The sequence below is a fragment of the Eutrigla gurnardus genome, assembly GCF_963514095.1.
Source record: "Eutrigla gurnardus genome assembly, chromosome: 3".
In the NCBI taxonomy this organism is placed as follows: domain Eukaryota; kingdom Metazoa; phylum Chordata; class Actinopteri; order Perciformes; family Triglidae; genus Eutrigla; species Eutrigla gurnardus.
Genome location: NC_139917.1, coordinates 6,717,352 through 6,785,350, shown reverse-complemented (window position 1 = coordinate 6,785,350; position 67,999 = coordinate 6,717,352). Strand labels below are relative to the sequence as shown.

At 42.2% G+C, this 67,999-nt stretch overlaps 2 protein-coding genes across 3 annotated transcripts; one reads left to right on the top strand and one right to left on the bottom strand.

Annotated features, from left to right (window-relative positions):
* Positions 1-11,248: 11,248 nt before the first annotated feature.
* LOC311011292 (uncharacterized protein) lies at positions 11,249-44,878 on the bottom strand. Of its 2 annotated transcripts, none has more exons than XM_084006151.1 (8): positions 44,395-44,878; positions 23,860-23,963; positions 23,531-23,630; positions 21,580-21,716; positions 18,591-18,687; positions 17,985-18,100; positions 13,489-13,882; positions 11,249-12,548 (listed from the first exon to the last, which is right to left on the bottom strand). In XM_084006151.1, the coding sequence occupies exons 1-8, from the start codon at positions 44,687-44,689 to the stop codon at positions 11,872-11,874; spliced, it is 1,920 nt and encodes a 639-aa protein (XP_083862277.1). In that variant the 5' UTR covers positions 44,690-44,878; the 3' UTR covers positions 11,249-11,871. The 2 variants fall into 2 exon arrangements, with proteins under 2 accessions (XP_083862277.1, XP_083862278.1); XM_084006152.1 differs by having other exon boundaries at positions 11,250-12,545.
* An 8,079-nt stretch (positions 44,879-52,957) lies between these two features.
* Positions 52,958-61,383, top strand: dctd (dCMP deaminase). The gene is made up of 6 exons (XM_084005688.1): positions 52,958-53,236; positions 54,802-54,901; positions 55,670-55,805; positions 56,372-56,488; positions 57,955-58,051; positions 59,884-61,383. The coding sequence occupies exons 1-6, from the start codon at positions 53,205-53,207 to the stop codon at positions 59,966-59,968; spliced, it is 567 nt and encodes a 188-aa protein (XP_083861814.1). The 5' UTR covers positions 52,958-53,204; the 3' UTR covers positions 59,969-61,383.
* The last annotated feature ends 6,616 nt before the right edge of the window (positions 61,384-67,999 follow it).

The following is a 67,999-nucleotide window of genomic DNA, read 5'->3' as shown; positions in this document are numbered from 1 at the left end:
TACCCCTTCTGCTCTTCTTCCTTTCCCTGTCATCTTCCTCCTTTTGCTTGAGGTTCATTTTTAGAATTTCCAATTGTCTGAGACTTAAACTGCCTGTATCGGGAAAACCGCACTCAGTGACCCAAAATTTGAATTGATCGACGCAAGATTCACCGTAGTTTGTGATCATATACTGGAGGTTCGGGCTAAGAGCCTCGCCATTATCACATTAGCTTTGTGCTGACCCCATCTCTCGTTTAATTTAGGCTTTCGTTAAGGTTGAACCAGTATGTCAATTGTTTGATTGATTTCTGTTTTTGTTTTTGAAAACAGTCCGTAGGCTGGGTTAAAAAACAAACAGCAACAACAAAAACTTTTGAGGAAAGGGTTTTTCCCTTTCTATTCTCTCTCTCCCTCTCCCCTGCAGCTGAGGAAGGGAGGGTAGAGGGGGAGCGCTGTTGATGAGACCTTGGGATACCACAAGGTCCCTATTCACAGTTTATATTACATATAATATATTTCTCCAATCTCCACTACACACACAGACATACAGGCAAAAGATAATTAGAGGGGAAAACACAAATTATAACAGCAAGCAAAAACCATAAAGTCCTTGTCGTCGCAAGGCACCTACTTCTACAATATTGGTCACCTAATGTAACCCTTCTAAGGAAAAAAGCGCTTATAACCCATTTACTGAACGGACTTAACCCGTCTGGGTGAACAAAACTGGCAGTGGCCAAATCTGCCAACTAACTCAGCTGTCCTACAGACTCGAAGATAGGGATGTGCGATTTTCCCTATTTTCCCTTTCGATCCAATACCAGGTGATACCAAGGCTGGTATCCCGATACTGATACCGATACTTTTAGATGTCCTACATGTGTATATGAAAATGATGAAAAATGAAAACTTGTGAATGTGATTATGAGAAATGTATTTTATACCTCTGTATAACAATTAAACAAGCTGCCAAATATCAGACTTTGTTTTCTCTTTAATCAGAGCAATTAAAGACAATCTGTGCAAATCAACAAGTCAACTGAAAATATGTGCAAATCACATTTAAAAAAGATCTCTTAAAAAAGAAAATAAGAACAGCTGCTCTGACTTCAATATAATTCACTTTTTACTTCTATAAAATTGATTTGAGAGTCTGTGTCATAAAAGTATTAATATTTCTTGTAAAAGTGGATATCGATATTCCCGGATCTATACGCACATCCCTACTCGAAGACAACCAAAGAAAACGTTGCTGTAAATCCCTCAAAACAGAACTAGTCCGCGAGACAACGTTTTTACCAACCCTTACTACTTAACAGACTCGAACTGAAAAGAGCAGTTGATCAAGCTGCTGGCCGACCCTTGCACAGACTCACACTGTACATCAATAACAAGTGGACTCGAACCACTTGCAGAGGAGGGATTTCACAGACTCGAACTGTACCTCAACCCTCGTCTTTTGGTACCACAACTTGAAAAAACTCACCGGAGAATATTGAAGAGATCCCTCCACCAGGTTCGCGGGCACCAACAGTGAGAGGGCACGCCGGATTGTTGGACGTTAGGCCCCCCACGTCCCAGCTGGATTTTATGCCGAGGTTGGAGTAGGAGCGTCGCTCCACTGTGCACAGATTTCACCGTCAGTCCTGTCCGCACGCGCCTCTCCTAGCCCAGGGACGCCAATTGTTGTGGAAAAATGAATCTGCCCAATAAAGATCAACAACCAGGATCAGTTTTTTCTCCGAGGTTTATTCGACAAAGTATTTTCGTCTGCAGAGGAAAATAATGTTCACCCCTGCCTTCTGATGCAAAGGTTCAGAGTCAGCAGGAACGACCCTGAGTCTAGCAGGAATCTCCCTTTTAAGGAGGAGGAATCATACCGTAGACAAAAGACGGTTCATGTCCTATCTTACAAAGACAAGATGTACAGACAAAGACAAGATGTACACAGGCATTCATTTTAGTCATAGCATAACAGTTCTAAAGAGGAGATGCGGATCGTCTGACCTGACAAAGATTCTGATTATAAATTACAAACATCCAAAATTCCCATAACAAAAGCATGAGCAGCACATTTGCTGGGACTTGTCATTTAAAAAAATTTATTTTTAGATCCCACCCAGTTGAAGTATCTCCTCATATCCAAAGACATCATGTCCAGCCTTCTGTGAGAGACTTTGATTATAGTTCAGAATTAGCCATTTAATGCTGGCAGCAATCCATCATTTCAGGGGAGTGTGTCGATGCTCAAGTAAACACCCTCTTAGCCCCTGGGAATGATTACAGACGCCTTTTCTTTTTATCCTGAAACCCCTATCCCTGCCCTTCAAGGTGCACCAGATAAAGAAATAGTAAGCAGTCCTATTAAATCATGGTGATGGAATAAAGATGGTCTGAAGCTGGTAGTTAATGAAAATAAACATCCCTCAGAGATACATACATGTTGTACCTTCCAACCCAGTAAATAAGTTATTACATGATGTACAACAGTATTCATCCTTGTGGAACATTCCGGCCATCTTGTTCTTTGTTTAGTCACTCTCATCCACGTACTGATTTAATTTGCCCAAAAGAGGTCGCTGTTCTCCCTTTGAATATCTCGTCATGGTATTGAGGAGATTTGTTGTTGAGTTTCAGCGGGAAAGGTGTCGGGAAATGAATGGTGATAGTCATCAACTACTTTCAAGAATGTCAGACATCTTGAATCACAACCAGCCACTAACTGTGAGCTGCTCCCGCCTCGTTTGCATACAAGGATTCACACCGGTGAAAAACCTTTTAGTTGTGCTTACTGTGACAGAACATTCAAGAAAAGTCAAATTGTCTTGCTGACATGAGGGGGCATACGGGAGAGAAACCATAGTTTTGTACTAAACGTGGAAAGGTTTTGCCACAAGCGATCATTTCAAGTGTTGCAAAATGCAGAATGAGTGCAAAATGGCAACAGAATTAGAGAACATAGATGAGGTTCACAAAAATGAGAAGGCTTTTAAATGTTTTGAATGCCTCAAGGTGTTTAGACTTATGAACCTTCTCGTTCTACACACGAGAGTTCACACTCTCCCTCAGTTCTGATTTCTGTGGCAAAAAATTCACTCAGAACCCCACATGTATAGGTATCACATGAGGCTGCATGCTGGAGAGAAACCACGTTTGTAAGAATTGTGGCCAGGGGCGTACCAGTGGAGGGATGTGCTACAGGCATGCAAAATACTGCTTGCAAATGTGAGGAATTTACAGGCATGCAAAATACTGCTTGCAAATGTGAGGAATTGCCATTTTTCCTCATCATCAATCATGTTGAGTTTTAACTTTGTTGCAGCTAAACGGCTGCATATTTCTCATATATTGACTGTAAATCCAGAGGAACAGGAATGCATTTTGATTTTTAACAAAAAATGCCTTAATTTTGCTACTATGAATTGTTTTCCAAATGGTTGAAATATGATCTTATTCAGCACTGTGCAGCACGCCTGCACTGACGGATCTTACTGGGTGTGTTTATGGTGCATTGTAAGATGATGCTCCTGTAATACAGCAACATTGGTTCAGGAGTGGTTCAGGAAACATCTTGAAAGTAGTTGATGACTATCACCATTCATTTCCCGACACCTTTCCCGCTGAAGTGGACGCACTCATACATAAACACCTCTTTGACCGTCTCCCTCGCCAGCAGCCTACATATTGAAACAGCGCCACCAGCCCTTTGACTCTCTGCTGTGGCTGACAATGGTATTGCAGCTAACTTCCTTCGGCCCCTTCGCTGTTTTGATGAGGATTCGATTCCATGAGGGACATTTAACTAATAACAAAACGACCAAACTATGTGATTGCTCTTGTTTCCAGCAGAGAATACTACTAAACGATGGTACAAAGCTGATGTGGCTCTCATAAATGTGACAAAGCTTTGACAAATGTGTGATCCCTCATAGTGAGCAAAGAGACAAACTGTTATTCAATATCAAACTTTGGAGACTTTTGTACTGTAATGTAAAATCTCATGCTCAAATTAAGATTATTATTTGATTTGGTTGTGTAATTTATATACTTACAGTATGACAAAATGTACAGTCTTCAATATTATGCTATGTTTGTTATGGTTTAAGACATCAAAAGCTGCTTTCACCATGTTTAACTCACATTCAAGGACGTATTGCCTCTGTAACTACAACTGTGCTACATTTTAATGTTTTCGTGAGGCTAAATTTATCAGTAGCATTTAGTCACATGTAAGTCTTTGGTAAATGGTAAAAAACACAATTGAATTGCCCTCCTGTGATGTTTACAAGTAGGCTGTTAGGACATGCAGTACCAAAACCGGCCACAAAACCCCACCAATATCAGGATTTTAAAAAATCACTGCGACAAATTGAGGCAAAACACCCTCACGATTTTTTAATATGATTTTTAACAAGAATATGATCTTTCAAAAAAAGTAAGTTTGGACCTGATACTTGTTTCTCAGTTTTTTGGAATATGACTCTGAAGTTGGGCAAAGATGTGTTGACTTCCATTTTTGAGCCTTAATATCTGTGAAACTAATAATCTGAGAGAAACCATATTTTGTAGAATGTTTAAGCCAACACCAGAGATAGAGGCAGAAGTGATATAAGTCTTTTATCTGCAAAAATGGGAGCTCAGCCACTCTTCAAATGTACTACTTTATTTCAACAAGCCTCATTTTAAGTACCTACCATACTAGGTTATCATTGAGCTACACCCCTGATATTTCATGTCTGGAGGCTATTAGTAACAGATATACACTGTAGAAATTTTGAGATAGTTTTCCAGATATTGCTGTTTAAAAATGGCTTTTCAGAGCATGATGCCAAAAACCGTCTAAACTACCCTTCATTCAATGATGTTTCATGAGAAAACTGTTGACAGTAGAGACCTAATATTTTGGATTTGTCTTATTAACAAGTGTGTCTTTGTACTTGAATTTTTTCAGGACATTCTGAGATGGTCAGGTGGGAGGCATTTGATGAAATGACACAGAATGACCCCACAGTGAGCAACTAGGTGTCTCCTCAGCACACAATTAGACTGATATTGGGGCAGGCTACTGTGAAAAAGCACACAATTGTATTATTATCCATCTTGAAAGACTCATCACACACAAACCATCAGGCCGGAGATACAGATCCATAAAAACCAGGACAAACAGACTAAAAAACTGTTTCTACCCAACAGCCATTATCTTACTGAACAGCGCTACCAAAGCATTGCTTTTATGTTTTATATCATCATATTATGAATGTGGATGTGTATGGGTGGGATATGTGTGGGGTGTGAGTTTTTTTATGCACTTTTTTATGTCCATAGTGACTTTAATTATTTATTGCTACTTTTGCACTGGACTCCGACTCCGAACCTATGAACTTTTTTTCACAGGCAACTGTGACGTATCAGGTGCATGGTTTTCAGCGAATCAACGATCAGAGAAAACGGGTGCATGGTTTTCAGCGAATCAACGATCAGAGAAATCGGGTGCATGGTTTTCAGCGAATCAACGATCAGAGAATACTGCCGCGATGACGTTGTAGGCAGACGTTACAGCTGCTAGACATCAACAGAAAATGAACGGGAGAATTGTATTTATGCGTGACATTTCGTTCGTGTGCGTGACATCGTGAGATTGATGGTGAAAGCGTGAGTGTCACGCCAGGAGCGTGAGAGTTGGCAACCCTGCACATGTAGGACAACTCAATGCTGCGGGATTGCAGACACGGGCCAATCTGATTCAAAGCCATTTTTCATAAACCATTTGAGAGGTGTGCATTTGTTTTATTTTTCACACAATTAAACAAGGAGAAAAACACATTCCTCAAACACAACAGAATATATTGTGGCCCACAGGCAGTATAGCCTAACCATCTCTAACCAAACAAAACAAAAAATAACAGCCACCAAAAAACGAAAACCCAGCCTACATTTAAACAAAATGCATGTTGAAGTTGCCATTATCTATTTTCTTTCCGTTTTCGCAGGTTGTGCTGGTGTCCACTAGTGCGTAACGCGCGTCCATCTCCTCCTGCGATCTCCCCCTCCCTCTCCCGGCGGCTCAGATGAAACACCACTGGTGTTTAATGACCGCCCGACTCTCTGTAGGCCATCCTCGATCCCTTTCGCCAGGGCATTGATGGCCATCGTCAGCCCAGATACAGCACTGACCAACTGCCTGGTGTGCGTAACGACCGCCCGAGTGTCCCGCCTGAGCGCGCGCGTAAAAATAAATCAATTAAATGTATCCAATAAAAGAAATGCGTGTTATTATGGGCATACCTTCCTCTACAGTTTCTGGCCCAAGGGTGTCAAATCCTTGAATTCTTACAATCTGTTCATCGGAGAAAGTCAGCAGCACCCTTCGCTCTTCTTCTTACATCTTGCCATCTCCTCTTAGTTTCATCGGCCGTTCTTCTTGTTTTGCTGACAGCATTGACTTTGTCACAGATATCCTCCCATATCGCGTTTCTCCTGGATATATTAATGTTTCTTTGTTGTAACTCGTGAATGTGTTTGTTTGCCTCCTCCACTAACACCTCCAATTCAATGGCTTCAAATTTCATCTTTCGTTTGCGCCCACTCACTCCCACGTTCTCCATGGTGAAAACTAGTAACACACGCAAAAACCTCATTTAAATAAAGCGGTTTCCAACACGTTTGCGCCTGTTATTCATTGCGCGAGCAATCTTCGTGGATAACCCACAACACGCAAACCAACAGCGCAATCTATTAGCGCGCGCAAGCAATTTAGCGCCCCTTATCTGAGATCTGAGTAAATCAGGCCCTGAGTCTCTTATGAGGTTTTGATGGGGGAGAAAATTAACTCGTAGGTCACTGCAAGAAATTGATCAAGTAAAAGTATATTTGACAATAACGCCACTGTCTGAATTATTATTCTGGTGTAGAGTTATAGCGCGTACATGCCTTTAAATATTCCCGTATTTTCAAGATGCCTTCTTTCATTTTTAGATCTATGTGCCACCCCAAAATGACCTCTGGTCTCACCCTGGCCACCCCACTGATAGCTCTGCCTATCCCAGCTGACATTGGGCAAAGGCGGGGTACACCCTGGACAGGTCACCAGTCCATCACAGGGCCGACATGTAGAGACAGACAACCATTCACGCTCAGGTTCACACCTACGGACATTTGAGTCACCAATGAACCTATCCAAGTAACGAGTACTTTTCAGCCTTTCTAGAAATTAACTCGAGTAAAAGTAAAAGTATTTGTCTTGGAAATGTATTCAAGTAAGAGTAATAAGTACCAAAGAAATCTAATACTCAAGTAAAGTACAAATCCTCTGGATATGTACTTAAGTACAGTACTTAAGTAAATTTACTCTGTTACTGTCCACCACTGCTCCTCATCCACGCTCCAACAGCCTGCTCGCTCCAGGGTCCCTCACTGGGTCTGCCAGTCCGCTCTTGGGTATAGTTGTTCAGGTTTTACAAAAACAGTTGTGGTATGTGGGGAAACAAAAATGGTCCAGTCTTCTGTCCTTTTTTCCTCCATGCTTCCCCCCCCCGGCCTTTTTTCCTCCATGCTTCCCCCCCCGGCCTTTTTTCCTCCATGCTTCTCCCCCCACAGTTGGTTGCTGCAGGATGCTGCCTTGATTGTTTGCCACCTGCAGCCTGTTGGGCTTGATTGAGTCCAACACTACACCCCCTCATGTGTGCACGTCAGTCTCACCCTGTCAATCAAACTAAAACCACACCTACTCCCTAGCAGACAGTGGGATCATTTGGGATAATCCCCACAGATTTCTCCAAATACTCATATACACAACTCTCTTACATCCATATCTACACACCCACATCATTTTTGTTGCATACATGTACTCCACTAGCCTGCTATGATCTGTAATACAACAGACAGTTTGGAAAAGGGAGGACTTTTCTCTGTGTTCCCAAAATAGGAAAATTACTCTATCTGGTGGAAAATAGTAAAAACTACAAGTCTACAGCACAAAGGCCAGAATAATAAATTCATGACTGTATGCTGCAATGGCCCTGGGGTCAAAAATGCCAGATATATTGGGTTTCAATGAGGACATTTTTTCCTTTAAGGGTCAAAGTGTAACATCAGCATGTACACAGTGTATTATAGACATAGTAGGTTGATAAAAAAAAAAAAAAAAAATACACCCTTTGCCATATGCATTAACACAGCCAAAATGACCATACAAAAATGAAAAGGATAAAAAAAAAGTCCCCAAGGTTCCATAAGGGTTAAACATGAGAGGTAAACCAGAAGCTAATAATGGAGGGCTCACACTAAACACACAACCACATGAAGGCCGACTCAGTCTGGACATCATGATGGTCTTGTTTTGTTCCTCACAACTGAACCGTTTTGAATATTAAAAAAACATCAATATCTTCATTCTACACAATTCTAGAAAACTGAATACAATTATTTCCAATTGTTTATTATTAATTGTTTATATTTGTGAGTGTTGCACAAACCATAAACCATAATACATTATTGAAAAATGTCCCTCCTCGGCTGGAACAAGGTCCACCTCCCAGCTCCTCTCAAGGTCACTAATCCACATATTAGACCTTAAGTAATCATGTTACCTGACCTCACACCTTTACCTGCATTGTATCCCTTAAGGTATCCTCTTTGATTTACGAAGTGTTTTTTAATTCCAAGGGAAATCCTGAAACCCAGGAAATTCAAAACCCTGTCCACCCCCTCTAGTGACAATAATTATTACATCAGTAGATCGGCACTTCTGCCAAACTAGTCATTCAGATCTGCAGTGTGAGAATCTGACTCTGTAAAGCAGATTTTCCATTTTGAGGTCCTTTTCATGAACATCTAGTTTTCATCACCGTAACAGTCTAAGCTCACATTTCTTCCTGGAAAGATTCACAACACTATAAATGACATCATACGATGAAAAGATCAGATTCTCATTCTGAGTTGCTCTTGGTATAAAACTGCAGCATAAATGCAGAAACACATTTCTATTTAGTTTGCGTTTTAATTATTTCATGCATTTCTACTTAATATGAAAGACAGCATTGTCATATTTAATACCCATTAAAGAAATGGCTCTAAAAGCAGATTTTCTCCGGGGTTAGAAAGAAGAAAAGTTCTAGTCTTCATCAGTTTAAGCTGTCATCCCTGACCGAATGCTGACAGGAATACGTTTCTGCACAAGAAATAATAAAAAAAAAAGATAAATGTGTGTCGCCAAGTGTCACACTTTTTGGGATTAAAGGAGTCATCACCAGGAAATCGCAATTTCTCTTGTTAAAACATGCATATCTGTGTTTGACCTCAGTTGAAACTTGCCTGAAAGGCTGGAGTTTGAAAGTGGCGCCGTTTTTTCGCTTCTGCTCTTTTTCCGAACAGGAATAGCACACAAGGGTGTGCATTCCTAAAGCACGAGATTTTGATTCTGCGCCTACGGTGACGTCACCGTGGAGGCTACTTGCATAAGCCCACCCCTCTTTCACCACCCAACCCCGCCCCGTCCGCTACCTGAAATCGCCGAAGCGCCGCCATTAGAGAACAGCAAGATGTCAAAACGTCGTTCACATGTAAAGTGTAAATTATCATTGAGGTGCTTGTATCTAACTACAGGCAAGGTGAGCAGACACTCGAAATGAAAAAGTAAGACAGAAAAAAAAATTACCATTCAGAGACGTCCTGCTGTAAACGTGTCTCTTCAACCGTCTCTGGCTCTTCACTCTCCGGTTCGGGTTCCGACTCTGGTTCGTACATAAATGCCTGAATTCCGTAAGGTTCGTCATTTAGTGTGTGCGCCATGACAGGGGGCTGTTTATGTTTTGGAGTCTGCATGCAGGCAAGCCCCCCCGGCTCTGTCCTTCCTGCGGCGAATCAACGCACGCCTCATTACATATTATACAATGCACATCCGGACCAGTCAAAACCTCGCGCGTAATCTCGCGTGATAAAATCGCGGTACGAAAAAGGGTCAGAACAAGCTCAATGTTTGATTAAAATTTTTTTTTTTTTTTCTAATAAGTTTTACGAATTGATCCAAAGCGATCCAAGGGGGGCTGGATACGTATAAAACCAGGTTATGACTCCTTTATTAAGCAAGGGTGTCAAAATGTGTTGGAAGACTAAAAGTGATTTGGGGGCGCTAGAGAGCCAATGTGTCACGCTTGAGCCCAACCACAAAAAAATGAAATTAAATACTACGACTTACTATTTTGGACATTGGTGCAAAGTTTCATGAGATTTCTCTATTAGTCCCCCAAAATTGGTTTGTAAAATAAAAATGAACGCACAAAATCCAACATGTTATGGCGTTCCCGTTGGACACATTTTTTTAAAAGTTCATAATAAATGCCACAAAATTGGATGAAGGTCACAGGAACTTTATTCCAAACCTGGCGTGCACTTGGGACGCCCAATCACAGAACAACTTGCAACTCTCGCCCCTGCTGAAGTGTGCTGGCTTTTCAAGCCCCTCAAATATGCCTTCCTCACTTTCCAGAGAGTACTGCCGTTCTCTGCTTGGCCCAACGAGGACAAGTGATCATCTTGAAGAAGCACCTTGAAAGCATCACGAGGGAATCTTCTTGATTCCCTCAGTGTGAGATTAATACATGTAATTTTATTAATAGGCTGACATTCAATCTGAGTTATTAAGTGTCTGCTTCTCCAGGCGAGGCAAGGTCACAAACAACTAGTGTGTCTCTCAGGGCTGAACACAAAATGTTTACCTTTGACCTTGACATAATACAGACGCTGTGGCTGCTTCCTCAAGAGAACTGAGGCTTTTATGCTTCCCCAGGATCGGGGTCGGCACTGTTGAGTTCGTAGATGATCATCATGAGAAACCTTGATTGTCATGATGATCATCAAGTATCAATAAATATTTCTGCATAAGAAATCTACTATCTCATCTATGCAACAGCCTACATGCAGAAGAATAGTATTTAGTTAAACTAATTCCTCCAACACAAGGTATTTTTGAGAACCAGTTAAAGGAGGAGCAGACAATATTTAAGCCAAGTAAAGTGACATCTTTACACTCATTATTTATCTATTTTTAATTCTGAATTAATTTATAATTTTATTTACATTTTGAATACTAAAATATTTCAATATGTTTATATATGTTTTTGTCAAATTAAATGAATATGCAAGAAACTATAATACATATCTGATAGGAATACATGAAAAAAGTATTCTAAGATATTAGTATTAAGTATGACAATCTGATGATAAAGAATTCACTAAAACCCTAAAATAAAATATACTTATGACAGGAAATGAATTGTGGAGAAGGGGTGGGATTAAATAAGTTTATACTTCTTCCCACTACTTTTTGGTAAAAATAAAAATGATATTGATATATCTCTATGCTTTCTTGTTGCGTAATATTTTGTTTTCTGTATGACACTTTCTGTATTCATTTTGACATGTGAAATAAAAAAAAGAACAAAGAACTACCAACCATTTCTCAAAGCACATCATAGTCTGATGGATGTTTTTAATGTTGGCTAAAACCCAGGCAGCCTTTAGTGTCCCTTTATTTAGTAAATCATTAAAAACCTTGCACATCCAGACACTTGCGAACAAAAGAATCACAGTGAACATGATGTGTTGTATAAGTCAGCTCAATGTGGTGTGGTATTACAGTACCGAACTCAATCTGCACTACATGAAATAAAGCATTGCTCGTCTGGAACAACATATTCAAAACGTTATATAATAATATAACAAGATAAACTACACACCTTTAGAGAAAAACACTAGTTTGGTCTTTAAACTGAGCGCTAATAGTCGCACAGCGTTTCATCATATATCAAAGACATAAACATCTGGAAAGTATCAAAAAGACAGCATAAGAAGAATATGGTATCGGTTTCACACTGTGTGTGTGTGTGTGGATCAGCTCAGTCCCAGCCCCCCGCTGGCCGGCGCACCACAGCCCGTGGCAGATTGCTGGTGCGTCCGCAGGTTGCAGATCCAGGCGAACCTCTTCCCACACTGGTCGCAGCTGAAGGGCTTCTCCCCGGTGTGAACCCGCTGGTGCTTCTTCAGGTTCCCGGCCTCTGAGAAGCGTTTGCCACAGTTGTCACAGCGGAAAGGTTTCTCCCCCGTGTGGACTCTTTCATGGGCCTCCAGATTGGACAGGCCAGAGAACGCCTTGCCACAGACCCGGCATACGTAGCTCTTCTTGCGGCGCTCGCTGTGCAGAGTGCTGGCAGCCTGGCTTTTATTGTGGCGAGCCAGAAGGCCAGCTTGATGCTGTGCAGCGATAGCTGCCTCGATGCAGGCCAGCGTCGCTGCGGATCTCCTATCAGGCGGAGCCGCTGTGGAGCTCATCGTCCTGGATCCGGAGAGACCCGTTTTATCACCCTTGTGAGTGTTGCTCACAGCTGCTGTGGTGGAGGACAGCGTGCCGTGTGCAGAGGCAACGCTGCGATGTTGCTGAGAGAGCCTGTTGCTGTCACGACGCTGCTGCAGAAGCTGAGCCTGTGCACTCAGGATAACAGACTTTTTGCTCCATAGAGGCTGGGAGGATGGAGCCTGCATCCTCACGGGGGTGGACACGGAAGTCTCTGCTGACAGAAAAGAAACACATTCAATGACTGAAAAATGGCTATAAGTCAGTTAATACAACAGTTAGTTCCAACCAAGGAGTTTAAATGGTCAAATGGTGTCCTCATAAGTGTGTTATAGGATGTCTATCTTACAATCGCTAATTACCATAATGTTGTCACTCTTCTTAAAGCTAACAAAGTCATGCTAGTGTTTATAAGATATTATTCCATTACAAAAACATTATGTGTATCAATTCCATGGCTGCATCTGAAATCACTCACTACATAGTATATAGTGAGTTGACCATGTTGTAGTTCTGTCTAAATGTAAAGTGAGAATTCTAAGACTCTAAAGTGGAGAAGTGATGTGCGACTAACCGAGCCTGATATACCGTCATGTATTGTGCTGAAGAGAACAGAGAGCAGTGTCACATAAGGACCTATTCCAATGTGATATAAAACGATACATATTCACAATACACCTGGAAAATAATCTAACGACATGCCCCATCTTCTGCAGATATGTCAAACCTTCGGGTTTGCATTTGATCTTTATCTGTAGGTCAGCTGGCTAAATCTACACAGTCAAACACACAATGTCAGTGACATCATCTACTAGTTTGTCTGTTGTCTGCCCACTGCAGAAGACCCCAGTAATCTTTGCTCTAAACCTGTTAGAAAAGCTCTGCCTTATGCTCTGCAGGTCATCGTTTTTGGGTGTAAATAAATTCAGAATTAGTCCAATCAGAAGTAAAAACATTACAAGTCTGCAGTTTCTTTCAAGTGTGTAGACGTGCTACTGGGAAGCCTTCTTCCAATCAAACGTATATTGGAAATGTTTCCAATTGTAGTTTAATTTATGCTTTTGTTGTTCTTGGAATGGTTATCATGATCATTTGTGCACAACAGACAAAGAGAAGCACAAACAGCTCCACATGAAGGAAAGGAGACGGTCTCTTACCTTGTGACACTGATGGCTGGATCTGAACAGAGGAGAAGCTCCGCCCTTGACTTATCCTCCCTGCTGAGGAAGCTGAGCCCTGTGATGGCTGAAGCACAGGTTGAGGTTGCGGTTGAGTCTCTAAAACAATAGCACCATCCTGGTCACAGTCTGCCGAGTCATCAGTGGTGAAAGGACATGAAGGGCCACTGTGGGCGGACACAGAGTTGTTATCAGGGGCCCAGCGGGTGAAGAACGTCTCCAGTTCAAACAGAGAGTATTCAGAGTTCAGGGGGCTGGTGTTACTGGATGTTTTGGGGATGGCTGGTGTGTTGGTGTCTGGTACCCTCAGCTGGACCGCCACTACACTGCTGGGGTCTTGGGATATAGCTGGCATCGACTGAGGTACTGCAGACTGCAGAGGGGGAGGGGCAGGGAGCGTGAGCAGAAGAGAAGTGCATTCAGACAGTATTGACTTACATTTCATCAGGGCACAGGAATTGTTGGACATTTTGAGAAAAAGGCTTATTCACTTTTAGATTTCAAAGAAAAAATGTTCTTATATCAGCATGTCTACATGTATGGAAAATATTAAATTCCAGTGTCTGTTGAATTCCAACACAGGCACACCTCATTCTAGTTAATCAGGGACTGATTAGGTGATCACCCGAACCAGATCGTATTTAACAAGGAAAACTATAAAAACATCAAGGACATCATGTGACCTACAAAAAGATTCGAAAACAGCAGCTGGGTTGAAGTACACAAGGAGGGCGGTTGGAAACAGGCTCCTAGAGGCTAGACTGAAGTCCTGCAAAGCCAGAAACAAGCCTTTCAGAAATGAGAAGCAAAGACGAGCCAGACTGAGGTTTGAAAAAGACCATAAGGACTGGACCGTAGAGGACTGAACAGAGGACTGGACTGTTGATGACTGGAGTAAGGTCATCTTCTCTGATGAGTCCACATTTCAGCTTTGTCCAACACCTGGTGGTCTAATGGTTAGATGGAGACCTGGAGAGGCCTACAAGCCACAGTGTCTCACACCGACTGTGTTATTTGGTGGAGGATCATGATGATCTGGGGTCCTCAGGAAGACTGGAATCAGGCAGGTTGGTGTTTGTGAAGGAGGCTTGAGTCAAGATCCGTACAAGGTCCTCCTGGAATGAAAGCTGCTTCACTGCTCTGAAAATGTTCCCCAACACTCAGGGTTGGTTCTTCCAGCAGGACAATGCTCCATGCCAGACTGCCAGGTCCATCAAGGTGTGGATGGAGGACCACCAGAAGACCCTGTCATGGCCAGCCCAATCTCCAGACCTGAACCCCTGAAAACAGATCAAGGCAACACGGAGAGAAGATAGAGCTACAGAAAGGTGCTAGAAAAGAACTACATAGGAAGAACACCAACATCTCCATAACAGGCAATCGAGACAAAGAAAGAAAGACTAGGCGCCGTGGCTGCCCACCATGAAACTTAACACTACTGGGAAGAACATATAGGAGAATGAGACAACACATAATACCACAGAGACCTCCCAGAACAAGAACCAGTAACCATCACGATGGCAGACATCCAAGAAAGAGTGTCATGTATGAAGAGCTGGACAGCTCTCTGAGATTGGACATTAAGCAGAAGGAGGGAGGAGGAGTGAGTGCCAGAGCCACTATCCAGGATGGAACTACCAAGATCCAGGAGAACATCAGGAAGATGGCTTCAAGTGATGACTTGCTACGTGAATATCTCAGACAGAAGAAACCCGATTATGGGGAGGAAAAAGAAGAGATGAACCATCATGGACAAGCCTGTCTACCACACCAGACAGGATCCCAGGTGCAGGCCGGGGTCTACCACACCAGACAGGATCCCAGGTGCAGGTCGGGGTCTACCACACCAGACAGGACCCCAGGTGCAGGTCGGGGTCTACCACACCAGACAGGACCCCAGGTGCAGGTCGGGGTCTACCACACAAGACAGGACCCCAGGTGCAGACCAGGACCTGGGTCTACCACACAAGACAGGACCCCAGGTGCAGGCTGTGCAAAGATCCCTTTGACAGTTCAGCACATACAGCAGGGTATAAGATGCAGGCAGGTGACCATGGAGCGCCATGACCAAGTGGCTGCATAGTGTTCAGGAACATCTGCGCTGAGTATTATGGGCTGGAAGCCCTGAGGTCAAAATGGACGACACCTCCAAAGGGGGCTGAGAAGGACCAAGCTAAGATCCTGTGGGACTTTCAGATCCAGACTGATAATCTGGTGATGGCTAACCAACCAGACATGATGGTGGTGGAACAGAAGAAAGCAGTAGTGATAGATGTAGATATCCTAAGAGAGCAAAGAAGGAAGAAGGAACACGAGGAGCTCCAAAAATACCGAGGACTGAAAGAGGAGCTAGAATCGATGGAGAGGAGAGGGATCGCTGGTACCAGTGTAGCGATGCACTCGGCTGTAACCCCCAAACAGGGACAGTGGTCCTAGCAGATTCCACATTCGATCTCTGTAGAACCCTCAGGAGACAACACAAGACCGCCCAAGGGGCAAGTGGGGACATTTTTTTTTAATATTGTGTCACAATTTTGCAATGTATAATTTATAAGAAAAACACAAATTCACATGTTGAGTTTTATACATTTTTAATGATTTACATTGCAAACTGTGGACAGCAGGATTTTTACAAAATTGTGACACAATACAAAAAGCTACTTTTACATTAACAGTTTTTGTTACAATGACTTGTATTTTACATAAATGTCACATTTTAAATGACAAATGAAGATGACAAGTCTTATGAAGATGATTCTTGTAGATAAAAGAAACAAATATGTCCTGTATTATCAAGATAAATGATAATTTAATGATAAAGAAAACACACAATATTAGACTACTGACTAAACATTTCAACAGTTATTAAACTCACCACTCTGTCCTGCACGGTGTACACAACGCCTGACTATCTCAGTGACAATGAGCTGTTGTTTGGCTGGTTTTGTAGATTTGCATCCATCACAAACATCAAATATGGTCTCGGCTCTGTAACCCTTGAAGTACTGGACATTCTCAACTAATGGACCACACCATTTATTAACTTTCACATCAGAGATCCAGCTCATAGTAGCGAAAGGCCTTTATTTTGGATTTCCCATGTATATTATCATAAACCTCCCACAGTCCAGAGACATGCAGGATGGGGATATGTTCATGTCTAGGTCTGTTTCTATGTGACAGCACTGTGATAGTCTAGCGAGGTGAACCCTGCCATGACAGCTGGGATCCTGAACACAGTAACGGGTGGATGACATACAACCCGGTCACGTCACACCCACCACCATGCTGCTCTGGAGTTTCTCTTTGTCAGAACAAATCCTCTTTTATTCACCATTTCCAATCACTCTTAAGATACTCTCCTGTTCAGATGTTTCACATCAAAAGCCTCCCAGCAGCTCAGCTTAGCCCCTCCAGAGACGGTAGGCTCTAATATAAGGTCGTCCAGGAAGTAGTTTAACAACAGCTGGAATCACATTCTGTATAAAAATAGTTTTCTGTAAAGAAAGAAAGGGTTCTCAACAGAGTGGTGAGGATAAGATAAAGTCGTGCTACAATTATGGCTGTGGAATTAAATACAGGGTGGATTCACCATGTAAGCTATTAAAGCCTAACTTGTTCTCATTGGCTATTATTTGACCATTTACAGTTATTTGGAGAACTATAGAGATAGTTATGTTGTTTGTTACTGCAGTGTAAAAAGATGCCTGTAGAAGAGAAATTCCCTGTAGCATACTTTGGCTCCAGGGCAGTGGATTAGATGTTGCTAAGTTAAATGTCTGCGAAATTCAAAAGTGATTATATACGTTTTTTAAAATTTAATATTTATGTCCCTGACTGCATGCCTATGTTTGTGGGTGGTGTCTCTTCTGGTGTTTTTTCAGGTTGCTGGGGTCAGAGAACCTCTCGGGGCAGAGCGAGCACTGGTACGGTCTCTCCCCCGTGTGGATGTTTCTGTGGATCTTCAGGTTCCAGAACTGGGAGAACTTTTTGCCACAGATGCTGCAGCCGTACGGCTTCTCTCCCGTGTGAGTCCTGAGGTGGGATTCTAAATTTGCTGGAGAGCTGAACCCTTTACCGCAGAACCTACAGATGCAAGCCCTCTTCCTGGGGATTTTCTGCTGCAAACGGACATTGCCCTGACCCCGACTTTGACCTGGGTCCAGGAACTGTGGAGGACCATGCTCCTGAGCTAAAACCTGAGCGGGGCTGGACTCCTCTGACAGATCGATAACAGGAGTCTGCTGCTGAAAGGACTCTGAGGTGTGGAAGCCTCGAGAGCTTTCAACAGTCAATCCCCTTCCTGCTGAATTCTCAACAGCCAATCCTCTGCCAGAGCTGCCCGGCTCTGCTCCAATGAGAATAGTGGGCAGGTACGGAAGGGTGGTACAGTGGGAGGATGGCCCGGGGAGGCTGTGCTCATCGCAATAACTACCCCCCCCATCAATCCACAGCGAAGAATGCCCATAGCTGACCTCTGAGAAGCCCGGCCCACACTCCTGCAGGTTAGACAGATGATTGGTGGAAGTTTGTTTGATTTCATTAAATGGCAGAACTGCTTTGTCGTCGTCTGTGCTCGACTCCACCAACCCTGCATACAGAGAGAGAGATAATAATAGATTTTATTTTTATAGCAAGAACTCAAAGGTGCTTTACAAAGGGAGAAATACAGAGATATGGAGTTTTCTCTGTCAGCTTGTTTCTACTGGACATGATTAAATGTAGCATCTCTGGCATGTCAAAGCACTGCCTCCCCCTCCAGTAGAAACAGCATGTTTAAGTTTCAATCATCTGCCAGGAAATGAAAAAGAAGCAGTTGGCAAATGTCCATCCTTGTTTTCGTTTTGTTGTATTTTTGCTAACATTTGATTTCTCTGAGAAATACATGAACAAACGCGCTAAACTGGTATCTTAATGATATTGTGCATCTGTTGCAGAATCATTCATTTGCTTAGTCACTGTACAAGATGCCGGCATTTTATTTTGAAATCGATAAACTCCAGTGCCATTCTGGGTCTCTATACCAGCAGATGACCTTGGTATTGTACGGAGGTCACAGAAGTGTGTATGCGTCCACTCACCCTCTTGTATGCTGAGGCTTGACTGGCTCCGAGTCTCCATCACCAGCTCCTCCTCCTCCAGCTTCACCAGCACCTCCGCTGGCTCCTCCTCCTCCTTCTGCACACATGATAAAGTGAGGATATGCCTGATGTTACTGAACCCCAATGCAACTGCACATTATCAATTATACACTATTCACTGCCACTCACAGGGTGGGTATTTATCCAGTATTTAACCAGTGAGAGTGTAAAACTGGCGTCCTGTCCAGGGTGAACCCTGCCTTCGCCCAATGTCAGCTGGAATCGGGTCAAGCCCCCCGCGACCCTGAATACAGGATAAGCAGTAGACAATGGATGGATGGACGGACCAGTGAGAGTGTGTATGGGACACCAAACAGGTGAACGTCTGTGATATATTTCTACTCTTAGAATCCAATTGAATTAGTCCTCTTTATTTTATTTTTCATTTCGTCTGTTAATTATCTTATCCAGAGGTGGAAAGTAAAAAAGTACAAATACTTTGCTATTGTTATATTATTTCAAAACAGGCTTGAAACTTTAGTTTTAAATCATTTGAGGGGAATTCATTGAGAGATTAGAGTGAGATTCAGTTAACGTAAAAAAAATAAATAAAAAAAACAGCCAGTAGAAATATCCTTCATAGGGATACTTTTTACTTTGAGTACATTCAGAGCCTGGACTTTTTCACTTTTACTTGAGTAAAGAAGTAGAGATCAGTACTTTTATCAGTCTTTTTGAAGTACTTCTACTCTTTTTGAACACAAGTATCTGTACTTCTACTTAGGTAAAGAGTGTCTGTACTTTTAAAACCTGTGATTTTCTCTCCGTCAAGCTTATTTAATTTGATTATCCATTTCCCTTTTTAGGATCTTTCCTTTCCGTTTCTGTTTACTTATCTTTGATATTGTTCTCAAATTGCAATCCTGTATGTTTTATATTATCCGTTTAACTTTTATGAATGAAAACGAATGATTCTGTGGTTCTTGTGTATAACTGGAAATGACCATTGAAGCAACACTGTGCTGCATCCTTGGCTAGATAGAACATGATTGAACAGAGTACAGTAACTTTCAGCCCTGGCTATTAAAACACAGGGGCCTCTGCTGTATTGCCTCTTTAGAGAAGTCTACTTTTCAGATCGTCACAGAGTAACCTTTGTTCATTCACATTACACACAAACATTTGTCAGTAAAGGAGTGTTCAGAGACCAATCATTATATTACATTTACAGCACTGAATGTTAAAGGTGCTAAAATCTAAATTCAGAGCACATCCCGTGTCTCCGCGCTGCTCTCAACATGGCGACAGCTGAGCCAGCGGCTTGTAGCCAACGGTGCTAACAGCACGCACAGTGCAAACAACGGCAACATGCTGACAGAGCAAACAGCGTACCTGGACGGTGGGCACTATGTTTCAGGGAGGACGCCGTCGTTAGGGACGCCCTTAGTGACGGCCTGAGTAACGGACGCGCTCACATGCTCAACAGCACACAGTGGGCCCAACTACCCAAACACAGCACAGAGAAGCTCTGATAACACATATGGAGGGGGAGAGAGTGAGAGAGAGCGAGAGAGAGAGAGAGAGAACCTTGTACCTTGTGTTGCTGGTGATTGCTGAGTTTTAAATACACACACACCTATATTTCCCCCTACAGTACTTGTGTATAATATGTATTTACAACCATATTGTTGGGCTTGTTTTTTGCAGTGCTTTTATTTCATCCTTATTTCTATCTCTGTGGTATTTCAAACCTTCTTTTCTTATAGTAGCAACGGAAATCTCATTGCATTCATCAGAGATTCAAAGTAATGACAACTGAACTCTTTAAAAAGAGGTTCAACAACACTGTGGTTTGAGAAGCCGTTTCAATTACTGAAATGTTGCATGCAAAATGTGAAACACACGACGTGTTACAGTCAGAATCACAAACTCAACCATTTAAGGGGAGTACAGGGATATCAAGTTCAGACGTAGCAAGTCAATACTGGCCAAGATTGAAGTCCAACACAAGTCATTATTTATTTCAACTATATAACCAAAGAACACAACAATGTGCAACACAGATCACTGGGCAAAACACATTTTAAAACCTCACGAAATATGAATACTGGATCCATAAAATGGAACTGGATCCAGTTGTTCCACCATGTTCCATCAGTGCATCTTTAGGTTTGTAAAATCAAAAGGATCTCTCTGAAAACAAAGTCACGTTTGAAACATTTTCCTGGTATCTTTTGAGTGAAACATTTACAAATCCATTTAAAAACGTAAGAGTCTTTCCTGACTGCCATCAGTCTTTGCTGAAGTATTACATCCTACAGCGGACGTCCAGTGAGAAGACAGTTCAGGTCTATTCCAAGGTCTCCTCTATAGAAGAAATGTCAGGGTGGCTCTTTTGTTGATGTGTTTTCAGGTTTCTTATCCAGGCGAATCCCTTGCCACATAGATGACAGCTGTATGGTTTCTCTCCAGTGTGAACTCTCTGGTGTTTCCTCAGGTTCCCGGCCTCGGAGAAAGTCTTCCCACATGTGGAGCAGGCGAATGGCTTCTCCCCCGTGTGGACGCGTTGGTGGATCTCCACCTTCTTGGGACGGTTAAAAGCCTTTCCACAGTAATTGCACACAAAGAGTCTTTCCTTGGTGCCGGCTCGATGGTGCACTTTGCTGCCTTCACTGAAGGGCTGGGACGGGGGCAGACCGGGGCCATAACAAATCCAGCCGTTAGCGCTAGAAGAGGTCGATGGGAAATCAGCCACCGCCATCGAGTATGAACTGGAGGGCCTCCTCCCTTCCACTTCAACCACCGAGTGCTCATCAAAAAACTCCTCAACCAACATGTTAGAGCTTTTATTGTCACACAACACGTCACACTGTGCACCATTGCTGCCGTCATCGACATACTGATGTGGGTTTATTGTTTGCTGCAGTGCGTCTCTGTCCTCAACAGAGGCCCTGAGTTCACATTTAAGGAGAGGAGAGGAGCCACTGACCTCCACTCCTCTGCTGCTGCTGGTTTGCCTTGTCCTGCTGACCTGGGTCTGGGACTGACTGGAAGTGGACTGGATTTCCTGTAGTTCAAGGCCAGGTCGCTGTCCTGCAGGAGCACGAGGGATACATTCCACCACTCCTATAGAGAGACGATGTGGGCAAAGAAAGAATGCAATCCTTAATACATACAATATTGTTATACACAAAATATTCATATCTCATATGGTACAAAATCTGCAACTAACAAGAATTTTTGTCATTGAAGAATCTGTCAATTTTTGTCATTGATTGATGTCATTGATCGATGAATCATTAAAAGCTCACTTTTTTTTTCTTAAAAAATATTCGTATTTCTCTGAAGTTTAAAGGTTTATTTTTACCAAGTTAAATGTGATGATATAACAAGGTTAGTTTTGGTTTAAATATGATTTATTTTCTCTCTGAAGTTGAATGGATGGATGGATGGATGGAATTTTAAAGACATAAAATGGCTATAGATAGTAATTAACTTATATGTAAAGTCCTGCATTGTGGTGCTCTAGAGGACGCCGCGGCTTCAGATGGGAAACCGATAGATCACCTGACTTTGTGGGAACCTGCGTTCCACAGTCTGCAGTGCTCCTACTCTGCTTCTTGTCGGACTTTAAATATCCTAAATATCTCCACACTAGTGAAATTACCTGTATTAAACCAACACATTTTAAAACCTCACAATATATGGATAAACATCCATAAAATTGAAGTGGATCCAGTTGTTCCACCATGTTCCATCAGTGCATCTTTAGGTTTGTAAAATCAAAAGGATCTCTCTGAAAACAAATTCACGTTTGAAACATTTTCCTGGTATCTTTTGAGTGAAACATTTACAAATCCATTTAAAAACATAAGAGTCTTTCCTGACTGCCATCAGTCTTTGCTGAAGTATTACATCCTACAGCACACAGCGCAAACATTTAAAAAAATGTGGATAATCCAAACTTCTCAAACCACTGTGTAATACATAACATTAGTTCTCCAAGGTGAAAGAGTCCCTCTGTTTAACATCTGTAGTCCTCTAGCCAAAACAACCGTCTCTGTTGTTAAATCTCTCCGTGGAGAGTAGACATCTTAGTTACAACCGGTTGAGCAAAGCAGTTTAGTGTCCAGTTCAGCACCGCAGACAGCGCCAAGGAGCACAGACTTGCCATCATACCTGACAAAGTTCAGTCAAGATTGTACGTTTTATAGCAACCTTCTGCCAGGAGGGCCTATTTCTTTGTAAGAACAATGCTTTATGGATGATTTTTGTTAGTATAAACAGTTTGAATTGGAATCTGTCCATCTGTGGCATACTTAAGGTCCACTTTGCATCGGGCCAAACAACTCCCCTCAGCCTGTCATGAGTTATTGCCTAAATATCCAAACACATCTGTAAAAAAACAAAGAAGGGGCTCACACATCTATTGTAATAAAATGAGGCCAAATATAAATCTGAACTTTGGACAGTGGCGCCTCACGTCTGATGAAGAGAAAAAGTGGACCGAATGAATAACTTCAAACCTCGCCTAGAAAACAGTCTTCAAAGTGCTAAACGTTCTGCATGAAAACGAACATAGCTAACATTTAACGAAATAACTTAAAACTTAGTGCCCAAATGCGTGACCTTTATAGAATAAGTTATGATACTTTTATTATTGTTTTATAAATCATATTCACTAATATTGACGAGTACTGTGCAATCACAGTGGATCAAACCATTGTGAGTGAAAAAGTGGGGGTGTCCAAATCATTTGAAACTTGAAAACGCGATATTAAGTGTCTGAAAGCAATTATTTTCATTGCGTATGATTACTACGGTTGAAATTACATAGTTATGTCTACAGTGATATTGTCAGTACCGTGGTCAGTACTGGAAAACATTTTATTATTAGTCAGCCTTACACACTGGATAATCTCATGTGCACATGCACTCACCATCATCCCCTATGAGTGACACAGCCTCCTCTTCAACTCTGGACAACTTCTCCTCCTTCACCAGATCTGCGTCCAGCTCCACCAGCTCCACGTCAGGAGACTGCACGACAAAGGAGCAGACACCAGTTTCATGCAATTCTATTACATGTGTTTATGCATGCAGCAGCAGTAGAGGTGTTCACCAGTACCAACACAACCCTCTGATGTTAGCCGACAACTTTCAGGTTAGCACTTGGTGTAGCATAGCTCAGCAGCCAACCTGTCCCATCACTGTGTGTTACCAGAGCTCCAGACATATCAGTCACTCAACTCCCTCGTGGGGTGCTCACCTTCATCTGGATGCTGTCAGGATGGATCAGCCGGTTGCTCGCATCCCCTGCTGCAGCTCTACCGGACCACAGGGACACATCCATCCGCCGCTCAAAATCACCACCTACAGGAAAACAGGACAATGTCTATTTAGAAACGGGTTCCACATCAACGTTGCTGGAATAGAAGCCCAGATGTGTAATGAATGTGTATTGCCCCTCATAGAATGACAATACAGCTGTATTTTAAGTAAGTATCCGAATAAACCAAGCATATCTTTGCTATGGAATGTTTTTAGAAGTATTTTATAGAGGCTGATGCTGGAATTCCAATCCTCATACCGATCCATACAAATATGTCATAATAATAATAATAATAATATTGGTGGAGAATGTCCCTGCCACCGTGCTTTGGCTGCAAAGAGGACCAGGAGAACAAGAGACCTGCACGACAAACAATGATGGTTATTTTGTCGTGCGGGTTTTAACAAAGTGATGACGTTTTTGGTTTGTTAAACTACTTGTCCTGCTCTCAATACCATCCATTCAAACACCCACCATTCACCCTTCCTGAATCCAATGTGAATCCTGAAAGTTGACGTATGAATTACAAAGACGCATTCACCGCTTCACTGACTGCACTAAAACCTCACAATGGTTTATGGGATTGGTTGATTTTAAGGTCCGAGTCGCCGCATCACTCGGTCAGCAAGAGAGTGGGCCTACTGAGTAGGATTGGTTCAAAACCTGCTGGTACCAGCCCCGTTTCAACAAGTGAACTATGACTAGACCCCTTGGTCGCTGTATCACTGTGGACTGCAGTTCTCATGGTTCATGGAGTAATCTGACTAGCCACACACTACATAACCAATAGAGGTGCTAGTGGACCAGGAGACTAGTGTGTTAAAGGAAAACACCACCGCATTTCCATACTGAACTATGTTCTGCTCTGATCTTAGACGAGGTGATACATACCTCCCTCTCCTCTGTGCGTGCACTCAATGGCTCTTGCGCGCACTCCACGCAGCGCTAATTTGCTAGCATGTAGCTTGTCCCAGTATATTCCTTAGGAACCAAAGGGGGGTGAAGTTAGAAGCGACCAAGCACTTCCACGTTGTCCCTATTTAAATACGGTTACGTGAGTAGTTACACGACCCAAGTTTGGTTACACAAAATGAAACATGCCAATTTTTCTAAGCGGATAACAAGGATAACTATATAGTATGGCGGAATAACAACTGGAAGTACTTCGACGTCGGCGCAGTAATATCATCACTCCGCTCCCCCTCTTACTTCCGTCAATAGAACCTACGTGACCAGCATGCCGTCGCCTGCACCAGCTGTAGTAGTTTGTGCACAGTTGAGGAAGCATCAGGTTGTAGTAAGATAGTTTGTGAACAATCAAACATCATGGTTATAACGTGCATCGTACAGGGTTGTGAAAACAAGCAGAAGGTATATAGTCCCGTCATGTTTTGAGTGATGATATTACTGCGCCGACGTCGAAGTGCTTCCAGTTGTTATTCCGCCATACTATATAGTTATCCTTGTTATCCGCTTAGAAAAATTGGCATGTTTCATTTTGTGTAACCAAACTTGGGTCGTGTAACTACTCACGTAACCGTATTTAAATAGGGACAACGTGGAAGTGCTTGGTCGCTTCTAACTTCACCCCCCTTTGGATCCTAAGGAATATACTGGGACAAGCTACATGCTAGCAAATTAGCGCTGCGCGGAGTGCACGCAAGAGCCATTGAGTGCACCCACAGAGGAGAGGGAGGTATGTATCACCTCGTCTAAGATCAGAGCAGAACATAGTTCAGTATGGAAATGCGGTGGTGTTTTCCTTTAAACACCATAGAACAAACTGGGCTATCTGCTACTGGGACAGATGGCAAAAGGGGAACTCTCTACATCCGACAAAGAGCAGACTTATTTGCTGCTGACACCCGATTCCACGCGGTACGCCACCCGATTCCACGCGTTACGCCACTGCTAGGTGCTGAAATATGACCACCGTTGCTGTTTTTTTTTTTTTTTTTTTTAACAAGGAGAGGAGGGGAGAGCTCAGTTATGTCTTTAGAAAAACTAATTTCCTATTATTTTGCATAGGGCTGAGCGATAAAACGATAATTATTAAAATGATCGCAATATAACTTCTGTTTAGAGGCTGCATGGTGGTGTAGTGTGTGTAGCACTGTCGCCTCACAGCGAGAGGGTCCCAGGTTCGATTCCCGGGTTTGCATGTTCTCCACGTGTATGTGTAAAGAGGCATGGAGTGTGTTACACCCCACCCTTTGGGGAGCCCTTTAGGGTTGTAAAATAATCCATCACTGACCCCAATAAATAACAAAAAGACACCTTTTAAAACCATCAAAATCCACAGGATTTAATAACAGTTAAATACAACAACACATGGACGGAATTCCACAAAACATAACAAAAACTCCACGCTAAAAGGCAGCAAGACCAGCAGTGTCTGCACAAGAGGCCTCCTCCCCTGCTGCTGGCACTGGAGCTTTTAAAGGACTTCCTCCCAGGCCAGGTTCTAGGATTAAGCTCACCTGTAGCCACGGGCGGGGAAGAAGGGACAAGAGCACAGGGAAACATACAGCCGTAAGACCCTCACCTTTAAAACAATTAATAAACAACGAATTACCACCATAACATTTATTAATTGAAATTAAGTGTAATTTAATTAGATTATTACATTTGAGATTACCTACTAAGGCTGTATGTTTGAGTAAATACATACATAAAAAGCATGGTTAATACTCAGTAGTTGAGACTAATCAAACAAAATTTCACTCAAGGGTCATTCCGTGCCAACTCAGCCACCCATGTACATGACACCTCTCAGATTTTGCTGAAAAGCGGGGAAAATATGCCTTATGTTACCAAACAAAGGAATCTGAAGTTTCAGGTCAATATCTCAAACGGTTTGCCTGTGGCGTCCATTTGAATTTCAAGTGCCACACCCCTTTTTGACACATTGGAATTTCACATTTCATTTGTTGGCATTTTTGGAGGCCCATAACTTCTGTTCTAATACTGATAGAAGGCTGAGAATTGCTCTGTTAGTTCATTGTAATGTGTACTTCACAATTCTACAGGCAGAATCAACATTCCTTACTGTTTGGGTGAGAGGTGGGTCACCAAAGTCCAATTTTTTTTGACGGCCAAAATTATTTTTCACTTTTTGGGTGCTCCTAGCACCACGATGAATGATCACATTTATTCTAAACAGGATTATTTGTTATATTTGGGACCTTTGCTCTTGCCAAAATGAATTTGAAGGGTATGGTACCACAGGTGGGGGTTTTATGGGGGTCCAAAAACCCTCCCGGGCAGAGGTGACTCTTTTGGAACCCCATATTTGGACCCCCAAATGACCACGTGGGCACTTGATGATCCTAATGTGATTTATACCAGATAAAGATACATATTTGTTCTTTCTTTTAATGAAATAAAACCTTTGACTATGAAGCTCCTTGATATGAATTTTATTCGTCAAAATGCACCATTTTGGACTTTTTTTCCCCAGAAGTCTGGAATGTAGATCAGTGAGAATTTAGTGATGATAAAGCATGAAAATAGTGGAAATAACTTAGTATTATGCTCAGTGATGGCAAACAATTAAATATTTAGACTGCTGGCCATTCATTTCCTGAAAATCACAGATTAACCCCTTATCCCCGATGAAAGAGACCCGCCTGTGACAAGCGACTTGCAGCACGAGCAAGTCTGCAGGCCACTGATGCAAACCACATTCTGACACTAATGGAGATGTTTCAATGGGCAAAAGAAAACATTAAGAACATTACATTCTTCTTTGGTAGTGCAGAAAATAATAAAAAACACGAGGAAACGTACAAATTGTAGAGACGTTACGCCTCGGCCAAAACCATCAGTGGAACACGATCGCATCATTGCTTTATACCAATTTCCAAAGATAAGATAAGGATGAAAAGAATATCACAGGATACAATATTATATATTATATATATGAACATGGTGACGTTTTTGTGAAATTCATCTATGGATAACTATTATCCAAGAAATTGTGGAAACAGTAACATAATTTTGTTGTGGTCCTTTTGGTCACGTTTGAATTGGCGAGCACTGCGTCCATAGATGAATTTTACAAAAACATCACCATGTTTATCTGAACCTTCAACAATGTTTCCAATGAACCAGTCATCATCATAGATACAGGCAATGTTTTTTCCTGCCTGGAAAATGTAGTTTTGTGGCTGATCTGACTGCGAGTGTTCTGCCCCCAGGTGTTCTGTATCCAAGTGTTCTGAATCCGATTGTTGTCCTGCATCGACATCTGTGAATATTGTATCCTGTGATATTCTTTTCATCCGTATCTTATTTTTGGAAATTGGTATAAAGCAATGATGCGATCGTGTTCCACTGAACGTTTTGGCCAAGGCGTAACGTCTCTCCAATTTGTACGTTTCCTCGTGTTTTTTAATATTTTCTGCACTAACAAAGAAGAATGTAATGTTCTTAATGTTTTCTTTTGCCCATTGAAACATCTCCATTGGTGTCAGAATATGGTTTGCATCAGTGGCCTGCAGACTTGCTCATGCTGCAAGTTGCTTGTCACAGGCGGGTCTCTTTCATCGGGGATAAGGGGTTAATTTGTGATTTTCAGGAAATGAATGGCCAGCAGTCTAAATATTTAATTGTTTGCCATCACTGAGCATAATACTAAGTTATTTCCACTATTTTCATGCTTTATCATCACTAAATTCTCCCTGATCTACATTCCAGACTTCTGGAAAAAAAAGTCCAAAATGGTGCATTTTGACGAATAAAATTCATATCAAGGAGCTTCATAGTCAAAGGTTTTATTTCATTAAAAGAAAGAACAAATATGTATCTTTATCTGGTATAAATCACATTAGGATCATCAAGTGCCCACGTGGTCATTTGGGGGTCCAAATATGGGGTTCCAAAAGAGTCACCTCTGCCCGGGAGGGTTTTTGGACCCCCATAAAACCCCCACCTGTGGTACCATACCCTTCAAATTCATTTTGGCAAGAGCAAAGGTCCCAAATATAACAAATAATCCTGTTTAGAATAAATGTGATCATTCATCGTGGTGCTAGGAGCACCCAAAAAGTGAAAAATAATTTTGGCCGTCAAAAAAAATTGGACTTTGGTGACCCACCTCTCACCCAAACAGTAAGGAATGTTGATTCTGCCTGTAGAATTGTGAAGTACACATTACAATGAACTAACAGAGCAATTCTCAGCCTTCTATCAGTATTAGAACAGAAGTTATGGGCCTCCAAAAAAGGGGGTGTGGCACTTGAAATTCAAATGGACGCCACGGGCAAACCGTTTGAGATATTGACCTGAAACATCAGATTCCCTCGTTTGGTAACATAAGGCATATTTTCACCGCTTTTCAGCAAAATCTGAGAGGTGTCATGTACATGATACCCCGATTTTGGCTGTTTTCACATGGAATGACCCTCAAGTCAGGAACCAAGTGTTGCTCGGAGAACCCAGTACCAAAAACACACCTCCACCAGCTTCAACACGAAGAAAATAAATACGTTGGCAGCAACCACATAAGTAGTCAAATGCATGGAAATTACAGGTAAACCACAAAACAAAGTTGCTGCGTTTCCTAGCAAACAAAACACCAAAGCAGGTGACCAACCCAAAAGTTGAGTGCAACAGCCAAAGACCTAAAGGATCACAACAAGTAGCGCAGCTACAAAATGTGCTGCCATACTCAGCCAGCAACACACCAGAACACTAAAGGACGCCACGTGGTCAAGTTCCAACCACACAAAAGTTACGTGACGATGTAAGAAATCAGCAACAGACCGACCCGATGACCTGGTCACACCCACCCCTCTAAGATCAACTGATCTTAAGTGATCTCATCACAAACAGGTCTCTAGGGCTGGGTAAAAAAATCGATTCAATCAATTTTGGATCGATATCATTTAAATTTTGCAACATCGATTCATAGGGCATGAGATTGATTTTTCCCCATGAAGTTTACTCCAGTAGTCTCGTGCGTGATGCAGCAGTGGCGCGTTTACATCCGGTTGACGTTCATTCAAGCGCATAAGCGTGCAAGATGGCTGAAGCAGGTAAAACTCAGCTCAGCAAGCCGTCCCAACTTAAGTCTGACATCTGGAACCATTTCGGATTTAAAACAACAAAGGACAAAGAGCCGGATAAAACCAAAGTGATTTGCAAGATCTGTCAAGCGGAGGTCAGTTATTATAGAAATACTACAAACCTCAGAAACCACTTGACAAGGTATCACACTACGCTAACGTCAGCTTCCGACAACAAGCCGTCCGGGGCAAAACAAAAGAAACTGAGGGAATCACTAACATTACCAGTCAATTCTCCGCAGGCCATAAAGATAACAAACAGAGGCCATCGCAACTTATGTTTGCAAAGATTTACGCCCGTTCTCGGTAGTGAAAAGCGAAGGCTTCAAGCAGCTTGTTCAGGTGCTGGATCCACACTACGTTATGGTGCAACGTAAACATCGGACTGAAACAGTTATCCCCATGATGTATACGTGTGTGAAAGACGACATCCTAACGAAAATGCAGTCAGCAGAGAGAGTCGGCGTAACTTGTGACACCTGGACATCACTGTCAACGCAGTCGTACATGACAGTGACTTCCCACTACATCGACAACGAGTGGTGCCTCATGTCTCATGTGCTACAGACCACCGAGGTTCCCACGACAGGGCTCCAGACTAACATTTTTCACTAGGAGCACAGTGGCCCCTAACTTAAAATTTTAGGGGCGCAAGCAGAAAATTTAGGAGCGCACACCAAAATCTACTTGCAAAGTTTTCCTATAATTTTCACTGTATTACTGATAAATGCTTTGACAATAAATGCAGAAACTACAATCTTATAAATTCATATTTTATTGTGCAACAGTTTTAACAACATTAACCAGTTAAACAGGCTTTTTTCGCCACGACTGTCTCCTCACAGTCTGAGTCGGACTCATTCTCGACGTTTGTGTCCTCCGGAACATTGGGCCCTAGTTTCGTGGCGCAGCGCAGGGCGGCGCAGGGCGGCGCAGGGTGGCGGAGCCGGCGTAATGCAAGTTTCGACCCGCGCAGCCTTGCGCACCGTCAGTTTGGCAGTTTGGTGGATCGCCTGCGCCAAGATGGGTGTGGCGGCGCAGCAGGGGGAGGCGTCACAGATTCAGCTTGGCGTAGCGGAAGTTTCGTGGCAAAAAGCCTCGCCGAGACTGCGCTGAAAGCTCGCCAGCTCCGACCTGGTCTACTTTCGGCGCAAGGCGTAAATAAAGTCCATTCATTCAATGCGAATCACAGCTGGCGGAGTGGAAGTTTGGCTGACGGCGCGCAGTGCGCACACGTCACCGAGACCTCACAGGCAGGTTTCCACAGTTCCAGGCACATTTAAATGCAATAAATAATCACAACAAACACGATTTAATGCAACTAATTGAATCAACACGTGAATTTATATCTATATTTGTCCCGTCACATCTGACGTCCGATCAAAGGCGGATGGCACGCGTAACGGAAACTCAGCCTCTCGGACCAAAACATCTCCCTCTCTCTCTCCTGTTTTTTATAATATGGGCATTGTTATTATTATGATACGCACGCACAGCGCGTGATGCGCGTGGTGGGAGCAGCAGCGCTGCTTCTGTCATCGGGTTGTAAAAAGACGGAACTTGCATTGAACCTCCTCTAACGCATTAAAGGAGAGGAGAGGAGCTCATTTGATTGGTGAAGATCTGAATCGGCTGTATTAATCCCAGTCCACGCCTCGTCTCCTCCTCGTCTCCCACTCACGCCTACTTCTCCTTCCCACTTGCGCCGGTGGGCGAGACGGGAGGTGTGCCTGCGCGAGCCTGCGCGGTGCACGGAACTTGCAAACGTCCAGGCGGACACACCCCGTCGGCGCGGCGCAGGTGCGCTGAAAGCTGACTGCGCCTGGTCTACGAAACTAGGGCCCATTATGTTTAACACAACTGGGTAGAAAGTACGAGCTGATAGTCCGCTTCGCCGCCATTGTCCATTGTTTTGATGCCGGTATGTGAAATCTGTGGATTTGCGCGATAACCCCAAAGAACCGCCTCTTTTCACATATTAGCCTATCACAGTGGTCACTCGCCCCCCGCTCTCACGCACATTGGCCAGCCGTCTCCTTTCTTCTTCTTTTGGAGTTAATGTCGGTTGGCAAACCAGCTCATTTTTGCATTACCGCCAACTAGTGGGCTGTAAGTTTGTCAGCAACAAAAAATATAAAAAAAAAAAAACAGCAAATTTACTGGTCGCGCATGCGCGAGTAGATTAAAAATTTACTCGCACGGTCACAGATTTAAGTCGCAAAATGCGACCATTTGGTCGCAGTCTGGAGCCCTGCACGAGCCACACCGCTAAAGTCTGCACTTAAAACCTGTTGTTTATGGTGAAGAGCAAAAAGATGCCTACCAAGATGGCTGACTAACCTAGCTAGTCTTCAGTGGCTTGCGGAGCTCGAGGCGACTTTAAATGCCGAACGCAATGCATCACGGAAGACCATAGTTATAGTCGACTGTAATACAATGAAGCATACCCCCACTCAGAATCACCACCAAAAATAAGAAAGGCAAAATAATAAACCTAGTCAGGGTGCTGTTCCCAAGCTGCAGTTCCCAAGCTGGTGAAGCAGTTTCCAAGTCAAACGCACCACAACCTATACACAGCAACAACCACAAGTTAACTAATGAGATGACCTCTTCATTCAAACAAAGGCCTCTAAACACATGCAAAAACTAACATTTACCTCACCTCATGAGACATTCAGATCCCGGACAAGCCCCCATGTTCACCTCAAAAGGGCTCCCCAAAGGTAGGGGTGTAACAAGCGACTCATTTTTTTAAAGATACTTTTTTAAATGATACTTAACTGGGTAATGACTATAAATTGTGTGGCACTCCTGATTCACTTAACCTATGGCAATTGCTTAATTCTCATCATTTGGGTGTGTTGGGCTAACATGCTTTTCTCTGAACATGCTTATCTCTTATTTTGTTTTCTATATGTGTATAGATAGATTGATAAAAAAAGGAGATCTATATATCTATCTCCTTTTTAATTTTTAGTTCTTTACAGACTTGCTGAAGGACTGAACACACTTGGTCTTCTGGACCTGATGGAAATTCACCCCAGCATCTTCAAGGAGGTGTTTTCTTCATCAGAGAGGCCTCATGGTGTTGTTTCAGGGTAACATACCCATTTTCCCTAATTTTCTCAGGCCTAAAAAGTCATACACCAATAAAAAAATGCTCATTTTAATCTGGAGGAAGTATAACAAGCCAATAGTCTGTTTGTATTTGATCCGATGACTTGTCCAACCCCCTTTTCTCTTTTCCTCACCTGCACTGTTTTTTCAGTTCCACAAAACTTTGAAAAAGTGAAATTTTCCTGAGGATTTCCATAAAATAACAAATATTTTGGGTAAGTTCTGATTTAATTTTACTCTGTTCATTATGTTTTCATTGAATATTTCTTTTGTAAAGGGGTAAACTAGCTATGTTGCCTCAAAGCAACAATATGCAACAGTGGAATGAGGATTCCCTTGTTTTTATGCTAGTAAGCAATACTGATAGCAATATAACATTCCACACAGATGGCAGGATACCAAGAATTATTAAAGTATTTGTCAATTAGTGCCTTGTTTTTATTTTAAAATACTTATTTATGATGACAGTTTAGCTATTAGTATTCATAGGCATAGCCTAGAATTTATAGCTTTGTAAGCTCAGATGTGCATGTGTGTGCATGCGTGCACGTGGTGTCTGTGTGTGTGTGTGTGTGTGTGTGTGTGTGTGTGTGTGTGTGTGTGTGTGTGTGTGTGTGTGTTAGTCAAATGTTCAATCTGCCACTTATATTCCTAGATACATATAATAATTGTGTAATTATCCTTTTCAGTGACAGTGGACCAGCCCCAGTCTGCTTGGACCGCATAGAACACTGGTCTGTCTACAGTGAAAACAGAGGGAGGTGTAAATATCCTGGATGCAATGGCATAATCAAGGTCAAGTGCATGAAAACACAAATTAGTTTTCTCTCCAGTTTTTGATTTCTTAACATGAAAATTGAATGAGAATGAGTGCATACAAATAATACACCTTTGTTGCGCATTGTTGCTTCTAGGTAACAAACCCCACTAAAATGGTAACTGGTTGTAACTATTACTTTTTCAGCACTATGTGTTTTTTAAATTAAGATGATGTTGAAGATCTTTCATAAAATGTGTTTTGTTATGAAATAAAGAGATATATTTTAAATAGACTGCACTTTTTGTATTTATTCCCATTATTGCATGTTGTTGCGCCAAAGTAACATACCTAAATCTACCCCCTATTATGATAATTTGTCTAAATTATGTGTTGAATTGTTCAATGTGCTCTATGACAGGTAAACAATGTGTGGAAATATTTTTCTCTATTATTTCATATATCATGCAATGGAGGGTTAAAGGCTACAGACTTGATCTGCCTGTTGAAAACAACGCTGTCCCATCCTGAAAGCAACTGGTGGCGAAAAGAGAAGAGAGTGGAAGGGTACTGGAGAGACTTCCTACTAGATATTAAAGGTAAATGAATGATTCACTCGAACGGTTGCGAGTATTGCGAGATTTCATTTGAGGTACTCCGACTTTTTCCGACATAATTCTGCATTTTCAGCTGTTGATTATTGTTTTACTGCACAATTTAACAGATGGTGTGTCGGAGATCACAATGGAACAAATCCTGGTGTTTGCCTCTGGAGCCGACAGAGTGCCAGCTCTTGGTTTTCCCCCCTCACCCAACACTGACTTTCATTCACGAGACAGGGCGGAAGTACCCTGAAGCAAACGCCTGTCTTGTAAATTTGAAAATGAATATCCATGACACTTATGCACAATTCACCAAGTTCATGTGTGAGGGCATTATTCAAGCTCCCACTTTTGGTCTGGCTTAAAGTCACTGAGAGCATTTAATAATGACTGTTTTTGTTTGGTTATTAAATGACTGAATATGATTCAAACCTGTGGTTCTTTCTGATATTATTTGATGTGTATGCTATTACAAGTAAACAAAGAGTCACTATAGTAGGACATTAGGAAATTATGCACATGGTGAAGTAGTTTTCCAGCTTTAGCTGATCATCCTGTTGTTTCTGGAACTGTCCCTTAGATTACTTCTACTTATAGGTCTGTAGATGATTACCTAAAACACAACGTGAAAGATCACTCAATTAAAAAGCTGTATTTAGATAAACGTTTTACAGAATTTGAGCAGTGCTGTTTGAAAGTGTATCTCCTATAACACAGATCAGAGTATGAAAACTTGGGTTTTTAGGGAAATGTTCATAAAAATGTCCTTTTGAGCAGCAAGGTTTGTGCTACTTATGCTTGAGTCTGCCTGACAGCTCTATTTTAATTTGGCCAGTGGGTGGTGGTGTTTGTTAAGTTGAGGCGAGTTAAAATTGCAACGCAGTGGTGGAACCTGATTTTTTGGTGGAACCTGATTTTTTGGTGGAACCAGACTGCACCGATGTTGTGGTCTTGTTTGCCTCTTACCGCCAGTATTTTTAATTAAAGTAATTGACTAAAATCGGCATCTCTACTGTCACTCTCCCGGGAGTCTGGCTATGCTTTCTGGTCCAGCAGAGTCCACTGAGGTCCTGACCGATGCAGACTGCTGACTGGCCTGATGCTGGAAACACCACATTGTAGCTCCACCTGCCCGCTGTGTGACTGCTTAACTACTCCTGCCTTTTGGTCTACGGTGACGTGGTTGGGATGGATACATCTCAGCGTGGCTGTGCCTGCTGCCATGGACTAGTACTGTTGATACTATTACTTCTGTTAATACCACCACTACTGTTAATGCTACTACTACTATACTACCAACACCAAATGCAGTTGGAACCCAAGGGCCTGGGCTGCACGAGATTTCTACCTAAAAGCCTATTAAGGCAGTTTTTTCTCGCCACTGTCGCTGTAACGCTTGCCCCTGGGTGATGTTGGGACTTAGAAATTGTGTTGACTCTTGAAATTTTGAGCGTATTCTAGTCCTGCTCAATGTGTTAAGTGTCCTGAGATGACTTCTGTTGTGATTTGACACTACAAATAAAATTGAATTGAACAGGCTTCCGTAGGATCTGGACAGGGTCTGGAAAAAAATAGATGAGCGGGTTACAAGGAACGGAGGTCATGTCTCTCAACTTTTCTGGATCATTGTAAAGCTACATATGCAGAAAGTTCAAGACTTTTCCTCACGGATAATGTTTCCAGTGATGTCCTGCGACCAGTACTTTTCACTCACTTTTGTGAGTGAATATGCTGCATGCAAATGTAAAAAAAATGGACGTACTGGTGAGGGACTTGTGAATCCGATTAACTATGATGACAGAATAAACAAGCACACATCCTGCACAGATGTATTTTGTTAGGACACAGATTAATCAGTAATTATCTTGTAATTATGAGAAGATGTTTGCTGTGTCTGTTTTGTATTATACTGGGTCATCCTGTGTCATTTCATCAAATTTCTGAAAATCTTCCCACCTGACCATCTCAGAATGTCCTGAAAAAGTCAGGATTTTAAAAAATCACTGCGACAAAATGAGGCAAAACACCCTCCTGATTTTTTAATATGATTTTAACAAGAATATGATCTTTCAAATAAAGTAAGTTTGGACCAGATACGTGTTGTCAGTTTTTTCGAATATGACTCTGAAGTTGGGCAAAGATGTGTTAACTTCCATTTTTGAGCCTTAATATCTGTGAAACTAATAATCTAAGAGAGACCATATTTTGTAGAATGTTTAAGCTAACACCAGAGATAGAGGCAGAAGTGATAGAAGTCTTTTATCTGTAAAAATGGGATCTCAGCCACTCTTCAAATGTACTACTTTATTTCAACAAGCCTCATTTTAAGTACCTACCATACTAGGTTATCATTGAGCTACACCCCTGATATTTCATGTCTGGAGGCTATTAGTAACACATATACACTGTAGAAATTTTGAAGGCCACAGGTGAGATAGTTTTCCAGATAATGTCGTTTAAAAATGGCTTTTCAGAGTATGATGCCAAAAACCGTCTAAACTACCCTTCATTCAATGACGTTTCATGAGTAAACTGTTGACAGTAGAGACCTAATATGTTGGATTAGTCCTATTAACAAGTGTGTCTTTGTACTCAAATTTTTTCAGGACATTCTGAGATGGTCAGGTGGGAGGCATTTGATGAAATGACACGGAATGACCCTACTACTGATTCATTGATATTACAGTACATTGAAAATTGCACTTTGACTGGAACCCTACATTTTTAGCAGGAGCAAGCATAGAACCCTGAAGTTATTAACACAGTTATTCTAACACAGAATACAAATAACAGGTTTTTGTTTGATCTTTAGATGGAGAATGGTGATCCATGGTGGAATCTGTGGCTTCAGCAGACTGGTTGTGTTTTTGCAGGCTTCAGACAATAACAGAAGTAGCACAGTGTTTGATCAGTTTGTTTAAGCCACTGCTAGGTATGGGGTACCATCTCGAGTAAGGTGTGACTACGTGGGTGAAAACAATGCCGTTTGCTTGTTCATGAACATTTACCGTGGATCAGAAAGGGGAAGTGCCATACAGGCAGAAGTGTCCATGACCAGCAGATTGAGAGGCTTTGGGGGGGATCTTTGGCAGGGTATGACTAATGTGTACCACCAGCTTTTCTCCTTCCTTAATGATGATGGAATAATTGACTGTACCAATGAGCTGCACTTGTGGGCACTGCATTATGTTTACCTGCCACGGATTAACCGGGACCTGGAGGTAGGGCTCACCGTGAATGAATCACCGTGGTACTAAGAGGCCTGCCGCGGTGCATGTTGGGCCACCACCACCACCGCACGTGACCCCATCTAACCACACTACGCAGTGAGAGGGAGAGATGGCAGCTGGGCTTGTACCGAAGCCAAATGTTACTTCTCCCCTTTGGGAGCATTTCGGATTTCAGCCAAATGAAATGGGAGAACCAGCTAATTTAGATAAGGCAGTTTGTAAAATCTGCCTCAAAAAGCTCCAAGTAAAACAAGGAAACACGTCGAATTTAAAGTCTCACCTAGCAAGCAGCCATCCCGCTATAGAGGCGAGGCTGCCGCCAACCGCAGGACCCACACAGAGTCACGCAGCAGCCGGTGCCAGCCGACAACTTGGAGTCGCAGAGGCCTTCATTCGAGTTTCGAAGTACAGCACTGGAAGTGACAGACATAAACGCCTAAAGGCGGGCTCACACCGGACCGAAAATCGGCGTCTTTGAGAGAGTCGGCGTCCGTGACATGAGTCTCCTTGGTGTGGTCGCTCGAATCGGCCCACGTCGGCGTTCATTTCAGCCGATTCAAATGTGTAATCCGCCATTCGAGTCGGTCATTCTTTTACCATTCTGATTGGTGGAGGCTAGCAGCTTGACTAGCGAATCAGTGAAGCCCGGAAGTGACGATGGTAAACATACCAGATAACCAGTGGAATCGAAGAAGGTGGTCTAGAGAGGACCGCCTACTTCCGGTTTTCGTGTTTTTTGGCCCACAATACAGATTAGCGCCGCCTGTTGTTTTGGAGACATTACATCTCGCGCAAGCGCGGAACGTATGGCGTCGGCTGTAATTCCGTAGGTGTGAACCGCCCATGTCGTTGTTCGAGTCGGCCATATTAAGTAGCCGACGCCGAATTTACCGACGCGAGTCGGGCAGTTCTTCCGGTGTGTACACAGCTTAACAGGCGCTGACGGAGGGAGTGGTGCCAGTACGTCAACAGCAGTACAACAGCCTGCTGAAGCCACAAACAACCACCTCTGCAACCATGCCCAAGAGAGTTAAAGCCGACACCGAACTCACACGCTACCTCCAAGAGGACCCCATCGACTCCAATGCAGACCCGCTAGCATGGTGGCGCGACAACCAGGGTAGATTTCCTCTCCTCTCCAAAGTCGCCCGCAAATGCATGTGCATCTGCACAACGAGCGCACCATCGGAGAATTTTCAGTGCCGCTGGAAATATTGTAACCCCAGTCTGATCCTCTCTTAAACCTCAAAAAAGGTGAATATGCTGTTTTTTCTCACGCGCAACAAGGACATGACCCAGGTATAAATCATGTTATTTCTTTGTAGGTTCAAAGAGATTTTTTTTGTTTGTTTAGCCTAAGTGAAAGTGCCTCGTTTAGCCTGTGTTTAAAAAGACAGACACTTGTTTTTCATTTCAGCAAGATGCTGTTAATTGCACTTGAAGATTTAGCCTTAAAAGTCTACCGAGTTGATTTGAAGGAGAAACAACATGTAGCCTGTCTTTGTCTCTGCCCTTTGGACAACGTTCAATAAACTAAGAAGTGTTATAAAATTGTCATGTCTTTTTTAGAATCATATATTAATAATAAGCTTTATTTGTATATATCAACTACTATTACTAGTAGCTTAATTAACAAAACAAATGCGAAATCGATTTTTTTTTAATGAAAGGGGGTGGCGGTATCACCGCAACAAGGTGCAGCTGCTGCTCTTCCTGCTCCTGAATTGGCAAGAAGTAACAGTCCCTGCTAACCAATTCAGTCCAAGCTATGCAAAGATGCAACAACTCCAGGATGTGGACGCTCTGGAAGGACCTATTGATAGTCTGGCTATAGATACACTCCAAAGTGTAATTAACAATTTGGAACAGTAATTTCCCGTCCATGCCACGGCTGTAAACCTGCTGCATAAAGCTGATAAGACTCCTTTCCTATTGCCAGTAGATGAGCGACACCGATTAGAGACTTGTATCTGAGCAAATTTTGTCACAAGAGAGATTTTCACATTCCTATCCCGAAGGAGTTGTCTACGCACTTCTCTGAGTTCTGACATTTATATCACTGGCAACAACATTACAATTATTTTATTTTACAATTATTAAAAATTCCCCCATGAGCATATTATAATATTTATATACAGTATTGATCCAGCAATCTTGTGCACACGGTGGCAACGAAAACCTTCCCTTTAACAGGCAGGAACACCGAACAGACCCAGCTCTATGGAGGACGCCCATCTGCCTTGACCAGTTGGGGGGAGAGAAAGAGACAAAGACAGAAAGACCCAGGGGTGCAAGCAACCAAAAAATGTACTAACTGTAATAATAAAGTTATGTTTATGAAGGATATAATGATGTATTTTGGCTTTTTGAGATGTATATTCTGGATAGGAATATGTGAAGATGTTCACCAGACTTAAACTACAGAGTGTTGCCTCCTTGTGCCCGGGTCTGTAGAAAGAGCCACCCAATGGTTTCAATTGATTTCACTGATGTCATTCCTTTTGGCCTAGCTTCAGGCTGATGCTATGTTCACACCAAGAGTGACAAAGCTACAGAACTGCTGCTTCTACTATGGATGTGATATCATCTAGCAAGGCGCTGGGACGGTCAACCACAAACCGTTCAAAAATTAACTGATTCACAAACGAAACTGAGGTGCCGAGGTGATCGGCTGATGCGCTGACATTCGAGACTAATTCTTTAAAAAGATTTTCAAAAGTGGGTGGGACTTCATACAATGGGTCCGACACCCATGAATGCATTTAATGCTGTTGAAATTAGAGCTGTCAATTTTCCTCTATAATACTATTCACATTTCATTCCATCTTTTTACCAATAATCATATTACATTTTTTATGCTCAAATCCAGCCCATTATTAATATTAACTGCACTACACAGGCATCGCCAATGCCATTATCGGCAATGTGGTTGTTTTACTTACTGTCCACTATTGTTCATCAGACTTCATTTGACAAAAGCATTAGTTGGTGCGGGTAGTCCGAGGCAAAGAGGGCGAGATTTGCTAACGTTTATAAAAAAAACAAAAACCACACATTTGAATATTAATTTCAGCATTCGATTAGTAGAATTTTGTAATTTTCGATTCCCGAATTTCATTCCAACAGCCTTAGTTGAAATACATTTGTGAATTGTCCCCTATTCAAAAAGTAGCATATTCTGATAGACCCTTTTTGTGTTTGTAAACAGTGATTACATATTTTGTGGGTGGCACCACAGTGGTGGCAGAAAGTGACAGTTCGGAAGTAGCGCTGTCACATGCGAGTGCTAAAAATCACAAAGAATATGGATCATCTGGAATACTTCTGATAGTTTCACTGGTTTGCCAGCAGGAGAGAGGCTGTGGTGAGTTTCCAATCCAGTTTCCAGCCAACTACATGGACTCAGTTACAACGGACGGACATCTATTTGGTGGAAAAACCCAGTATCTACACAAAAGAAAACCAAGTATCCATACAAAAGAAAACCCAGTATATAAACACAAAAGAAAAGCTCAACGCAGACAAATCTCTGAGCTGTACAACACAAAACATTTGTCGTGTATCCTACAGTAATGTTACTGTGTTTTACCTTTGTCTGCACTACGTCAGACAACTTTAAGAGTTACCGATGTCGTTTGTATTGTTCTAATCTTTAAAAATTCTTCCCGTGGAATCGAAAACAAACGGTAGAGTATTTTCCTGGGTATTGGTATCTAGTTTGAAATTCTAGTATCACGATCACCCTATAAAAAGGCACCGAAGCTTCTCTCTGCCTCAGCAGATGAGGCAGGAACAATGAGCAGCAAACACACATGGGCCTTAACTTGATTAAAGAGACCACGGACCTCAAGTACCATGTACCCCATCTTTGACACTTGCAAGCCGGTTCCATATGTGTAATTGGCCGAGAACATGTCCAGCTGCATCTTTAGAGACTGGCCCTGCAGCTCTGGATACATGTCAACCACGTCATCAACTTGTCCAGAAAGTAGGACTTTCTCCAGCTTGACCGGGTGTTCATATTAGAGATAGGTAGATAGATACTTAATTGACTAGTCCCGCAGCGTTGCCAGCACCCACGCAAAAAATACATCAAAACGTGCAGAATGATCAGGAATGCGGTGCTTTGACTCTAAAGGCAGGAACACACCGGCCCAACCGTTGGACGTCTGAAGCGTTTGGAGAGGCTCGGACGAGGTCGGGAACACATATGTTTGGTGTGTACAGCTGCGTCGTAAGCTTTCGGAGCCGCGCGGACGTTGTCTGATCAGACTGAGCATACGAAGTCTGAGGAGGTGGGCTGTTGGACGTCTGAGCCATTGGATACTCTGATTGGCGGTGTGCTAGCGAATCAGAGTATCCATGGCGGTGTGTGGGCGGGGTGGAAGTGACGATGGTAAACTCCGTATTACTCGTTCCCTACTGAGACGACGTCTTCGTAAAATAATGAGCCCGAGAGCACACAACGCGAGTGTCACCCTAGCCAGAGTCATCTTTCCAGAAATGCCAAGTATTTAGTCCACAAAGGTCTTCTCGAGTCGAACGAATACTGAACCAAGACTGTGTGTGCATTGTTTTTATCTGCACTCCGTTCCGTCATTTCCTGTTTTCCTGTTTTGGAGTACTGGCACGTGACTAGCGCCACCCGCTGTTAAGGAGGCTTATTGCATCTCGCTCAAGCGCAGAACGTGTGGTCGGAAGCACGTCGAAGCGGTGTGTACAACGCAACTTTTCTGCCGAACGGGTCGGACGAGAGGCAACAGAGTGGGCGGAGAGTAGTCGGATAAGGCAGTTGGACGTCTGGGCGGTGTGTGGGGGCCTTAAGAGTAAAAAACGAGTATTGAGCGTTTCTTAGCTCTCAAGATTTCCCCTTTGAAAACAACGGGAAATCAATGAGAGCTAAGAAACGCTCATAAAAAAGGATCCAAAAAATATTTCCAACTCGCTCCCAATGCAACCACTTTTTTGATGAAAATTTAGCTAATGCTGGTCAGACGTGTAATATCCCCATGGCAACCTTTGATCACTGCCAGACACAAACAGGTGCTTCAGATGAGCTAATTAGTGCTGTTTGACACACAAACACACAGACAAAGACGCACAACACACACACCTGGTGGTATCTACTGCAGTGTCATGTGATGCACAAAATGGCAGATCTTGTTCAATATCGTTTCATGTGACAGTAATATTAAGTTACAGACGGCTGTGGTTTTGGAGGAGAATCCTACTGTGTGTGTGTGTGTGTGTGTGTGTGTGTGTGTGTGTGTGTGTGTGTGTGTGTGTGTGAGCTATAGCTTCTCGCCTGCTGCTAGGTTCTTGCTCGGGGACGGAGTGAGGTTTTACTCTATCCCAGTACAAAATGGCTGACTTTGTTCAACAGTGTTTAATGTCACTGAGTCATGTTAATGCACATGCTGCTGTGGTGTGCGTGAACTCAGTCTGGAATAATAATGATATAAGAATAAATAATAATTATAAGAATACTATGAATAAGAATATTATTTACATCCATATATCATCTCACTATGTCCACCCTGAGATGGTGAAGCCTGTCTCACCAAAGTCTCTGGGAATAACCTGCCAGCGGACATCAGATAGTCCCACTCAATTACGGATGTCCCAATCTCATTTTTTAGTTTCCGATCTGATTCCAATATTTTCATATCGGTTCCGATCCGATCCCAATATTTCCCGATACCGGTTTTCCGATACAGATTTCCGATATCACTTTTTGTGTTGGCAAGCAGCATTTAATTTCGTATACATTAAGAAATAGACAGGCGTCCAAGCTGTGCTCAATGGCTTTTATTCTCTCACTATCACAAATAAGAGCATTTTTTTGCAATAATAAAAAAACCTGATCTTTCATTCAGTTCCCTTTATTCTGTTGAATAGGACTTTGGTTGTTCAACATGCCAGTACTTATAATTAAACTATAACACTAGATAATGGTGGCTGATGCAATAGAACAACAACGACAAACGTAACAATGGAATCATGGGAAATATTAAATATGGATCGGCCATGAAATTGAATTGGATCAGCCTATCCCGATCCACCTTAAAAACCCAGTATCGGGGGCCGATCCGATCCAGTTATCGGATCAGGACATCCCTAGACTCAATCTCTATCCCCTCCCACCCCGATCCATGCTACACCTATTGAAAATAAGAGTACAATAGAGTAATTGTATCTTAACAGCAAGGTTAAACTTAGGCTTTTAAAATTACATTAGAGCTCTTATCCATCCTTGTATGTTGACAGGCGTCCAGGGATGACCTCATCAGTCTAAATAAAAGCTCCAGAACAGGACTGTATCCAACTCAAGCCATGGGTTTATTTTTAAGGCTGATGATGCTCAAAAGCACAAATGAAAGCTAGGGTGGCTGCTCTGTACTTAACAGGAAACTACCCCTGGTGTCTTTCAAAATAGAACCTCTAGGTGGTAATTGTATCTAAACAGAAAACTACAAAATAATAGCTCTCCAGAGTAACTGTAACTTTACTTTTTTGTAAAGTGATGATGACAATATGAACTCATGTCAAACACTAAATTTAGTTTTTTTTCTCTATAAATGCAGTTTAGGTCTAAGCATTATGTTTTAAGGTTTAAGCAAAGTCACTTCGCAGTTCAACTTAGTTCAACGTCGCAAAATAAACAAGAGAAAAGCATGAACATTGTTATCTCATCTTACCGGTGGACGGCGAGGACTCTCGGAGACGGTCGGCGGTGTTTATCTGCATCCTCGACCGGCTGCTGTTCAAGGCACTCTCCCGGAGCCTCCTCTCGGCGTTTCCCCGGGCCATCTTCAGCTCCAGCACATGCAGCTTCCTCTTCAGGGCTTTGTTCTCTCTCTGGCATTGAGACATCTGTAAACTCACCACCGCGTAGTCGTCGTCCACCAGCTTACATATCTCCGCCACGGCGGCATTAGCCAGGACCTCCATGATGGAGGCCAGCTGGGTCTGGAAGGCCAGGCGGCTCGACATTGTTCCGACCGTCGCGGCTCGCTGGCTGCTCCTCGCTCTGAAATCCTTCCGAGGGATTCGTGGATGTTGGACGTTTGGTCAAACCATTACAGTTTGAGTGGAGAGCTCCGTGTTTAAACGTTGGGCAGCAGGCACAAGAAGGTTAGGCTAAACTAGCTTCTCCTCTATCCCCGAGCTCGGAGCAAAAACACTTCTTCTGGTGTTCATGGAGGTTGTCAAACAACGTTATGGCGCATTACCGCCGCCAACTGGTACGGAGTGGAAAAGCAGGATACTCATTCTCTAATAAAGAAAATAATGAAGACATGGAAATTGCAATGAATTAATATATATTATATTTATATATCAATATATATAACAAATTCGTTCTCTGAAGATATATAAAAATAATTAATTAGTACCCAGAACTTCTCTGTAGCACATGACATAGGCTACCCGTTTTTGTACAGGAGGCAAAAACCACGTCATTCCACAACATTGTTGGGCCTCATTCACCAAACAATCTTAAGAAGAATTTTCCTCTTAAACCCCACTTACTCAGTTTTCATGAAGATTTTGGCATTCACCAATGTTTTCTTATGTGGGATTGGTTCTTAGGTAAGATGCATTTTATAATGTTTTCTGGTTTGGAGCTTTGTAGGATAATCATGGCCTGCTGTGTCTTGCACAACATCGCAATGAAATGCCGTGCAACATTTACCTGGGATCCTAAAACAGTCCCCACTCACACAGACTATACACAGGGAGGCAGGGAGTGACGAGGGACAGGTGAAACACAGGTAGGGTAATCAACACGAGAGGGTGGGGGAGTCAAGACAGCTGAAACAACAAGGACCAGGAAGTACAAGACAGGAAACCACACATGGGACAAAATTACAAAATAAAACAGGAAATGAACCCAAGAAAAACACAGATCATGACAAAATTGTGTATCACAGTTTTTCTCCATTGGTTTGGCTCTTTTCTTGAAACAGAAATTACATTCTCAAAACAACATGGACATCTCTAAACCACTTGGCAATTGTCCACAACAGAATTGCATTTCTCATTCATTAATCAAATTGCAATTGTCTTAGTACATGTCTCAATATCTCATTACATCTTTGCAAATAATTAAGTACAGGTAGCCTACATTTAGCACAATTTCCAGGTGAATAGATCTTGTTGATCTAAACTGATTGTCGATTCTCAGTCTAATGGTTGTTCTCTTCAAAACATGTCAGCATCATTTCATTGTGTAAGTCATCACTTGCACAATAGTCTGATCAATTGTCAAAATTAGTCAAGAACATAATACCATGAGTACCATATATGAATCTCTTGGAACATTTGATAAATTGAGTACAGTAATTGACAATCAGGTGAAACTAGAACTTGACTAACGAAGGAGGAGTTTCACTCATCTCAGATGACCAATCAAACCGTATGTTTAGTTACCTGACAGGTGCTGTCTATGATTCTGAATGCTGCCAAACATATACAGTATATATATAAAGGTTGACCAGGACCAGTACCATTTCTGAACATGGAGGCACCTGGCCAAGGAAATGAACAAGGGCAACTGCCTGCTCCATGAAGAAGAAGAGGAAGAGGAGTAAGGGTGCGTGGTGGTGGAATAGGGGGAAGAGGCCGAGGAGCACGAAGACACCATGTTGTCCCGGATGAAATTCGGGCCACAACCCATAGACCATGTTGTCAACCACCGTCTCACAATGGTGGAGGCAGGTCGCAGAGTGCAGCCTAATGTGCCTCGCTCTACAGTCTCCTCCATCATCCAAACCTTTCGCAGGGAAAACAGGTATGTACTCATATCAGTCAATAATTGAATTATATGTTGTATACTGTAGGACTGGACACTGTGCATAAAGCAAGAAATGTGCATGTACCTATTCATTTAGTGTGTGTGTGTGTGTGTGTGTGTGTGTGTGTGTGTGTGTGTGTGTGTGTATGTGTGTGTGTGTGTGTGTGTGTTATAGCCCTGCAGTAATGTACCTCAATGGGATACAGTAGTATTCCAGTCACTGTTCAGTGTATGCATTAGAATAGTGGTAAAAAGTAAAGCAACAATACAATTTCATTGGTAACTCATTCTGTAAGAAATACATAAGACATACATTACGAATGGAGTGTTGTCCTTTGAATTCTATGTTTGAACGACAACCTGGCACGGGTGGCTACTCTTACCGTAAAATACTATTTTTTTCAGTTTTACACACAATTGTATTCTGTTAGCTAGATAAAAAAACGAGTACAGTAACCATTGTCAATGAAGGACTGGGCTAAGACTTAGTGGTGGACATGAGGGATATTTCAATTGTCCTCTTTTGGACGGATGGAAAGTAGCTAGTAAGCTAAATCCGGTACAAGGCATCTCGTCTCATCTCGAGACTAATGTTATTTTGTACATTGTCCCTGATACAAATAAACTTATTAAACAAAAACTAAACTAAACTCTGCAATAGTGACAAAACATCTAAACATTTTGACTTGCAGTGCTTACACAATGCCAAAGGGACAATGCATTTTGGGGGCAATGACTATTTATATGAGAAAGGAATTTAGATTTGACACATGAGTGAACTGTTTTGGGAGAGATATGAGCTTTTGCAGGTGAACCATGGTGTTGTGCTGAACTATCCAGGTTATTTTGGCAAAAGCACCAAGAGTGTGAGAACGTCCGGTCTGTTTCGAGAAATGAGCCAAAGCAATTGAGAAGGATCTTTTGTCTTTTGGGGGCACTGACTATTTATATGGGAAAGGAATTTAGTTTTGAAGCATGAGTGAACAGCTTTGGGAGAGATATGAGCTTTTGCAAGTGAACTATGGTGTTGTGCTGAACTGTAAGACTGTTTTGCCAAATGATATCAGAGTTTTGAGAATGTAATTTCTGTTTCAAGAAATGAGCCAAACCAATGGAGAAAAACTGTAACTTATTTTTTCATACTCTTTTTTGCTGCCCAAAAATGTTTCCACGGAGAGTCAACGAGAGCGCTTATTCTTTTAGTATCAAGGCATCCCTCCCCCTTCCCACTTCAGAAAAGTGGACTATTCCACCTCTGGGTGAAGATTGCCAGGCTTCCACCGACACTGGTATTCCCTTCACATGGACTTGGGTTCTCATCACTAACTGTAATGAAATAATTCATAAACACTAAATTAATTTCCCATTGTGTGGGATAGTAGTATAGCGATATGCTGTTGCACTAAAACTGTTGCACTTTCTTCCGACAAATGTACTTAAAAGCGTCAGATGCCAGAAATAAAAGTAAATGTAAACGTAAAACTAAAACTCTCAGTTGATACACTACTCCTGTAATGAATGCAGCTTAATACTGTAAATACTTTATACTCGATATGTGTTCACATCTTCAGCAAAAGTCTTGTTTGTCAAAACAAGTAACTTCGTCATTAGTTTATTAGTTTATTAGACAGTAAGATTGACCAATCATATCTTCCCTCTACAGCTTCATTATTGCTTACTTTATGACAAGTTCCCCGTCCTGCTGTGGGGGCACAAGGATCATAACGTAAGCTGGCGGGGGGGAAATAACTATCTTAAATTTTAGGCATATATTGTCGATGTATTCGTAACATCTCCTTCCTGAAGCTGCTCGCCTTCTCTTCCTATCTATCTATCTATCTATCTATCTATCTATCTATCTATCTATCTATCTATCTATCTATCTATCTATCTATCTATCTATCTATCTACCTACCTACCTACCTACCTACCTACCTACCTACCTATCTATCTATCTATCTATCTATCTATCTATCTATCTATCTATCTATCTATCTATCTATCTATCTATCTATCTATCTATCTATCTATCTATCTATCTATCTATCTATCTATCTATCTAAAGTAGTGTCAGATAGCTAGTTTATTTGGGGTATTGTAGTTCTTGTGACCTGGGCGAACCCATGGGATGCGTGGATGTTTAACTATTTTTTTACTACTTATTTGGCTGAGTGCATTGGATTTAAATCTGAAGCAAAGCTATTTGATATGATGTGTGTGACCATTTTTTGTGGTATTTAAGCAGACTTACAGTTTTTCTCAGTCGCTTTGGTGCTTTTCTCACATCACTATTAACATTTGCACAGCAGTTAGTGCATTTCTCAAAACAATTAGTGCAAACTGCAAAACCTAGTGGATAACCTGCAAAAGCACATCACTTGCTCAAAATGGATTCCTCAAAAGCAAGTATTCATGTCAATGAAACTGCCAGTGTCATCAAATGAGAAGTCTTGACACCATCGTTTATGAACAAGATAGTCAAATGGCTTTGTCATGTTTTCATTATGACAGTTTATTCTCTGTGTTTTCCAATGCAAAAAAAAGGTCAGAACTCAGTGACACGACCTGAAAATGCTCAAGACAGCACTATACACTACTGGTACAGCCATTTGAAAACTAGAGTAAAGTTACACATTGCTGTAGTTAGGGGAGTAAGTGAGTACAAGACATTTTTACTGTATCTGCTCTCTGTAATTCTACAGCATTGTGCAAAAGAAAAATACACTACAGTCACTTATTTAGAACAAACATAAGAAACACCCTTTTGGTAGAGCTGTGCACAAATGTGAACAATATACTGTAACAGTACATTGTAACTGAACACAGGTAAATCATGCTGGCACATCCAGACGTTCCTGTCTGTCTGGCAACATATTTTCATGTACATCACAACGGATATCATCCCCTTCAATGCAGCGAGGAAAGTATCTCCTGGAGTGAGTGAAAGCTGAAGAGAGCAATTGTATAATTTAGGAGACATTTCCAGGAAAAGATGATAAAGAAAGGTATATAATTTGCTTGACAGAATTTGATAACTAGTTCAACCATTTTGTATGTAATGACTCAAGCAATGAAATGAAGACTATTAGTTTTATTGGGAACGACTATTCAGCATCCATAAGTATAGTTCATTTTGACTGACATGACATAAGCAAATGATAATGTTATAAAACAGCAGAGAATGGTATGAAAGCAACTGATACATGTCCAAAAGCATTTGCAATTTGTTCAGAGGAAGGAGAAATTGCTACTATGATGTGCACAAATGACTAAATGTTGTGGAGGTTGAACTAATAGTTATGAGAATTTTCATTCTGATCTGAGAAAAGCACCAAAGCGACTGAGAAAAACTGTAAATTGTCAGCTGGGATCGGCTCCAGAGTTCATTGTTCTGGGGGAACGTGGATGCTTGCTGGTTTGATGTAACATTCCATTGACTGGAGTAAGGAGGGACGTGGGAGAGAGTTGGCAGCTTGCTATGAGCCTGCAGCTTTATTTAGTGTGTTTTGATCTTCTTTTATTTTGTTTAATAGATAAAAGGCTCAGAGGTAGAATCGCCGGTTTGACCCCCTCCTCGGGCAAAACACTGAAGCCCAAATGGACCATGAAGGCTGAGCCATCAGTGTGTGAATGAATGTTGGATTAGATCCTGATGGGCAGGTGGCACTTTGCATGGCAGCCGTCAGTGTGTGAATGTTGTCATGTACTGTAAAGCACTTTGATTGGCCAGAACACTAAAAGCAAATAAAATTACCATTTCATTTCAACTCTCAGGTTTGCCTTTTTGTTTTAGTGAACTTTATTCCAAGAAGATGACAGATGCTTGAGTGGATTATTGTGGTTGTGGTTCGAGAGGTTGATATACAGAGGAAAATAATGGCTTAATCACTAATCGCCTCTAATACAAAAGGGAATCTGAGTTTGGATCCGATATTCCCAGCATCAACAGTTCCCTCTAGACGGATCTCATGGCACCAGGATGCCAGCGCTCCCAGCTGTACATGACACCCAGCCTTAGGGGAACCCAGAACCAGGACGCTAGTGCCCTCTGCTGCCTACTTCTAGCAATGACAGGAGCTTGCTCTATCCGGTGCCAAACCGGTGAAACAAACCCCAGTCTTGTCATTTGTCTTCATGTTTCTTGTTTTGTTTTGCTCCTCACCTCTCCTCGATTTTCTTCCTCAATAGCTGATATCCAATGAAGGGGCATGTCTTCTATTAAAATACTTCTTTATTATAAAATTAGTATCAAAGCAATTGTCAGACCAGCTGAGAAGTACCTGGATGTTAAAGAGCTACACTGGGAAACAGAGATATTATTATTAATGATACACAGGCAGGGCTGCACGGTGGTGTAGTGGGTAGCACTGTCGCCTCACAGCAAGAGGGTCTCGGGTTCGATTCCCGGGTCGGGTTCAGATTTGGGTTTGCATGTTCTCCCCGTGTAAGCGTGGGTTCTCTCCGGGTTCTCCAGCTTCCTCCCACAGTCCAAAGACATGCAGGATGGGGATAGGTTCATTGATGACTCTAAATGTCCCGTAGGTGTGAATGTGAGCGTGAATGGTTGTTTGTCTCTACATGTCGGCCCTGTGATTGTTGGCGTCCTGTCCAGGGTGTACCCTGCCTTCGCCCAATGACAGCGGGGATCGGCTCCAGCCCCCCGCGACCCTGAATACAGGATAAGTGGTAGAAAATGGTTTGGAAAACAGTTTGGAAACAAGCAATAACTACAACCCATTTTCAAACTAGGAAAAGATCCCTCAGATCCTGCAAGCTGACCTATTGATCTATAAGATCTACTGTCTCCCCATCAGAGTGGATTCCATATGGGTCGAAACAAAGAAGTAGTCATATCTGTAGTAGATGACATGCCCTGGAAACAAGGACTACTAATACAGCTGGAGGCATTGCTGGCAGAGCATACAACTGGGTTCTGAACGTTTTATTTGACAGGAAAATACAAGTAAAAGTAGATGCAGAATATTCATTCATATGGAGAATGGAACTCCACAAGGTAGTGTCTGCAGTCCTCTGTTATTCAACATAATGAGATTGAGCTCAGGTTGAGCATAGGGAAGTGTCTTTCTGTGGATGATGGGGCTCTGTGGGTCAGAGGCTGTGACGTAACGTGTACGTTAATGAGAAAATGCAAATGTACTAAACGAAGTTGAAACATGGGCAATGAAATGGGAATTCAAACTATCTATAGACAAAAACTCAAGTTAGATGTTTCACAGCCATCTCCTTAACACTGTACAACAACCCCCTGCAGGTTAAAGCAGTCTGAGTGGGGAGCAAGTAGAACATCTCTGCAAGCTATATACTGGGCAGTCCTGAGATCTGTCTTTGACTGTGGCTGTGTAGCACAAACAAACCTGACAACATTAGCTGTGTTCAGGCCCTGAGAATCTGCAGCAGCTCATTCAAAACACAGGAGGTAATGGGAGAGATCAGAAGAATGAATGATGGCATACTAGAATCATATACAGGGACAACATGGTGCACATAATGTCAAGAGTGTTTAGGGGTCTACTGGGAACATAATAAAACACATTTTACAAGTTGTACATGATGCAAAGCCAGAAAGCATAGGATTACATCCACTACAGTACAGCCCCACAGTATCAGTTTCATCTATTCCTTCCTGGTTTTTCCCATTACCAAATATATATTATACAGCAATAATACAGCAGGAACTGATGAATAAATCACAGCAACTTCCAAGGTGGCAAATCAGTCCAGTATTATATTATATTGACCAGTATCTTACAGACTCCATGTTTTGTATTCACAGACAGCTCAAAAGATCTAGATACCAGGCACGCAGGTGAAGCAGTCTATATTCCAACAAGTAAGACGTTTATAAAAAACGAGTCTCAGACCATTTTTCAGTGTACGGCACTGAATTATTAGCAGTAATGTTGGTCAAAAACACAATAATCACATCTGACAGCTTCTCTGCACTATCAAGCATACAATCCAGAAATTCACCCACCGACATTACTATAAATGATTATACCTCATAATGTACAGGAGCAAAATAAAGGGTGTATCGCCACGCAAACTGTGGGTTCCTGCACATGTTAGTGTGCAGTGGGGGGGGGGTTAGGGTAGCTCCAGCCCCCTAAAGTAGGCCTAAATGGGTCACACAAGTCTAAATCACACATGACATAAAATAGACAAGCCCCCTACTGGGAACTGTAACCTGAGAAATTATATTTTTAAGTCATTAAGAAAGGCAAAACATCATGACATACGAATGTCAGGGATCTTGGGGGAAGCAGCAGGGAAATTCTCCAAGAACTTTCTGTCCAGCCTCCAGTCCCACACTCCAGTCCACTTGGTGGCGGTAATGCGCCTTTAAATTGGTTTGCCAATAAACACCAAAGAAGAAGAGATACAATACTTTTCCTCCGAGTAGGTTTTCCAGGCAATCTGAAGCTGCTTTTCCACAGTCTGTTTCCAAATCTCTCTGACAGGATTATACTCTACTACTGTTAGTGCCGGAGGCTGGACTCGGTGTGGTCTCGCTTGTCATTGGAGTCCTCCTAGTGAAGGAGTCGGAGTTTGTCCTGGAAGGCAAAGCTCGGGGCTCAGAAGTCTCACTAATTACGCGGGAGATGTCTTCCTGTGTCGTGTGGACGTAGCGTGTTTCAGACAACAAGCATATCAGTCCAGAGAGAAGCAGAGAAACTCCGACTGCCTTTGAAGACTATGGCCGACACTCAGCAGCCAAGACCAGACGAGTAAGTTGTTATCAGTGTTTATCTACAACAGTGTTTCACAAACTTCTTTTTTGGGACTGACTTTTTAAAAATGACAAACCATGGCGACCCACTTCACCAATGACCTGAACTGTATCGTGAGAAGAGTGAATTTGTACATAAATGAACATTCCTGAACACTTCCGCTTCACCATATTGGTTGCAATCGAATAGTAAAAAAAAAGGTCCTAACTCCTTTTCCTAAGTCCTATTCCTAACGCCTTTTCATTGACCTCCGGATGAAACGTCATGACTCATGAGGTTAAGGAAAGGTTGGAAGGACTCATCAGGATTTAGGAAAAGACAACCGCGGTGCTCAACGAATCCGACCGGACTTTCACTAAACTACGTCATTATAATGCTGCTGATGATTGACAGCTGATGATCGGCACCTGTGAGTGACGTGCATCTGCCTGGAGAAACTACAATAATGGACTACAAAAAGCGCGTCGTCCACTTCTCCACATGTTGTTTTGATAAACAGATGGTTTACTTACTTCCTGTTTGACCGTTTGGTGTATTATTATTATTATATCATATTATTCTATGTATATTTCATTTGTGGTTTTACTGGTAGTTTCGTTTCTGTCAAACATTTGTAACATGATTTTTTAAATAAATAAAAAATACCATTCAATTATTATCACTGTCCACACACATTTATCAACACGATTCCAATTACTATATGTCTGCATGAAAGTCATTGTGAAATATGCAAATGCACATGAATGGCTGAGGTATGGGCACTTTCAATGTTGCTCTCACAAGGAATTGTGGGTCGGCGTAATCTATATTATGCATGTGTTATTGAAAACATTAACTATTTATCAGAGATGAAGGGACCCCCTATTAGATGTTGTAAATTTTATAGAGACCAGAGTTTATGGTCTCAATCTCCAGTTTCAAGTCTTCTTCAATTCAGCCTGATGTTCATTTAGTAAATTATGGTCCCTTCAGATTCAAATAGACCATAAAACGGTATGATTTAGGGGAGGCATTTTGATTGACGGGTCCTTACAGCAGCCTCGCTACTCTCGCTACCACACTACTAATGCAATTAGCTACTAAGATGACTTTACCACTTGACCTTGAATTATGATGCTAACCTTGTTAGCAGTTTCACACCAGCAGCCAGATAGATGCAGTAAGGTGGCTTGGGGTGTTGCTCTGCTCCTTCTGTTGGTCAGATCCATCCGTCACTCCTCATAGCCATATATGGTCCCTTCGGTTCACTTGTTGCAAAAAAATCCAAGTTGGCGACAGCCAAAATGCCAAACTCAAGGCTTCAAAACTGTAGTCCACAGACCAATGGGCGATGTCACCATGACTCCATGACTACGTCCACTTCACTAAACACCAAATCACTTTTGTCCACTTGTTGTGTTTGGTATTGATGCAGTGGGTCAGATTACAAGGATACTATTGACATTTTTTATTTTTTATTAAGATATTAATACAATTTATAAAAAAAAAAATAAAAAAAAACAGCTTGAAGGTCTTGTGATGTACAATTAAAAATCAACCGTTTCCTGTGTGTTTCTCTGTAGCGGCACAACGAGGAAGAGGGAAGACTACCTGGAATGGCCAGAGTACTTCATGGCTGTAGCCTTTCTGTCGGCCCAAAGGAGCAAAGACCCAAGCTCACAGGTGGGTGGGGCTACAATAACAATTAAATACAAGACAAAGATGTGTCCAATTGACTTTTGAACAAAACTTTTTGGGTAAAAAAATGCCAGAAGGCAGCCTAAAAAAAAGGGGGACAACATGCAAGTCAAATATGAAGGTACAGTAGACATGGTCAATCCAAACCGTGCCCAAGCTAGTGTGAGTGCTCCGTACTGCGCTCAAGCACGGTCCACTTCCTTGGCCCTGGTACAGTTGACAGAGGTGGACTTCTGCACGGTACTGTTGCTCATGCATCTGTGTGACCATTCCTCTTGACAGTCATTTTAAACAATAGCAGTAAAGGGTTCCCGGTGGTCCGATGCAGTGGACCAACAAGGTCTTTGGGAAAATATATACCAGAGAACAATCGAGCAATGTCGGGACATCATGATGATGTAAAGCCATGCGTGTGTCGTACTTCGTCGTGATGAAGTATGTACAGTGCAGGCCAGGCACGATTGACCCCCCTCCCCTGTCCGCCGCCGGTTTGCACTCACATGGCTCCAAAACCGGGTTCAGCCCGATTGCCTTTAGTACATATACGTCATCACATTGTAATACGTCACACGTATGGCTTCGTGTGGTTTGCCAGAAGCACCGGTTCAAAGTCATCACAAGAGAGAACAACACAGAGAACATGCCTGAAACTTAGAAACCGCTGTTTCTAACTTTGCAGCAGGTAAAACTTAAACTACAGCATTTACAAATGTGCAGTTAGACTAAACTGTGAACCTCTCTCCTTCTCTGCAGGTGGGGGCATGTATTGTGAACCAGGAGAATAAGATAGTTGGCATTGGGTATAATGGTATGCCCAATGGCTGTGATGACGACCTGCTACCCTGGTCCCGTTGTGCTGACAACCGGCTCGACACTAAATACCCTTATGGTGAGAATCGATGTGCACAGTCGCATCTTGCTTCTTCCTTACTTTTAGATAATCATTTTGCTTTTATATTTATTTTTTCTGTAAATGTTAAATGGACTTGAATCGCTTTTTACAGCTTGTCAACTTTCACACATTCATACACCGACGGCAGAGAGCCATCCAAGAATAATCGGTGCCTTACAGACACTGACCATGGATCTCAGCTAGTGTTGGTTCAGGCATGCTCACACACTCACTAGGAGCTCTTGGGGGTCTTAGGGGTTTCTGCCCCATCATCTAGTGTGTAATCAAACAGTTTGGTTGATGAAAATATGTCCAAAACACAGAACTCCATAGAAATCATCTTAAATGTGCTGGAGGTTTTCTGGAATTAATATAATGGAATTGAAAGCATTTGTGTGCAGCAAAGACTAATTCATTAGTTGACCAAACTACTGTTGAACTGTGGCCTCTAGGGGGTGGAAGAAGATAGATTATGAATAAGTGTCACTGTTTTTAAACTTAACAGAAGAACAGTTGTAATGTCTTGTATTGATCGGAGACCATGTTAACGCTCTGCCCTACAGTGTGCCATGCGGAGCTGAATGCCATTATGAACAAGAACAGTGCTGATGTGAAAGGCTGCAGCATGTATGTGGCTTTGTTCCCCTGCAACGAGTGTGCCAAGCTCATCATCCAGGCCGGTACGTATATACAGCATGTATCGCTTGCTTTTGCATATTGTTGTTACTGATGTACATTTTTGATTTATTTATTTAAATAAATTTTGACTTTTGGACTTTACAATGCAATGACTATACAGACAAAATGTTTTGAATGTGGACTCTTGGAATATTATCCAACAAGCTTAAGCAGATTCAAATAATAATAAATGTGATGTGCAATAATGCCGAATGAAAAACACTCCTTAAAGGACCACACCATTGTTACTAAATGTCAGTGTCCATCAACAACATCGACCACCTAGTTCACATAAACCTCCACCCTGAATCCTGATGTAATGAGCATATTTCTGAAGAAATGCATCAGATACTCTAAATCAGGGGTCTGAAACTCAAACTGGCTTCGGGCCGCTGATGGTATCGTTATCTCATAGGAGGCCATGTCAACGTTCTGCGTGGCTCTTTTCCCCATCTCCTCTCCCTTATACTTCTCATACTGCTCTCCGTGACTTTTTCCTTACATATCAGGCACGTAGCTTTTCCACTGAACTCCACAAAAAAAAATGCAACATCCATCTGTCTTGAAACAGTCTGTGTTCCCAGTCCACCGTTTAGTTTCTGCTTGGAAAACCACATCTTTGCTGTTTGTGGTGAAACAAAGTAAGCGACGGCCCCGAGTGCTTCTTTGGAAAAACGCCACAGTCAAGGCTGTACCTGCGCCGCACCACGACCTCTGACCTGAGTATTTATTACAAGGGATAGTTTAAATTGATATGAAACAAGTATTAAATTATAAAATAATTTAATGTAAAAAACGTAATATTTTTTACATCCGCCATGGGCCGGAAGGAGAGGGGGGATGAGCTGGATGTGGCCCGCGGGTTGCCAGTTTGAGACCCCCACTCTAAATGCTTTAGTAAGTGTAATGTGGCTTTCAATAGTCTCAATTCCCACTAGAGGCTATAATGAACATTGCTGCTCATCCTACAAATGTTTTGGTCTGCATGAACAGTAAAATGGTAGTGTGTCCTGAGGGTTCACCCTCTGGGAACCTGGAGGGATGGATGGACAGTCCGATGTAGCGATACTAGAAAGACAAGGCTGTGACTGGGAAGATTGCTTGTCCAATCCCAGGCTCCTCCAGTCCTCATTCGATGTGTCCTTGGGCAAGACACTGAACCGTGAATCTGCACCTGAAGGCTGAGCCAGCGGTGTGAGACTGTGTAGGTTAAGCTCTTGATGGGCAAGTGGCACCTTGCATGGCAGCCTCTGCCATCAGTGTATTCTGTGTGTGAATGTAATTTAAAGTGGTTTGAGTGGTCGGAAACGAGTGAAACGCTATATAAATGCAAATCCTGCTTTCAACTGCCGTGCACTTCCCCGGATGAGAAGCACGTCGACTAAGAAGACTAATAATGGTCTTTATTTTGCACTCCTGCCTTCTGCGTCTCTTTAAAATCCCTCGTTCCCTCCCTCCTTTGGTCCAGGTATTAAGGAAGTGGTCTATCTTTCTGATAAGTACCATGACACACCGGAGATGACTGCTTCCAGAAGGCTGCTCACTATGGCAGGCATACAAAGCAGGTGAGTAACAAATTTGCTCCGGCATGTCTGAACGAGTGGAAGTGATTTATTTTTTGGCTCTGATTTTCTTTCCAACAACTATAACTGACAGCAATGCTTCAAACACATTTTTTAATGAGTAATTATTTTACTGTGTCTTTATACTGTATTTGCATAATAACACACAATTCAGGATCAGGAAATAAATTATTGTATGTTTTAATACAATGTTGGCTTAAAAATCAGCAGGTTTAATTATAAGCTGATTGGAGCTGCTGTTAGGACATGAAACAGGCCCCCGTTTAACAGTTCCCTCTAATATCTGTTTCAAATGTTCCATTCAAACAACTGTATTTATTCAAGTTTCTCACCACTAAATTCTACAAGATTACATAGCGGCACATCTTGATTGTGTTATAATTTACCTTCGCCTCCATACTCATTTTTACTAATTATAGCCTGAACACATCATAAGCAGCATAAGCAGCTCCGTAATAAGCAGGTCTGTAAAAGATGAGACTGTGCTGCTGGTTTTGTGGAATCTGTATAGAAATACCCACCTGTAGGAAGTGGGTGGTCCAAACCAATATTTCAGGGTGCATGAAGAGCTCCAAGGTATGCTTCCTGGTTGATTCTGTTATCTGGTCAGGCCTCTAAAGCCGAGACATCGGTCCCCTCTGCTGCTCTTGTCTTTGATGATTTGAATATTATCATTCTAACAGAAAAGTAACTTAAAGTTTACATATATTTTCTTCAAATTTGTTGATTAACTTACTCCACAGGGATAGCTTTATTAACCTGAGGAAGATTCTTGTTCCATACTAAAAAAACGTAAAGATGATCAGAAATGATAAGATCCTGATGGACAGGCTGCTTCTCCACCATCAGTGTGTGTCGACATGTAGAATGTAGTAATGGCGTGTAAAGCACCTTAAGTGGTCAAAGACTAGAAAAGTGAGGTAGAAATGAAGGTCCATTAACCAAAAATATAGTCTTGGTCCCAGGTTGGGATGAGGTCTCAAATCGTAGGTTGCAATGACTGTTGCTAATTTGAGACTGTGGCCGCTTGCACTCTGCGGTCCTTGTCGGATGATACTCCTTCTTGGATGATAGTACTTGTTGGATGATAGTCCTTGTTAGAACATAGTCCCTGTTGGAACATAGTCCTTGTTGGAACATAGTCCTTGTTGGAACATAGTCTTTGTTGGAGTATAGTCTTTGTTGGAGTATAGTCCTTGTTGGAACATAGTCCTTGTTGGAACATAGTCCTTGTTGGATGATAGTCCTTGTTGGAACATAGTCCTTGTTGGAGGATAGTCCTTGTTGGAGGATAGTCCGTCTTGGATTGTAATCCTTGTTGGATGATAGTCCTTGTTGGATGATAGTCCTTGTTGGAACATAGTCCTTGTTGGATGATAATCCTTGTTGGATGATAGTCCGTCTTGGATGATAATCCTTGTTGGATGATAGTCCTTCTTGGATGATAGTCCTTCTTGGATGAAAATCCTTGTTGGAACATAATCCTTGTTGGATGATAGTCCTTGTTGGTTATAGTCCTTCTTGGGTGATAATCCTTTAGGTGTAAATGTGTGGTATTTCCCTTATCTGTTAACAGATTTCCTGCCTTTTAAAATCTACATATAAAGACACACTTCTTTCTCTTTACAATTTGACCTGACCTTGTTAGAAAGTATCAGGGATGTCTGATAGATCAAAGTACTTTGACTTGATAAGGCAAAGAAGACGTGACTTTCATCGTCATCCATGCTTTTCTGTAGTCTTTTCCATGTGTTCTCATATGGATGTGACCCTGCTTAATGTGTCTGTTGTTGTTTTCCTCTGTGTTTTGGCAGGCAGTTCAAGCCCAGCAGGACTGAGATTGTGATTGATTTTAATTCCATTAACCACCACGGAATGCTGAACAGCACAACCAAGTGAAAATGCAGCCGACTCACCTTGGAGAACTGCTGAAGGAGGCGGGAAAGTAGAGGGATACTGATGGGATAGAAGGGACTTTGATGCCTCGTGTCTCCGTCTTCTCTCTGTCTTCTTGCTCCCTGCTTTGTCCAAAGGAAACCTGAAGGAGATCTTGACTTTGGCATCTTTTGATATTCTAATTAACCGGATATTCAAGATAGTTTAATTTGACGCTTCGTCCTTTGTGGACGGCTGTGGCAGAAGGTCTTTCAGTGTTGCTTTCACACTTTTTTTTCTTGTCAAACTCTTTTTGGTGTTTGGTTTACACCCTGAATACACTTTCTTGAGTGTTTGAGTTTTGAGAACTTTTCCCTCCTACTTCCAACAAGGTTCCTGGTCGTTCCACTGTTCCTGACATTCGCTTCTGTTCACCTTGTTTTTAAAGTTTTACAAGCTGCATTCAGTTCATTTTTGCTCTTTGCTTCATCCAACTAGAAAGTTGCTAACTTCTACTTTTTGTTTTATTCATTTGTTTTGACGCTTTTCTTTAATTGAGCATCTCATACGATACTACAGCTGGGACTACAGCTCCCATGAGGCTTTGGTACCTATGGATACGACGGATGGTAGCTCTATTTCTTAGTGATGTCCAAATGAAGCTTCGTGAAGCATTTTCTTTATTTTCTGAGCCCAATAGATGGCGCTCTCTGTTCAACAAAGGGTTGAAAGCAATGGAAATATATCGGCTTTCAACCCTTTGTTGAACAGAGAGCGCCATCTATTGGGCTCAGAAAATAAAGAAAATGCTTCACAAAGCTTCATTTGAACATCACTACTATTTCTTCAAGACTCACCAACACAATAATTGCTTTCTTTAAATAACAAAAAGGCAACAGCTGATATAACGCATAAATTGAGCTGCTTGTGAATTGTTCAATGAGTCATATATTAGTGCTGCATATGTTACTGTATGCATAATGCGTTTTTAAATGTATTGTAGGGGATATGTACCTGAGTTTTAAGGATCATTATACAATTGTTTTCTGAAAGATGTCTTCCATTGGTAAGACAGTTAATGTAATGTTTTTTTTTCTAAAATGTCTATTTTCAACTGTAAAGGCAGCAGATTCTCCTCCAAGTATCTGTTGAAACCCTTTTTTAAGTTTAAATGTCTTCCATGGTACCGAAAGGCTTTTAAAATGTGTATCTTTTTTGTACCACCCAGGACTACCTGCCATTATGATGAAAACTCATATATATATATATATACATACATATACATGCTGTTACAACAATCATTTATTCATAACGTGTGCATGTGTTGAATACATGTACATGTGTGCTTTCACATAAGTGACCTGGAAACACTACAATCATTCCTTCAATCTGTCAGCTGTTGGTGCAGTTGAAGTGAATAAAACTGGACAGCGAGTGAGCGGGTGTCCACTGTGTTCATTGTTCTTCACACTGGACAGAGACCCAGCAAAGCACCACCATTCTTGGAGACACGCTGCCAGCATGCTTTCAGTGCAGTGTAAAACAGAAATGCACTTCTGATAAGAACAACCAGACTACTGCTCACGCCGTCATTGACACAACGTGGCACTTCCACGGCCAGTATGAACACACCGGTCAGCTCTAATCAAGCTAAAGCTTCATGTGACAAATGCATAATCAAAGTGTCAATCATGTTTATGGGCAGTGTTTTAGGACAGAAGGGCCATCTTAATTGGTTAGTTTTTTAGCAGCTAAACATGTTTTTATGAACTTTGGTGGGAAGGTGAGCATGACTGACTGGTTTTTGATGTGGACGTTTAGAGGAATATAATCCTATTCAGCGATGAAATGATTAATAACTTTAAAGTTCACAGAAATACAAACAATACAGTATTGTATGCTTGCATGTGGTTGATCTTTTTTTTTTCATAGACCAGTAATACATGAACATGTAGAACTTTACTTGGGAAAGACGATGACAATGATGCTTGCATCTTTCATGGTAGCTCGCTGATCACACCAACATATATCACATAACAAAAGTCTGTGTGTGTGTGTGTGTGTGTGTGTGTGTGTGTGTGTGTGTGTGTGTGTGTGTGTGTGTGTGTGTGTGTGTGTGTGTGTGTGTGTGTGTGTGTGTGTGTGTGTGTGTGAGAAAGAGAGAGACACACAGATGAAAGCAAAATGCTGTTTTCTACTACTGTGAATTCAGTGACTGCAGCAAGCTTCTATACAGGTCTTGGTTTAGTCTGGATCCTGACCTTCTTTTCTAGCTCATAACTCACCTGTTATTTCCCATGCTGCACTTTTTAATAAAACATAAGGGCCGGTTTGTGTTTTTCCAATTCCATTGGTTCCAGTTGCAAGCTGCTGTTCATGGATATCTGCTAGCAAGATATTCACAGGAGCATAATGGGTCCATGGTCCCAGATATTTCCTTGTTTCCCCCTATTGACTGTCATGAATAGAGTAAGATATCTCACAGTAAATGCATCCAGCAGCTCATTTCACTGTCAAATTGATTTGCTGCTCGAAGTATATTACTACTACTGTTAATACTACTACTATAGTACTATCAACACCAAATGCAGTTGGAACCCAAGATCCTGGTCTGCACGAGATTTCTGCCTAAAAGCCTATTAAGGCAGTTTTTTCTCACCACTGTCGCTGTAACTCTTGCTCCTGGTGATGTTGGGACTTTGAATTGTATTGAGTCTGAAAATCATGAACGTGTTCTAGTCCTGCTCAATGTGTAAAGTGTCCTGAGATAACTTTTGTTGTAGTATGACACTATAAATAAAATTGAATTGAGTGTTCATTCATTACTCTGCACACGACCACAGACCTGGCAACCTTGTGTGTGTGTGTGTGTGTGTGTGTGTGTGGTTTTAAACTGTTGCAGAGGAGTTGGAGCTGGACTTTTTGTTTCATGCTAGCATAGATTGCTGAACAGAAGTTGACAGTGGGGGTAGTTGAGTTTGGGTGTGAGGTTTGGAGTGTGCTTAAATGTGACACTCAGAAACCCCCCTAGATATAATCTGTTAATTTTGTGCAAAGCAGTAACATATTACTAATGAACTAAGCTGCCACCAGCTTGAGACTCCAACCTCCTGTTGAAAACCACATTAAGCACTTGCTGCATCGCTGGATTGGGCTGCATTTTGATTTTGGCCACTTGACAAAGTGCGAGAGACAGATAGGACACAGACACAGGGAGTGGGTTCAATCGAATCACATGCTATATTAGCCAAGGCACCGCTGAGGGAAGAGCAGGAGTGACAAAGCACTCTCCAGGGGAAGAAGTAGTGGAAGTGGAAGACAGAAAAAGATGGATGATGGAGGAGGGAAATGAGAGTCTTAATCGGCACCAAGTCACGGCCTTGCTCGCAATTCATTAAAATACTCAGCATGTAGAAACCAACAGCAGACTCATGACAAGGAAACAATCTCCAAACGAACAGCGATGAAAGATAAAACACTTCCATCCTGCTCGATTCTTTCCTCTACACAAGCAGCAGTGTTCACACGTTTCATTCCTTTCAGATTGAAGTTCTCTTGCTGCCACATCAAAGCCGATGATATAGAGGTCGTCAGTTTCCCTATTCTTTTTACAAAAAATGAAGCTACCAGGATGACACCAGAGGAGTCATCAACCACTTATTAGGAGGGGGGGGGGGGTCTGTAGAGACAGACAGGTAACCAGTCTATCAAAGGGCTGACATGTAGAGACAGACAGGTAACCAGTCTACCACAGGGCTGACATGTAGAGACAGACAGGTAACCAGTCTACCACAGGGCTGACATGTAGAGACAGACAGGTAACCAGTCTACCACAGGGCTGACATGTAGAGACAGACAGGTAACCAGTCTACCACAGGGCTGACATGTAGAGACAGACAGGTAACCAGTCTACCACAGGGCTGACATGTAGAGACAGACAGGTAACCAGTCTATCACAGGGCTGACATATAGAGACAGACAGGTAACCAGTCTATCACAGGGAGACATGTAGAGACAGACAGGTAACCAGTCTAACAAAGGGCTGACATGTAGAGACAGACAGGTAACCAGTCTACCACAGGGCTGACGTGTAGAGACAGACAGGTAACCAGTCTATCACAGGGAGACATGTAGAGACAGACAGGTAACCAGTCTACCACAGGGCTGACATGTAGAGACAGACAGGAAACCAGTCTACCACAGGGCTGACATGTAGAGACAGACAGGTAACCAGTCTATCACAGGGCTGACGTGTAGAGACAGACAGGTAACCAGTCTATCACAGGGAGACATGTAGAGACAGACAGGTAACCAGTCTATCAAAGGGCTGACATGTAGAGACAGACAGGTAACCAGTCTACCACAGGGCTGACATGTAGAGACAGACAGGTAACCAGTCTACCACAGGGCTGACATGTAGAGACAGACAGGTAACCAGTCTATCACAGGGCTGACGTGTAGAGACAGACAGGTAACCAGTCTATCACAGGGAGACATGTAGAGACAGACAGGTAACCAGTCTATCACAGGGAGACATGTAGAGACAGACAGGTAACCAGTCTATCACAGGGCTGACATGTAGAGACAGACAGGTAACCAGTCTATCACAGGGCTGACATGTAGAGACAGACAGGTAACCAGTCTATCACAGGGCTGACATGTAGAGACAGACAGGTAACCAGTCTATCACAGGGCCGACATGTAGAGACAGACAGGTAACCAGTCTATCACAGGGCCGACATGTAGAGACAGACAGGTAACCAGTCTATCACAGGGCTGACATGTAGAGACAGACAGGTAACCAGTCTATCACAGGGCTGACATGTAGAGACAGACAGGTAACCAGTCTATCACAGGGCTGACATGTAGAGACAGACAGGTAACCAGTCTATCACAGGGCTGACATGTAGAGACAGACAGGTAACCAGTCTATCACAGGGCCGACATGTAGAGACAGACAGGTAACCAGTCTATCACAGGGCTGACATATAGAGACAGACAGGTAACCAGTCTATCACAGGGCCGACATGTAGAGACAGACAGGTAACCAGTCTATCACAGGGAGACATGTAGAGACAGACAGGTAACCAGTCTATCACAGGGAGACATGTTCAACCCAGAATTCATCACGTTAGGTGGCCAGCTGCATCGCGCGAGGCAACGTGAACACGGCTACAGACAGGGACAGACAAGACCATGCAGAGTGATCCTAGCTTTCGCTAGGATCTACAGCAGACGCTGTAACAGGAGCTGGTTTCAAAAAACTGTGTTTTCATGCATCGAAAACGCCGGAGTAATACACTTTAGACAGAGGTGCCTGATACATGGTATGCAGCAACGTCCACATAAGGTTAACACAGTCACTGCAACAAATAGTGAAAGTCATAACAGACATAGTTATGTTCTCCACTTGCCAAAGGCTCTGTTTAGTCAATCAGATAACAGATTGTCTATCCCAGAGTGTTCTGATCACTTTTCTGACATAGTTTTGAGGCCAGAGAGTGCTTGAGTTATGGAGCCATCGGGGCTGTGTTGTTAGGAATGAACACACGCACAGCTGGGCACGGAATGGCAGAGCTCCCGCAGGATCTCCGTCAGAGATGTAGAGCGAGCCCCTGGTCACATTTTATCTTCTTGGGCTGGGACTGCCCCGTACAGAGGTTGGACTTTCATGCAACCAAGTCTCACTGGTCAGCTATCTCTGACGTGAACTTAAGGAAATGTAATATGAAACATGTATGGGTGTTGTCCTTCAGGCATGTATCTATTCTAGCAAACCTGACTAACAGATCAAAGAGAGCCTTGAAGATTCAACGGGTTCCTGCTTATCAGGTTAACATGTCACACTGTTCTAATTAGCACAACCAGTGATTTATATGAGTTCAGTGAAAAAGTACAACGTAAAAGCCAATTCTACAATTCCAATGAAGTAACTCTATTATCAATACGATTTAAACGTCAGCTGAAAACATCATGTTAAATCATGTTAGAGTATACGTACATTTGTACGAGGTTTGTGTCAGGCTGACGCCAGGATTACCGCATTCGTCCGCAATTACCGAAAACGTTTCAGAAGTCAGAAAAGCCGCAATGCATTTTGGGAAAGTTGAGTAGATCTAGCAAGGTTCGCTGTATATTCAGAAATTCTTGCAAATGCAGTATGCATCTGGGCATTTCTCGTGTTCACAAATTCACATACTATTGTATGTAGATGCGTACGTACTCCAATTTACGTCACACTTTAGTATTAGTACGCTAGTATTGCATTTCGAACACAGCCTTGATATGTTGCCCTTATGACTGACTTCATGGTCACAATGTTAAAATAATAACAGTAGGCCTACTTAACAAACAGGCAACTGGTAACAATATGTTTACAAATGTGGAATGAAACTTCAGCAAGTCAAGTGTGATTGATACCAACTCCTAGGCAATTTGATTTGACATTCTTTGCAAATGTGCTAAATATTTTGTCCATTTGATAACAGATCGACCTCTTCAATTTTACTGGTCCCTGATTGCCTTTCATTTCAGCACAGTGATGCTCCAAATTCAATCAAAAAGGTCAATTTAGTCACAGACTGGTGATGTTGTGATGAGGATTCAGACACACGAGCCACCATGCTCTTCATTTACACTCTATTTGAGCTTGTATGGATTGGCTTGAATTATGAACCTTGGTGGCGTTCATCAGGCAGATTATCTGATCATCAAAAGATTCTTCAGTGATTGGCCAGCAGGCAGCAGGTAACCCATCAGTGTGTCTATAGGTTAAATGCCTCTATCAAATACAGGAAAGCTACTCAGAAGCCTTAGTATTCAAAGTATTCTTTTTAAATGAATGTTTATCTGGTTGAAGCAGAACTGAGTTGGGCTCTCATGCAGCAGCCTTGAGATGGATTTCAGCTTTGCTCTTTTTGTTCATTTCTCTCTGGAAAAGCTTTCTCCTCCGATTCTTGCTGGAACTTTTTTACAATGCACTTCTGCAGGATGACACAGCAGGGTGAGACTTTATGCTTTCCTGGCAGCAGTAGCCTCATCTCAGCTACAACACACTGACTAGTCATTTAGGTTACGTCAACAAGGATTGTCTTTCACTTAGGCTCAGATTCACATTAGAATCATGCAGGACTTTTCTCCAGCTCTTCCATGGTTTCTCCCACTGCATCGAGGACACCAGTGGCCCCAGGCTCCTGCTGCCCTTTTACAAGCAGAGATCTAATAACATGACGGTTGCTGGTTTGAAGTACAAGTACACATACTACTCCAGTAAAAAATATAAAATGGAAGCAGAATATTACGTGTACCATTCTACTGTCAGCAGACACTGGTGAGAATTTACCACCTTTCTCAAAAAGACAAGATTTAAATTAACTTAAAAGAAAAAGAATGAAAATTCTCATAACTATTAGTTCAACCTCCACAACATTTAGTCATTTGTGCACATCATAGTAGCAATTTCTCCTTCCTCTGAACAAATTGCAAATGCTTTTGGACATGTATCAGTTGCTTTCATACCATTCTCTGCTGTTTTATAACATTATCATTTGCTTATGTCATGTCAGTCAAAATGAACTATACTTATGGATGCTGAATAGTCTTTACCAATAAAACTAATAGTCTTCATTTCATTGTCATTACATACAAAATTGTTGAACTAGTTATCACATTTTATATCTTTCTTTATCATTTTTTCCTGAAAATGTCTCCTAAATTGAACAATTGCTCTCAGGTGAACTTCAGCTTTCACTCACGAAGAGGTGTGTGAAGTATTAGTTGTAACCAATGACAAGCCACTTGTTCACAATCACTCAGGGATGAATCCCATGAACCCTCACTTGGCAAGCGTATATGAACCGAGCAGGACATAGTGTGTACCATTTCTACAGAACAGAGGAAGAGGGAGAAGAGGCCAAATACATGGGCAGATTCCTAATGAAATTAGGGCTACAGTTGTGGACCATGTTGTCAATCACGGTCTCACAATGGCTGAGGCTGGTCGGAGGGTGCAATCAAATGTTGGAAGAACCACTGTGAATTGAAGCTCTACCAAAA

What these genes read in the sequence shown, in the direction of transcription:
- LOC311011292 (XM_084006151.1), bottom strand. Translation starts at nt 44,689, where the DNA reads ATGTCGAGCCGCCTGGCCTTCCAGACCCAGCTGGCCTCCATCATGGAG. An exon ending in GCAGCAGCAGAGGAGTGGAG is followed by an intron (nt 18,688 to 21,579) that starts GTCAGTGGCTCC and finishes TCATGTGTGCAG; the next exon opens with AAGGAGGAGGAGGAGCCAGC. An exon ending in AAGCCTCAGCATACAAGAGG is followed by an intron (nt 18,101 to 18,590) that starts GTGAGTGGACGC and finishes CTCTGTATGCAG; the next exon opens with GGTTGGTGGAGTCGAGCACA.
- dctd (XM_084005688.1), top strand. Translation starts at nt 53,205, where the DNA reads ATGGCCGACACTCAGCAGCCAAGACCAGACGA. An exon ending in CGACACTAAATACCCTTATG is followed by an intron (nt 55,806 to 56,371) that starts GTGAGAATCGAT and finishes TCTGCCCTACAG; the next exon opens with TGTGCCATGCGGAGCTGAAT. An exon ending in ATGGCAGGCATACAAAGCAG is followed by an intron (nt 58,052 to 59,883) that starts GTGAGTAACAAA and finishes GTGTTTTGGCAG; the next exon opens with GCAGTTCAAGCCCAGCAGGA.